Source organism: Setaria viridis, chromosome 2 (assembly GCF_005286985.2).
Source record: "Setaria viridis chromosome 2, Setaria_viridis_v4.0, whole genome shotgun sequence".
NCBI lineage: Eukaryota > Viridiplantae > Streptophyta > Magnoliopsida > Poales > Poaceae > Setaria > Setaria viridis.
In genome coordinates, this window is record NC_048264.2 from 27,603,944 (window position 1) to 27,674,844 (window position 70,901).

Here is a 70,901-nt window from a genome sequence, read left to right on the forward strand (position 1 = left end):
GCCCCCTCATGGCAGGAGCCTTTCGACAGCGCCGCACAAACTGAAAATGAAGAGGGGTGAACCCCCAAAGCACAATGATGAGAATTAGAAAGAACACAAACACCTCCTTCATTAATCAAAAGGGTCCATTACAACTTGGAAGTTCCACTACAAGCGCAAAAACTCGCCCTAAAGAACCTAATAAAAGAAGGGCTTAGGGCGCCTAAGTCTCAAGGGGCCGGCCAGGGAAGAGTTCAAACTGGGAATCGCTCCGAAGGCTCTCATTCCCCGCTGCGCCCTCGGTTCTACTAGGGCTCTCCCCTGCATTGGCCATCAAAACGGCGTGGGCCTCGGCCACCACCAAGATACGGGCCAGCTCGAGACCGCGGTCCAGCCAGTAGTCCCTAAAGGCCTTAGAGGCAGACTACACAGCCCAGATCCACTCCAAGAAGACCGAGGAATTGCTGGGGAGCTCCCGGATCTACTCCCTCGCAGCCAAAGGTGGTTGCACCCGATCATGTGCAGCGCTAGGAAGGCCCCCTCCAGGAGGTTTGGGCGCACACATTGGCGAAGCCGGTGGCCCCCAGAGCGATGGTGTTGATCCCCCGGTAGAGCCAGTCCACACTCTTCAAAAGATTCTCCTGGGGATGAGTCGGGGGATCAACGTCAATGCCCAACAACAGCAAGGCCGCCCTCACGTCCTCCATGATGGTCCAGGCCACTGAAGCTCCCTCGAGGAGCTAGGAGGAGACTGAAGATGCTTGACGCTCAGCTTCCTCCCGGGCCTTCTTCTCCATCGCTAGAGCCCAAATGCTGCATCCCAGTCCTGCTCCACACGCAAGGCCTGAGCGTTAGCATTCGTCTCGCCCTGGTGAGCTTCCGCTAGTGCCACCTCAAGCTCTTGTACATGGGCCTCGATGGCACTCTCCTGAGAGGAAGAAGACACCGCAGCGGCCACTTGAGCCAGGACGACAACCTAAATGCGTCGAGCATTTCCTTCTAAGATTAAAAAACTACATGGCACAACCAAGAGGTATGGAGAGGAGAAGAGAAGGAAAAACGAACCTGGACTCCCAATGCGGCAAGTGCCTTGTGCGCTGCCTCGACGGGGACTCCCCGAGTAAGGTTTTGGAGAGAGGGAACCCAGAGCCCCAAGGCCATGGAGGCCAGCTTCGCACGGGGACCCTCACGACCCGTGAGATCTTCGGAGGAGACAAAGTCTGACCCAGAGGATGGGCCATAGAACAACCCCTTCCTACGCCCTGGGCGGAGGATAGCGGTCTCCTCGGGAAGCAAGCTCTCCCGCCCCTCGTCGTTGCCACCCACCGTCTCCTCCTCCTCCACCACCATGGCAGCCCTCCCCTTTTCGGGAGACGGGCTAGTGGCCCCTATAGAACACAACTTAAGAGCCCATTTAATCATTCAACGGGGAAGTGGAGACAACATACTCAATCCAAGGAAATCCAACAACTTACGAATCTCTTCCTCCTCCTCTTCACTGTCAAACTCAGGGTAGGCCCTCGGGATGCGGAACCTAGGATGCATCTCGAGAAAGGTGGAACGTGGTCCTCCCAAACCAGAGGGGGAGCGTAACAAAGAAGGGAGGCCAGGAGAGGTGGATCCTTCCCGAGAGACCCAGAAATGGGGGAGTTGTCTAGAGTCCCGTCCCGCGCGGCCTCCCCACTGGAGTCCTCCACTTCCCCCTCCTCATCGCCGCCAGCAAGCCCCATCACCACAAAGCTGGTCTTCCTCACCCTCCTTTCTCGGGCTCCGGAGGTCCCGCTCTGGTCGCAGCCCCTCACCCCTTGAGGGGGTTTTTCCTACGAGTTGAGACGCTCCTAAACGCCCACATTGTGGATCGCCAGGATCCTATTTTCCCGGCTACCAAGCACCAAGACCTTCTAGGCCTCGGCTTGGAGGAGTTATAGGGGCCTAGCAACTCATCTGCCTTGGCCTCGATCTCCTCCAAAGATAGGTCTGTGGGAATCAGGTGTAGGGATACGAGGTAGGCTACTCTAGCGCAAATCAAAATTTCTACCGCGTAAGACTAGGAATAACTGCCGTATAAGGATCACGGGATTACCACTCGACGCACTACTGGTGCGGAAGATGTAGATATGCGTCGATGCAGTGAAGACGATCACGTAGTCGTACGTAGTCGATCAACGTAGTCGTACGTAGTCGATCACGTCCAGCAGCTCCTCAGCAGATCGTCCACGTGCAGCAAGATCGCCTCCGGTGCCGCGGCTTGTCGTCGGCTCGTCGTGGCTCGTCGGCGGCTCGTCGATGGCTCGTCCAAGTGCTGCAGGCGCAACACCTCCAAGGTATCCACATGTGCAGGGAGGAAGCGTCGCAAGCCGGATTGCTAGATCCGCGAGTTGCAATAGGCGAGGGCGTGGGAGGCGCGGCAGGTGTGTTTCGCCAAAAAGGTGTGAACCCTAGGGCGCCCCCACCCCTCTATTTATAGAGGTTCCTGATGGGCCTCTGGATCCGAGGCCCATTAGTACTCCTAAACCTAATCCAACTCGGATCAGATCCGAATTGGGCTTCCAGCCCCTTAAGTGTGTGACCCTATGGGTTCGGATACGTATAGACATGGCCCGAGTACTCCTACTCGGCCCAATAGTCGGTAGCGGCCTCTAGCAAGACGTGCCAACTCCTATACGCACACGAAGATCATATCAGACGAACCATCACAACATAATATACATGCTATTCCCTTTGCCTCACGATATTTGGTCTAGCTTCAAGCCGACCGCTCTTTCTCGATCCTGTGATTCGGAATCCCTTTGTAGGTTAACTCTTAACCGTACGTAGCATGGCCATGCATTTTCGGATCCGATCACTTGAGGGGCCCAGAGATATCACTCTCAATCAGAGAGGGGCAAATCCCATCTTGACTGACCATGTCTCATAGCATGCTTCTTGACAAACCCGAAAGCTACCTTTATAACTACCCTGTTACGGCGTAGCGTTTGATAGCCCCTAAGTAGGTCGATCCACATCTAGAATACATGCAACAGTCTCAGGTCTAAGGACAAAGCGTATATGTTGTTTAAAGAGAGAACTACTTCTCGTGTTGGGTCAGTCCTAGCACATGTCTCCCCATGTGTCCACATTATTAGTTCAACATCTCCATGTCCATGACTTGTGAAACATAGTCATCAACTAATACATGTGCTAGTCTAATATTCATGTGTGTCCTCACATGAACTCCGACTAGGGACAACTTTAGAATAACCATACAAGTAAAGAGTTTCACATACAATTCACATAATTGCAGATCAATTCAAGTAGCCTTCAATGGATATTCAATGAACACAACATACAAATCATGGATACAAATGGAATATCATCATCTCTATGATTGCCTCTAGGGCATACCTCCAACATCAGGATGAGGGGATCAGAGGAAAGTAGGAGCAGATCCCGGAGCTCAAATGAGCGAACTCACCGAGGAGGTTCCACTTGAGTTGCTTCTGAAACATGGTCCATCCCACCTTATCCTTCTACACGACAGGCCAGCTGTCACTGACCACCGAGAACTCCCACCCCTGTGCGAGGGGCCACACCCCTGTGACCAGGAACTCCTCCACTAGGTCCTGCATGGAGAAGCATTGCGCAATGGTTCCCACTAAGGCCACCCTCACCCGAAGGGCATCATCTGCCGGGAAGGAAGGCTGTGAGGTGAGTTGGGCTTGTTGCAGGTGGACTTCATGCGCGAGTTCACTGGGAGGTTCTGGTAGAACCACTTGGACAACCCGGTGGTCTCCCTCTGGTCTTTGTAAGCTTTGGCAAAAATGGCCGCCTAGTCCTGGTTGTAGATGAAAACTTGCTCATAGCAAATCTCTGTCTTGACATCCTTGAAGACGTGGAACTTCTTGCGAATGGAGGTAGAATGAAGGTGAACGAAGGTATGAGCAGAATGGGTCACGAAAAGCCGACTTGAAAGTGTCCAGGCACACGATCGAGTTTGGGGCCACATGCTGAATCTCGATCCCGTAATAGGCCAACATGGAGGTCAGGAAGTTCGAGCACGGGAAGCGGAGCCCACACTCATATTGCTTGGCAAAGACCACCACCTTGTTAGGTTCCAAAATGGGGATTGACTCTCCTTTCAAGGGGCAGACCAGGGGGCTGTCGGAAACTAACCCCTGCTCATGAAGGTTGTCTAGGTACTCGTCATCCACCGCGCTTATCGGGAGGCGCCGGGAGACAAGGTGCTCCTCTCATGCCTTCTTGATCTTCGGGGGGTCACCTTCCGAAGAAGCCACCCTCTTCGGAGCCATGAGCGATCGAGAAGGGGAAAGAGGAGCTTGACAAGAGATAGGGGCTACGCAAGTGTCGTGGGGGTAAATGAAGAGCGAAGGGAGCGCTAGGGGCAGATGGAGGCACGGCGGCTAAGGAGTAAACCCTCGAAGGGAAGGTGGGGGTTGGTATTTATAATCCCAAGGAGAGCCAAGCGGGCGGGCCTAGGACCCCCACGACAGACCATCCCTACACGACCCAACCACGCAAAGCCAACGGGGAGATGACATGTGTCCCACTAACCCATGTGGCACTACCAACAGGCACGCGCACCCTCGTGCCCCGCGCCTAATGGGACTTTTCGGGTCTCGACCCCCGAGCCCATGCTAGGTGGCGCCGAGGAAGACTAGGATGCGCCACCCGAGCTGGCTGTGGGCTCGGGAACAAGAAGAAGAAAGCCTTCCTACCCTTGCGGACCGCTCTCCAGACCCTATTCCTCCACCGGCTATCTCTCCTACTAGCCGGAAGGGTCTCGGAGCCCGTCATCCGGGGGCTTGAACAACGAAGCCCCGAGAAAGGACTGCTATTGAGGAATTGGGTTAAGATCGCAGGTCGAAGGGACCATCCCCTCCGAAAGGCTTCCAAAAGCTTGGAAGTCTCCGGGGATCCCTCGGACTTGGGATCTGAAGGGTTACCATCGCGTAGGAGTCCCGGGCGGAACACAACGGAAATGGGATCGCCGATGAGGCCGCAAGGATAACAGACGAGAAGGAAGGAAGGGCTTCCAATCGAGTCATTCGGAACTCCCTCGGAAGCCTTTCGCTCCCCCGGAGGTGTTGCCCGTTCGGGAGAGACGGGTGAAAGGTGGGCCCTAGGAAGAGCCTTACGCATCTCCTAAAAGGAGAAAGGGGGAGGCGTCCGCGTCAACCCTAGGCACAAAGGCCAACCGCGCCCACCTCCCGTACGGAAGATCTCCGTACGGGACCGCCATGGTCGCCCTAGGTATGGAGAACCTCCGTACCAGGAAAGGTTTTGACCTCATTACCCCCACCATCGCGTCCCAGAGGACCCAGTTTCCACTGGCTCCGTACCGGGGGGTAAAAGGGCCCTTTGGCCGAAAAGGCCCCAACCCCAAGCCTATAAATAGAAGGGTTATAGGCTCAATCAAGGGACAACATTCCTGCCACTCAGTCCCCTAGAAGCTATTTGGACAAGTGTCTTGTTGTAGAGCCACCCTCTACTGTTTGGACATTTTGTAATCACCAACAATACTCTACCACCAACTACCGGACTAAACTTCCTCACTTGACCGTCCTTTAAATACCCAAATATCAAAACCTCAGACCTTAATAATCTTGAACTCTAAAAAACTCCCCAAACCCTAAAAATTCCAACCACTAGATCCTTGATCATAACCTAAAAAATTCCCAAATCCAATCTTTTTTAAGATAATGGATAATAGTACCAGTTCCAGCCTCTTCAAAAATAAGAGGAATTAGTCCACGATTATTACAGACTAGTAATGGACAAGCATAAATAAGAAAAATTGCTGAGCATTAGAGACCCATTCTAAAAATGAAAGGCCACACATGTGAAGCGAAGAAATGCATAACAACTCAAGAGTGCGGCATATGCCTGAACAATAAACGCCTTGCTGTCACTTTGCGACTATCTCCATAGATGTAGCCACTATAGCCAATGTGTTCCCTGAACAAGAACTGGAAAAGGATTTTGGGTTATCAAACACCACATAGCAATAACCTTACTATTGTGTATCAATCTAGTGTTATTCTCTGCAACTTACACATATGGCTTCCTCGTCAAACTTGCAATAGCATCCACACTTTCAAGATATAATACCAGTTGTATCGATGGCGGCATGCAGGGAAAAGCGACCTTGCATATAAGCTGATGCTTGCCGTCATGTGCCATGCATTATTGGCCTTAAAAGTTGTCCTTTGTTGTTATTCAAGCCAGGCACAGCGTGGGCAGAGAAATAATGTACTACCTCCGTATCAAAATATATATTTATCATTGTTGACTTTTAGTCACGACGTTTGACCATTCATCTTATTAAAAATTTATCTAAGTATCATTTATTTTATTTGTGGACATTATATGTATTTTAAGTATGACTTATCTTTTCATACATTTACACTAAATCTTTGAATAAGACGAATGATCAAACGATACATAAAAAAATCAATAACGACAAATATTTTGATACACAGGTCGGAGGGAGTATATAATCTCACGCAAACGCAAGGTCGACCACATTTTGTTTTCTCTCGCCCTGTATGGTGAAGTGTACCACGTGCACATCTCCTAGCTCAGACGTGAGATGTTGACAAAAGGAAGGAAGCTTCTTGTGTGTCATCAGCCATGTATAGCTGCTAGCCGCGCGCATGCACGGTCGATCTCGGTCCCCCCATTTCCCCATGTGTGAGCGCAAGTGTACTGTACACATACGTACATATATACAGGGGTCGCCGCCGGCCGGCCGTTTGGTTTCGCTCGCATGGGATGCGGGCCGGCGGCGCGGCCGTGAGCATATGCACGTACGCATCGGTGGATAACAGCCGTCCCAGCCATGCTAGTGGCCTAGTGGGCGCACACTTCACCAAACGCTCAGCACCACACTACACTAGCATGCTTCATGCTTGTGCTTTGTATCTGGTCTGGTGTGGTGTATGACTGTATATTAACCGGCGCCGGCCTATAGGTCCTAGTAGCTGCACATGTATGTTGAACGAAAATGTCCTGCGGCTATTATTTGCTGGATCAACTTCTGGTTCATGCAATCTAGCTTGACCAAGTTAGTGAACGGGAACTTCTTTTTTATAGTAATAAAGACTCAGAGCCTTAGTAATATAAGATGTTGTAGGATCTACCTTTTGGCAGCACTTTCAGCTTTGTTTCTATGGAGGTGTCACACAAACTGTGCCAGACAAGGCTTTGTTTCATTGATTGTTGATAGTAGGAGATCAGATCAGCCATAGTCAGTTGAACTCTAACGGCATGACCAATGGATATATATGTGCTTAGACATGCATGGTACGGTTATTACTGGAGAACCGACCTTTAGTACCTAACCCCCTTTACTACCGGACGCCTGACTGGTATCGCTTCATAGCAAGTTACAAGTCAGGCGTAATATGCGCGTGCGCGATCCATGGGATTCGAACCCACGATCTCAAGCCTCGCGCGAACCTTCCTTACCATCTCGCCTACACAGTATATGTGATGGAGTTAGATATGTTTTCCTTTTGAAGTAACCCGTGGAGAGGTCTTTAGTACCCAATGGATATATATGCTTAGACATGCATGGTACGGTGTGCTTAAATTAAAAGAAACCACATGCATCATCAGGTGCTTATAGCAAGATAAGATGCTTAAATAGTCTTTTGAAACAAACTTCTCTTTAAATATAGTCATGCCTAAGCAACTTGTACTCTACGTGAACTAAAGTAGGATGGTGATTTTCAACTCTAGGAAAGACTAAACTAAACATGAGCCTAACTATCATTTATTTGTTAGATATCTAGTTATAACTTATATTTTACAAACTTATATAACCTTGCGGTTGGCCTGAATCGGAAACACAAGACTAATTTTCACTTGTTGGCGCTTGGAAGTGTTCATCACAGAAAGCACTCACTGGTAGAGCTCGCCTTTAGTCCCGGTTGGTAGAGAGAAAATCTCCCAAAAATCCATCCGGGATAAACCAATCAAGACAAAAGGGGTCTTTAGTCCCGGATCTTTCAACCGGGAGTAAAGCCACGCTTTAGTCACGGTTGATTTTACCAACCGGGACTAAAGGGACTGCCACGCCAGGTGCGGGACAGGGCGTTTACTCCCGGTTGGTAAATTACCAACGGGGAGTAAAGGGTGCCCCTTTAGTTCCAGTTGGGTTTTCCAACCGGGACTAAAGTTTTGCATGAAATTTAGGCGCGTGCCATGCAGGCACCTGCATGGCACCTGTAATTTCATGCATCACGTAATCCTTTTGTTAACCTTTAGTAGTTGAGACTTTTTTTATAATGAAACCAAACTAGTATTTAAACGAATGAAACTAGTAATTATACAATTACTATATATACAATTCTTAGTATATATATACAATTCTTAGCATACTATACAAATCGATCTTAGCGTATATTATATATACAAATCAAACTATATATCTACAATCTTCCCGTCGAGGTGTTGCTCGGAGCGTCTAAATTTTGTCCATCGTAATAAAATTCTCCTTGTGAATTTACCACCTCTTCCATCAGGAATCCAATGGGACCTTCACATATTGCCGCTACTCTTTCATTCTTCAAGAGTCCATGTTGAATATTAAACATCTATAATTTAGAAATATGTGAATGTTGCACGAACAATTAAATATAAGGAGTTACAAAATAATTAACTATTAATAGTTTTATTTTATGTACTTTAAAGTTGTGCGGCGTCATCTTTAGTCCCTTGGGTCCCCCAAAACTGTGCGTGTGCTCACAGATGTAGTAGCCACATAGATTATTCCCGGGTTCCTATCTTAAGCACTCCAGTGGGGAAAAAATAAGTTATGAAATATTCGTGTTATAGAATGTATAAAATGTGTAGACTTCGTACGTACCAGGAAGTCTATGTTCCATGTAAGTTTTTCTTTGAATGGACCTTTATGTGTCCTAATGAATTGTCTCCATGCGCTGCGGATTAAAATAATGAATGATATAGTGTTAGGTGAAAATTTAGAAAACAAACTTTTGCATAGAGATAAAGGTCCAGAATTATTACAAGCCTAGCATGTCTTGCATGTCTCGGTACTCCACCGAATCTTTCCTCAACGAATCGAAGACAGTGATGTGGCTTCTTTCAGGCTCAATTATAATGAGGATCCAGTGGAAGCTGCGTACGTAAATGTTCATATATATTAGAGCTAACTAACATTAATCAGGTAAGGAAGAAGAAAACGAAAGTAGATGGAATACAAACACTTACTTGAAGTTGTATGGAAGTAGTATGAAATCCTTGAATTTTTGTTTGTCTAAGAAATTGTATACTTCCACCAAGGTTTTGTCCGGCGTGACCTGTATCTATTTTTGGTTAACTACGGATGGATCCATGAAGCCAATATGGAGGTACCCTTCTCATCGGCATGTCTAAATTAGCATCCTACATCAAATGGAAGACGAAGTTAGTGCGGTGACGCACGCAAAAAAAAATAATGATATGAGCCAAAATTTACATGTAGATAAACGGACACTTACAGAACATAGGTGCTGATCAGAGAGACGTCCAGGGCATCATGATAGTACACTTCGTATATATCCTTGAATTCTAACCACAGGACTTTCTCACCTTCGTCGTAAAAATCTATCGGTTTTACCTTGAGGCTGAACATCTCCCTCGAGTCGGCGGACACCTTCATGTACCATTGATAGAATTCGTACATCTTTATTGATAGCTTCTGTACCAACTCAAGCCTTACCAGAGACTTGCCTAGCTCAAAGGTCCATCTCAGTTCAACTGGCGGTGCAGCTGGCAACTCAACTTGCCCTAGACATTCATCAAGTCCCATACCTATTTCTTCCATGAATTGCAATACTTGTGCTTGTTGATCCAAGGGCATTGCTGCTATCTTTTCAGCATCTTTTTCTGGTAGATGCCCAAGGTCAGGGATAACACCACTGGAAGATGACTTTCCTTTCCTTTTTTCTCTCTCGTCAACCTTGACTAACGCCCGTTCGTAGTTCGATAGTAGTGGTATCCTCTTCTTGGCTCCTTCTTCCATCCTGATAAAAAAATTTAATTCTCTTTGATTTACTGGCGATGGCTCCATCTCCCTTGCTTTTTTTCCTTCAGCCTGTTTCTTGAACCACTCCCTAGCCTCTGCTTGGATTTCGACCCACTGTTCTGCATGAGTCATTGCCTCCCAGCGTTCCTCATGAGTCACTTCAGGCTCCTTTGTTTTCTTCTTTCTTTGTCTTGGCTTGGGAGGTGGTGGTCGCGACTTCTTAACTGGTGCTACAGGTTCCTTCCTCGAGGCTGCTCTTAGTCCCGATGACGGTGATCGGGGAGTGGTGTTGTTATTGTCGTCATCGCTCCCACCACCAGGATGTGGTGGAGATGGAGACCTTGATCGAGCAGGAAGTGACGGTCCTGGAGCAGGTTGTGTTGGAGATGACGGTCTTGAGCTTTGAGGATATGGTCGCTGCTGGGGATCTGCGGGGAGCGATCTTGAACTCTGAGGAGGTGCTTCCGTGCCGGGGATGATGATGTAGCGTTTATGCCATAGAATGATCCCATGAAGCGCATATCCTAGTGTCCTTTCCCCGACGCCTCCCGGGAGGTCGAGCACTAGGTCTTCATATTGGCTATCAATGTTCTGCTCTAGGCTGACGCTGGCGTAGCCAGCTGGAATCTCCAAGCCATGGCTTGTCTGTCCTGCCAGGATTAGTAAGGCACTTCCGTATGTCACCCGTACATATAGCAGAAGTAAACAAGTTATTAAACTCCGATCCCGAGGCGTGGATCAATTAAGAAGATTGCATAAATATTATGTATAAGTATACCTTAATACTGAGGTTGCCGACCGGTGTATGCAGCTCACATGAGGTGCATTGCGTGCTGGCATCCACAGCGAACCGTTGCTTGTCCACGAGTAATCTTGGTGTCTGCGCATCGGGGAGCCCTGTAGAAGCACAGCTGCTCAAGAGGCGTTGGGAAGGGCTGGCAAAGTTTGTATTTGGCAATGCTCCAGATTGAGCCAACTTCGCAACTGCGTGGGCCACTCGACAATTGATTTCTTCCAACATTCTTACTTCTTGTGAATGCACTTTGGATTCTAGCATGTGTCGCCAGCTCTCCTCGATCTGTTCCTTTCTTCGCTTGCGGTTTATGTATGATGCGCTGTCACCTCGGAAAGCAAACTTTCACGGAATGACCTCGAACCCTCGGCAACGTCCTGGGTGCTCGGGATTCCCGAGGACCAATGTGAGCTCATCATTCTCTCGGTCCACCTTCAACCTCCCAGCCTTAGAATCTTCAATGATCTTGATAAGCCTTTCGGCCTTCTGACATATTGTCTCATTGAATATCAACGTCCCATCCTCTTGGCTCAGGAAGCCTCCATGAGCGTAATACCAACTTTTCGATCGTTTGGAGTATTCAATAGTTGCTAGTACTATACCCCAATCGATTAGGTCCTGTTCCATCTTCTTCTATCTGGGAATTGCTATGCCATAACCACCTCGCCCTAGATGATGATGATACTCCTTCTGACCAGCATTTGTAGTGTTGGTCTGGATCTTTTTCACACCGTCTTCGCTCCTCTTGTATTCGACAAATGCCTCCCAGTGGTCCCTCAACTTTGACCACACATCAAAATCTGGAGTTCGGCCCTTCTTAAGGTAGTTGGCATCCAGCATCTTCTTGAATGTCTGGAATTGTGTGGCCATCTTCTTCAGCGTCCACGCTTTCACATCATTTTCAATATATCCTTCGGGAAATGTGAAATGTCTCTTGACATCTTCGTACAGCATATTCTTTTGTGTATCCGGGAGTGCGTATGGATTAGTTTTTTGCCCTTCCATTCCCTGATGTTGATGGGCACGTTGTCCCTTACGATTGCCCCGATCTGACTCACGTACTTCTTTGCTACTTTTTGGGAGCAACCATCCTACCCTCTTCTATGCCTTCCGTGATGATAAGCCTCCCATCCATTACCCTTGTACAACCTTGGGGCATCTTATGTTTCGTCGATCCAAAGGGCTAATAGTTCAAGATTCGTTAATTAGTACACAGTAATAACGAATAATACATTATAGATGGGGCAAAACAATGGAAATTATATATACCTCGTCGAAACCTTCCGCCACGGCAAGGTTTTGCTGGGGCTCGGGCTCTTCATTGTCACAGCCGGACATGTTGAGGAACATGTCCACTTGGGTACCCTCTTCATCGGGTGGCGAAGATGAAAGTTCCGCTGACCCAGCCTCATCCTGTGATTTATTTGTACCTCCTGCAACGGTAGTACTATGTCAACGTGAAACACCCAGGACTGATGATGGAGCATAACGACCACCAAAAGGATATTCCTGACCCACCGTAACAACATTTTCATGACATCTTTGCAAAAAATGAAGCATTGCTTTCTCCCACGTGCTCATTTTCTTCGGCTTATCATGAGGGCCAACTATGATTTTCCCCTTGCCGTGAGAGGAATGACGATCACCCCCCATCGCCACTACCTCCAGCAGCAGAAGCCATCTCTATGTACAAAAATTCATACCTTAGCACTGCAGAACTTGTTGAACTTGAAGACCGTGATCATCTCGGCGAGCATGTTCTCCACTGGACGGCACCGTACTTCGCAATGGAAGAGCTTCGATTCTACGAGAAAGGGTACACGGTCTTCCACGATGTCCACTGCCGCTCTTTCTTGTAGAATCGGAGCTCCTTCTTGACGTTCGTCGCTGCTCGGCGGAGAACATGCTTACCGAGATGAACACGGTATGCAAGTTCAACAAGTACGGATTTGAAAAACCATATTAAATTTGATAAGATAAACCGTCTAGACAAGGGTAGCATCATTCTTAAATCGCTGATGGATACATACTATATATGACACATATGACATACTAATTTTGTCCTCATAATTAATATTGGAATCCTCTCAATTCTACCTCACATTTACACTCCAATCTCCCTCACATTCTAGCTCAAAATCCTCTCTATTTTCTACTTCACATTCTAGCAAATAAACTATCCATCTCCATTCTACACATCAAGTTGTTTTAACTAATACCAATCGTAACAAGCAAACTATCCATCACATTCTAGCTCAAAAACATGTATAAATACATATCCTCTTCATTCTCCCTCTTTCTAACAAACAAACTCATTTTTCTCCCTCTCGAAAGCATAAATTAAAGCATAATAAGAGGATGAAGTAGCTAACCTTCACAATACTTTGGATGAGTGAAATTCCCATGGAAATGAGGGAAAAAATTTGGGCAGCACCTCCCTTGCTTCGGCGCCACCGGAGAGTAGATGAAGCTCTCTGTCTTTATGGAGTGGACTGGCTCGGGCTGAAGGAGGAAGAAAGACCTCTGTCTTGGGATTTAATGGGGGATGAGTTTTTATCCCGGTTAAAAACTTCAACCGGGATAAAAAGGAACACATTTTGTCCCGGTTGAAATTTACTCCCGGTTGGAATTACCAACCGGCCCTTTATCCCAGTTGGAATTACCAACCGGGACTAAACTTTTTGTCCCGGTTGGTAACACCAGCTAGGACAAAAGGACCACCCTTTTGTCCCGGTTGGAGGCTCCAACCGGGATAAAAAGGGCACGCTACCGACGCCTGAACTCTGGCCGTTACAACCGGGACTAAATGGGAGCTTTTAGTCCCGGTTGCAATTACCAACCGGGAGTAAAGCTCTGCTCCATTCCAGCCTACCGTGGCGCGCCCCCTTTTGTCTCAGGCCAACTTAAAACCGTGATAAAAGAAGGCGCATGGAAGGTTAGTTCTCTAATAGTGACTTGAAGCGCCACTGTTGTTTGATCTAGACCAACGGTCCACTTGTGCCCTCTAATCCAGTTGATCATGTGCAACATACCACTGTACTGCTACAGCCGCATACGCAGAACTGCAGACAATAACAACAAACTCCAGCTGCGCTCCACGATCGCGCCTGTACCACGTACCGCGCACAGTACACACGACTTGTCTCGGCGTGTAACGGGCACGGTTCGCGTGTCAACTTCTGACAGCGTGCATGCACATGCACGGCCGTCCATCGACCGATTGATGATGTGCATCGTACGTGCCAATCGCTGCACGATATCATCTTCAGGAGAGATCGATCATGCAGGTGTACGTGCGCGCTCGCTCGCACGTATATGCACGCGCACATGTAGTCGTTTGGATGGTTCCATGCATTCGTTTGTACTAGTGATCTTGTGATGATATAGATGGACAATGTCTCTCACAGTGGCATCCGACACCGGCCAGAGGGGCGGAGGCAGGAATTCTACGTGGCAGTGAACGATTTAAGATTGTGTATTCAACTCTCCGTCATCATTTAGCTATCAAAAGAGCAGGACTGCATTATTGTTTCTCCTTTTTCGTGTAATCGGTATGCATTTTGATTTCTTCCTTTTCATGTGGTCGATATGCATGCTCCTGCGTTTTTTTTTAATTTCAATCCCGTGTTCCAGAAGGGCCTTAAAAGTTTTGTGGTGACATTATTTAGCTACTATCTGCTGATGGAGTAGTGCCATGGGATGTAATGGGATCAGCTTATAGTACTGTCACCAGGTATTAAACCAATACCACACGTACACACCCGTGCTTCATAATGCCGATTTGACCACCTTTATGTCGGCTGCCGAGCATTGTTACGTGTACGTGCAAGTCAGTCTTTTATGGCCATCGGAGATCTTGTGTTTTTCTGAACAGGAGATCTGCGCATCATTGTATTAAAGAAGAAGATGTGGTTGAAGAGTTTACGACTGCCGGCTATGCTGGCACACCGGGCATACACCACGGCATAGGCTTAGAGTTTAATTTACATCACAATGACAACCGGGAGGAAAAGAAGCTCTAAGACTAACTACTCACCGCGCAAACGACCAAGTTCCTTGGCGCCGGCACTGATCCAGAGATCGGCATCCTGCCTGATCTTCATGAGCACCTGCTGTGTAGTGCTGTCGTCGTCGCGGAAGACTGGCATTGCGTTCCTTCCATATCTGCCCTGATAGCAAACAAGCTGTCAAATCCCTCTCTGCTATTTGGTGGTAGTAATATCCGCAAGCTAGCCCACCATTGCGATAGGGAGCAGTTGCAATTTGGTAGCTGCGCGATCCCCAAATGCCGACCTTGTGTTGTTTTGGATGATTAGATGTTGATCTGACCACCGTGTTATGCACATGCGATTTGTGCATAACAACCATGCCAGCTAATAACATGTACACCCACCGAATTAAGCTCTTTTTTCCTCTACAAGTTGTGATATTTTTGCACTTGAAGAATTTCTAGTATAAATGCTTGATTTGGACAAATACATTGGCTGGCCCTGAATTATCCTTTAATTTGGTCTCATCTGTCCAAGACACTGATTGATGCAGCGCCGCTGTGCTGATACAACGAACTCCAGCTGCACTCCACAAGATAGGGCTACACGTCTATGTTAGCAGTTAGCACTCACTTGCACAGAGCGCAGACAAGAATAGCCATTGATACATGCGTCCACCATTCGACCATTGATGCGTGACGAGATCATGCGCATGTGCTCGTGTACTGCCTGGAACAGTTCACGGTATCATACTCATCTACACTGCTTGGAACCTATGGAGTATGGAAGGAACGCTGCCGTTGGATCTTCGACAATAAAGCACTGAACCCAGGACAACTACTTACTGTAAGAAAAATTGCCCTTTAGACCATGATTGTGATTTTGGTGATTGAATGACAATATTATCATTGGAACTAACATGTGTATCAAGAATGAGCACTTGTAGGTTTCATAAGTTCCATGGATGCAACGCAAAGAAAGATATCGAAGCCGGGATAGAGAGAGAAATGAATTGGACTTGTCCCATGAATAGTTATTTTTGGGTGGATCAAATACCTTGGATTATTGCAGAATCATGTAGAATACTTCACAAGCTTTCCACAGAGTCCAAGATCATCAAAATCGAACTTCGGAGTAGAAAGTTATGCCCAAAATAAGATGTGCAAAAAAATGGGCACAGGAAGATCCGATGGTACCATCGGACAAAGAAGAGGAACATCCGGTGCTTACAAAAATGCACTCAACGGATGATCCGATGAACATACAAGACGTACACCGGATCATCCGATGCTACCATCAGAGTTTGCATATTTACTTTGTCAAAATCTCCAAAGAGTTGGACAAATGGGTGTGAGGGGCACTGAAAGATCCGATGCTTGAAAAATTGTATGTGTTGGACTTTTGAGGTATTTATCCGGTGCTAAAATTTGATAAAAGGATCTAATTTTTTGAAACTCTTGTATAGAATTTCACAAGCTTTCCAACAAGTACAAGATCATCAAAAATGAAGTTCGGAGCAAAAATTTATGACCAAAATACGAAGAGTAGCGATGTGGTGACCGAAAGGTCCGATGGTACCGTCGGACTTTGGGCATTCATTCGGTGCTCAAAATGTGATTGATGGTTTGGTTTTTCAATAATCGTGTGTGGAATTTTATAAGCTTTCCAACAAGTATAAGATCATCGAAATCAGATTCGGAGTTGAGAGTTATGATCGAAATACAAAGGCACATATTGCAGCACCGCTTATTCCACTGCACCATTGCACTAAGCGTCGGACGAATTTCTAGAGTCGTTCTTCTAGTTGTTGGAGGAACAGCTCATTTGATATGTTGGGCTATTTATACCCCTTCTACCCCTCATTTGGAGTTATTGGAGTGTGCAAGAATCCATTGGAGTGCAAGGCACATCAACAACACATCCATACCCCCATAGTGCTAAAGTGATCATCGAAAGGCAATTAGCACATGCTTACAGAGTGATTACTGCTAGGATAGGCCTAGAGAGAGTTTGCTACCTTGTGGTTGGTTCAAAGAGTAAACTACCATTGTAAGTTTGGTGCGCTAGCGCTTTGGAGCTTTGGTGGCTTGCCAGCAAGTCTTCGACCCTCCGGCTTGGTGTGGAGCAGCGACGACGACCGTGCGCGAGGATCCCTCCTTCGTGGAGAAGCTCCATAGTGGAGATGATGTCAAGGTGACCAAAAGAGAGGGAGTGGTGAGTCTTGCCTTAGTGGCAAGCTTCTCATCTGGCTTGGGGAGAGCCTTTGTCACGAGCAAAAGACCTTGATCGAGAGAGACTTGGTGACCGGGAGCATATCCTTAGTGGAGCTCCAACGTGGACTAAGGGTGCTTTTGACTACCGATACCATGGGAAAAAAATCGTCGTGCCGAGTTTGCATCCTTCCTAACCCACTCCTTTACGTTTCCGTATTTCATATTTGCAACTTGAGTGCCGTTACATTCTAGAGTAGTATCTTGATAGGATTGGCTCTAGGTTGCAAAACTTGTTTGGGTGGGAATTTTTACTAGATCAACCTTAGTTGCACATCTTGATAGCATGATCCAGTTTATTTTTGATGCTTTATAGTGGAAGCCATAGGTTAAGGTTTTAAATTTGCATAATTCATCCTCTCCCCTTATTAGGCTACGAGCACCAATTCCTTACACTTACCATCGCATATCGGGTAGCTAATTCTAATAAAGTTGCAAACGACACAGGCAATTGAGGCCATCCATGTACAGCGCATAATGATCCTCTCTAGATTCATGATGTTACTAGAGTTGTTGCTCCTCTTTTAGTAGTTTTGTTTTCTTTTAGTTCACTCTGGTAAACAGTCGGGATTGTACATAACGCCATGCTTCTCTACACTAATTATAAGGTAGAGCACCTGCCGTAATTGCTCAAAACAAACAGTTTGCTGTATCCAACAAACGCGAGGGATTGTTTGTACTAGGTCTCGTGAACATATTATTTTCCGGAACATCCTCGTGAAAATTTCATAAATAGCGACCTGGCCCCGATCCGCTGGTTAAAATAGTCGTAGATCTATTGAACCAAGTGTGAAAAGGAGTTGTGCTGATACGGTGCATTGCACACGTACGTACTGAGCTACTTTTCGTAGAGCACAGCTTTGGTCATTGAATGAATTTGTATATTCCTAGAATTTCGATTTTGCTCCACGGGGAGAGGGATAGAAAGCGGAAGCAGATGGGCCTTGTTTTCTTCACTCTTTTCAAGCGGAAGAAATCATAATGGACTCCAACTTAAGCCCACGAAAGCCCAGTATTTTTCATTTTGCATTGGTACTTAAAATATTTCTCTCTGAAGTCTGAACACATGACTTTGCTATCCACGTCACGGTGAAGCATTATATCTTGATCCGACATGGCGCCACTGAGTCTCTGTCTAGTCATGAAAAATTGAAAATGATAACCTTGCAAACCCCAACAGCTGACCAAATCGTACTCACATCATCAGTGCCCGCCAACTAATAGCACCATCAGATCTCTCAAACGTAGACTAAAATTTTACCAATCACAAGTAACAAACAGCTTCAGACGACATATGTCAGACTCAGCAGCATCAAGCCAGAATGCCAGATCCCTGTCGATCTTCATAAAACAATATTTTCAGCGACGGCGACACGTCCGTCACCAGGAGCGCCGGACTCGTTCGTGCCGTCCCCACGGGGCTGCCGGCCGGCGCACACGGACGGCGGCGTCTGCCCGGCACCTGGCGCGCCTCCAACGCTGCCGTTTGACCTCACCTCCCTGTCCCCTGCGATGCCCGGCCGCGGCACGCGCACAAGTTCCTCCTGGCGCTTAATTCCCCTGCTTCGTGCCCTCCGCCCTCTCGTCCACTTCGAACGATGCGGCTGGCGCGTGCGTGTGGCCGCTTCAAACTCCTGCGGCCATCTTAACCTCTCTTGCCATCCCCAGCTCGTAGCTCGTAGCACTGGTCAGCTCTGGGCACTCCTCGGTGCTCCTGAGCTGTGTTCATGGCGAAGCTTCTCCCTGCACTAGCTGCAGCACTAGTAGCTCTGCTTGCGGGTTGCTCTTGTGGGGTGCGAGGTGGCGAATCGCCTGAAGCGAGGGAGTCCCTCGTCCAATTCCTTACAGCGCTCGCCGGCGGCGACGGGCAGGCGGCCCTCAGGCTGGGGTGGGACGCGTCGGTCGATCCGTGCGCCGGCACCGACTCATCGTGGGGCGACACCATCAAGTGCTTCGAGAACAAAAGCGAAAACGTCGGGAAGATCAAGAAGATCGTGCTAGATGGCAAGGGCCTGAGCGGGACCATCGACGCGGCCCTGCTCTGCGCGGCGCCGGCGGTCCGCGTGGTGCAGTTGCCGGACAACAGCCTTCGCGGCGGCGTCCCCGCGGGCATCTCCGCCTGCTCGGGCCTCACCCAGCTGATCGTCAGCGGCAACCAGCTCTCCGGCAGCTTGCCGCCGTCCCTCGCCCAGCTCGGGAAGCTCGAGGTTCTGGACGTCTCCAGAAACAACTTCTCCGGCGAGATCCCCGGTGGCCTTAGCAAGCTTGGCGAGCTAGTGAGGTTCGTGGCGAACGACAACCATTTCAACGGCACCATCCCGGATTTCGACCTCGACAAATTCCAGAACTTCACCGTGTCTACCAACAACATCACCGGGCCAATTCCCAAGAACGCTGAAAGATTCGGCAATGACAGCTTCTGGCCTAACGCCGCCGGCATGTGTGGTCGGCCGTTCTTCGATCCTTGCCCGTCGTCCCCGACGACGGCTCCGTTCAACTCGCCGTCGCCGAGCTCCGTCTCCGAGGACGAGGATGGGCAAGGGGAGGAAAACCACAAGAAAAGAACGGTGCCCAAGATCGTGATGTACCTCGGGTACGTCCTCCTCGGCGCCGCCATACTGGCCTTCGTCCTGTACAAGATCTGCTCCAAGAAGAAGCGGAGCAAGCTGGGGCGCAAGTCCAAGCCCGGCGGCGGCAGGGGCGTGTACGACAGCAGCAGGCTGACGACAACCACGACCACGACGTCGGTGAGCCCGAGCAAGTCGGCCTACTCGCTGCCGACGTCGGTCGAGCAGAGCGCGGCGGGCGCGCCGCCGTCGGCGTCACTGGTGGTGCTGCGGCGGTCGGGCACGGCGTCGATCACGTCGAACGCCGCGGCGGAGGCGGCGAAGGAGCTGCGGTTCGAGGACCTGCTCAAGTCCCCCGCGGAGCTGCTGGGGCGGGGGCGGTTCGGGAGCTCGTACAAGGTGGTGGTGCCGAACGGCGCAGCGCTGGCGGTGAAGCGGGTGAAGGACGCGGCGGTGGACGAGGAGGCGTTCCGCCGGCGGATGGAGCGGGTGGCGAGCGCCAAGCACCCCGCCGTGCTGCCGCCGCTGGCGTTCTACTGCGCCATGCAGGAGAAGCTGGTGGTCTACGAGTTCCAGAGCAACGGCAGCCTCGCCAAGCTCCTGCACGGTAACTTTCTTTCCCCTACAACACTAGCAACCTATTTTGCGCGCCTGAGGCTCTGGTCATGCAGCAATGCATGAATGTAAAACTTTGTAAATAAAATTCAAGCAAGTAGATGACGAATGTGTTGCGATTATTGTCATGTGCCAAAACGACTTTTAAAAATCAGTGGCCGAAGTTCAAAATATGTTGGGAGTATTTCCATGGTTAGGCGTAGGGTACTACCACGACTTCATGGTATAGTGGGAATTTAATTGACAAAGCAACCTTTTAGTGCAAACAATTCATTTACGCTTTTGTTCATTTGGGATATAATACTTTTTCATTCAAGTTTCTACGGAAACGAATACTCTTCATGTAAAAAAGGCCTGATTTAGCCTAGGCCTGCTAATCTTTCGGCCGATGTTGAGCTGTACAGCCCAAAAGTCAAAAGTAAGGCCAGGTAGCCCCAATCCCTAGTTTGGGCCTTAGTCATCCCGTTCTCTTTTTGAGCTGAAATTGTTCCGGCCCAACATGAAACAATATGAACCCGTAACCTTAGCCTAGTCCGTTTCACTTTGCAATTCAGCCATTTTCAGTACAGTTTGCCTAAAGATAAGAAACTCATCAGTAGCATGTCTCTACTTGAATTTCAATTGCATTCGAAATATCGTTATTGCCAATTATTTTGGATCATTTTCTTGTATATACAAGTTCTATTTCAATCTGGATAATATTCGTATGGAGGTTGTCAAGTGTCAACATGATGTTTCATCTCTTGCGAAATGCTAATCTGCAGGCTCCATAGAGAGCAGCCAGGGTCCCCTGGACTGGCCGGCGCGCCTGCACATCGCCGCCAAGGTCGCCGACGGCATGGCGTTCATGCACACCGCCCTGGGCCGCTACGGCGCGAGCTCCAACTCCTCCACGTCGGGCGAGGAGGCGGCGGCCGACGGGCCCATCGCCCACGGCAACCTCAAGGCCTCCAACGTCCTCTTCACAGCCGGCATGGATCCGTGCATCAGCGAGTACGGCGTCACCGCGGCGGCCCCGCCCGCCAGCCGCAGCGCCAGCGCCGGCGCCGCCGCGGCCGCTCTCCGCGCCGACGTGCGCGCGTTCGGCGTGCTGCTGCTGGAGCTGCTGACGGGGAAGGCGACGTCGGAGCGGGGCGACGGCGCGGAGCTGGCGCGGTGGGTGACCTCGGTGATCCGGGAGGAGTGGACCGCCGAGGTGTTCGACCGCGCGCTGCTCGCCGGCGGCGGCGACGGCTCCAGCGAGCAGCGCATGTTGCGGCTACTGCAGGTGGCCATGCGGTGCGTCGACGCCTCCCCCGGCTCGGCTCCGCCGCCGACCATGCGGGAGGCCGCCAGCATGATCAACGCCATCCGCGAAGAGGACGACAGGTCCTTCTCCTTGGAAGCGTGACAGGATTGACCAGAGCTCTGATGGTATTATACATAAACATGTTTAATTATTCACAAAAAAGCCTGTTAAATCAGTTGAAATTTCAGTATGTAGCACGTACGACGATGATGCATTTGAGCATATAAACACTTTGTAACTATTGTTGATTAGCCCAGAGGATTATTGTATTGATTTCGCTGATGGAACTTAGCTATCTCATAATGTTTGGTTGCTGTTCCAATTTTCCATTGAAGGAAACGAAACAAAAGCCAGCAATGTGTACAGATGTACATGATGGAAGCATCACGCCTTGAACCATACTCCACCTAAATGATGGATGTTCCCTAAGGTGTGTTTGGTTGGTTGTATCATTTGATTCATGTATGAAATGATTCAAAATAATAATGATTCTTTTGTTTGGTTAGGTGAATTGGACCAACTCATCCAGGACGAGGCCATCCCACTTAATACATTATTCTACTAATTAGAGTGAACCATATGGTACAAGCAAATTGGTTGAACCACCTCATCCAGGATCATCCATGCATGCATCATGTGGTTCATGCAACCAAACACACTCTAAATGTATGTCTTCTGGCGCGATTAGGTGCGTATTGTTGCTTGATTGCTTCCATGGACGTACGCAAACAGCAATACGACATAAGCTGCTGATCAGATGTACAAATGTTGTCCCGACTGCTTAATTCAGAGCACCTTTTTCCGGATTTTGCGGTCATTCGATTGCCTAGCTTCCACAAACGGGTAATCTGAAACAAAAGTTAAAAAAAAGGAACTTTTATTGTTGCTAATTTGTACTGTAAAATATGAAAACATAACTATATGAAAACTATAGATTTTTTTATATCAAACATTGAAAATAATTTCTATTATGCTTACTTTGAACTTGCCCCACCTCCATTGATTATTATGGGTACTATTATCTGTTTGGCGGGGGGAAAGGTAGTACTATTTTGGACATAAAACTTTTCTCTCCAATTTCTACAGATAAGTATAAGAAAAGTATTATATTTTGAAACTGAAAATATTCATTTAGATTTTAGACATGATACCTGAATCACTAATTTCTGCTGTAATTCATCAAATTAGATGTAATGATTAAAAAAGAGGTGATCCACTTAGCCTAGAATTACATACAATCATTTCTGCAGTAGATGGAGCTTTCTTGGTCCGCGATGCTTGTTGGTTATTTGTTTTCTCCACTAAAAGATGTCCGAATTTCTTTCACAAAAAATGTACAAATTAGACTTGAAACATCATTGACAAAAAAACATAAAAGAAAACTAATACTCCCTCCACCTCAAAATACTATTTGTTTTGACTTTTGTAGTTTTGTTATGTATATAGATATAATATATATTTAAATACTCATGTAGAAAAATATAATATTTGAGATGAAGGGAATAAAATATTGGTCCAGACGGCCACGAATAACCCCGCAATATTGATTTGGCCCATACTGATTTGGCCCGCGCACGGTGCCGTGGTTCCTGGCGCGCAACGGGAGCTGCCAACCAGGGCCCACCGCCCACGTGCCCGGTGCTGCGCCCCGCGCGGAACGTGCCACTGGCCACTGCACGCGCACCTGCTGCATGTCTGTGCGTGGCTTTTTTTCTTTTCCATTTTCCATCCAATTTTCCACGCTATTTTGTACTCAACTAAATATCCTTTATACGTATAACATACATGCATAAATTGTTTAACAACACTTTAGTAAAAATTTAATAAATGTTATGCTTACAAGTTGTGTATATAATACAAGTAGTTCTATAAAAAATATTATGTAAGTTTGTTATTAGGAAAAAAGTTATCCATATAAATCACGTGTATAAGTTATAATTTTCTAAAAATAAAAAATTGAAGTTGTATTTTTCAGAGATTGTATGTAAAAGTTACACGTATAAGTTTTACATGCTCTCAAAATTGTGCTAAAAATTTATCTTATAATTTTTGTTAGTACAAAATTATACGTCAAAATTATAATATTCCAAAATGAAAAGTTGCGGGAATTGAAACTTTTCAAAAATAGAAAGTTCAGGGAGGGGAGTGGATTGTTGGGGACCGATGGTTGGGAGGAGCATGGTCCAAATAACCCTCAGGAGGGGCCGGGGTAATATATAAAAACGATTCTTCGTGAACAAACTACAATGGTACAAACAAGGAAGAGCATTTAGCTGACAACACGCCTCCAACAGAGGCAATCTAGCTAATCTAAAACCCTTAGCTAATAGGAGAAGACGAGGAATATTTCTCCATGCACCAGCAACACCAAATGAATAGGGATCGAAGCAGGACATCGTGAACAGAAAACAAATGCACGTACTATTTTCCTTTTTACACATCAAACGCTCACGACGGCGCGGCGGCGCCTGGTCGTCGTAGGCTACCGATGGCCTTATCCAACTATGCGTCTATGCCTGGCGCACGCTGCAAACCTCGTCATCTTGAGACATTGCACGACATGCCTATCTAGCACGTCAACCCTACCTGTCCATCCCGGCGCACACCATGTTACTTCATTCTTCTACTTGTGCCTACCGGATGAAAAAAAACCAAAGAAAACAATAAATAAAAAAAAAACGCCGCCAGCCTACGAATATGCTACAAATAACGAGATTAGAGTTGACCAAACGCTCAACAATTAGTCTCGCCCTTCTCCTTATCCGTCCACACGCATGTTTCCATATGCAACAAAACGTAATCATGCCTTGCCTGCCGCCCAATAATGCTGGCACTCGTGGAGCCCGAAACGCAAGCTGCAGGAGATTAACCCGGCCATCAACCAGACTGGGGTTTGACTTTGCAGCAACGACAACTAACCAAACCAAACACGTACTGCGTCCATACGCAACAAATTGTAATCAAGCGTGCAAAGGAAACAAATATACAGTATGTGTCGTAACCTAACACTCCAAGCCGGGCCCAGCACTGGCTACGCAGACGCTAGCTATACGAGCCAAGCGATGGCACAGCAGCCAACCACATCTGAATCTCTGACCCCGCTGTCCGAATCCGTTGCGGCTCATCACAAGCTACAGTAGAAGGAGATGAAGCTGATGACCTGGCGCTACTTGCCTCCAGTCCAGCAGCGCGCACGGCGGCGACAGGTGGAGGCGTCGGGGGTCAGATCGACGTGACGGAACCCCTCTGGCCCGGCCGACCCACCCAACCGTCCCGACACGTACGGCGCCCAGACGCTGACCGGCCGGCCGGGGTGGCGGCACGACGCACGGACGCATGCACCCACCGCGGCATGAACCGGGCACCGGATTCCCGTGGAAAACTCGGGAGGATGACGACGAATGGTCGATGATGATCGCCCTGCTGCCGTGGGTGGTCCGTGCGCGCCGCAGAATTTCGTTTAGAAGAAGCTCTTCTGGGTCTCCCGTACGAACCATCCGTCTGGAAGAAGCTCTTGAATTTTGAGGGCCGTTTGATGCGCCAACAGTGACAGCCAGCCATGTGGTTACAGGCAGCTAAGTTACCGATTACCAAGGTCAATCGCTGACACTGCTGATTATTCAATGGTCCTCGTGCGATAAGACAGTTCACAACTTGACATCTCATCGTGCCACTCGGTACACACGCCATTGAACCAACTAGATGCGTGTGTAACCAAGGGGACCTCATGCACGTTTTGAGTTCCCGAACTCAAGAACTTCGTAGGAAACTATTTTAACTTTCCCGCATGGGTTAGGCTATTTATTTGATGAGTTTTTATAATTTTATTTTTTTACCAAATAGATCTTCCATCGACAACTCAGATCGATCTATGTTTTATGAACCAATGAACCAATGTGTATAATGCTTCTGCCCCGCCTCTCCACTGTTGTTGCTGCCTCGCCGACAAGCTCCTCCCACTCCGACTTCCCTTCCGTGCGTTCTATTTTTATATCATCATGAGCTCTGGATCTAATCTTCTCTCGCCTCCACCATCGCCCCGACTAAATTTGCCGATGCCACCACCACCCACAACCACTTATTCACTAACCTGGCAAATCATATCACCCCACTAGAGAGCAGCGGTTTTGCTCAACCGTTGTCCGCCACCATCGTGCACAAGCGATGCCTGCGCCGCCTAACCATCCCGCGCGCCAACCGCCACTACCACCAAGCTGACGACCTCGATCCAAACCTCTCTCCCCACAACCAACAGTCCTTCAATACCAAACCCCATAACCTCAAACTGAAACCCGAATCCTAACACTAATATAACCATCGCCGGTGATGGCCTACCACCGGTAGGTATGATTGTATGAATATTGGATAGATTTGCACGCTTCCAAAACTGTAGTCAAATAGGTAGTAAAATTCTTCCCGTATTCAAGCATTTGTTTCAAAAAAATGCCGCAGCTTTAGGCTTGTTCAATTCAACCGATGTTGTGGCAACCAATCCAACGGGCGGTGCGTGACTATATAGTTGATGCCAATCCAGACGCTAAAATTTTTTGTTAGAGGACATCCGAGCGAGATAGAGATAATAGGGGACGTCATGAGTCATGATGGGTGGACCATGCACGTCTTGGGGTCCCGAACTCGATCCATAGCTTTGTGTGGAGTTCATTGATCTTTTAGAACCAAACCTTTTAAATTCGAGGCCTGCTTGATGCCACGAGCCCTTGTTTCCCTGCAACGGCAGCTATGGCGGTTAAACGTCAAGCTCAAGCTATCCGCAGTTCCGCCCGGTTGGATGGCGCCGATCCGACGGCCCTTAGGTGAGCACGTAGACACCCCTGCGGACTGCAGTTACCTCGGCGCGCGCGAGCGAGCCATAGGCTAAGCCGCCCGTGCAGCATGGCGTCGTTGTCGCAGCCATTATGCTCGGTCTCGGTCTCGCCCAGAAATGCCAGCCATGGCGAGCGACGAGTCATGGACGGATGGTTATCGATCGGCGCGGCGGTGCAGGGCAGGGGCGCCCATCACCCCGTCCATGACCCGTTCGCCCAACCACCCCCAACGCTGACATGCTGTTCCCTCTTTACTCCCCCCGCGCTTTCCGTGCATCGCAAGCGAGGCGAGCGGCGAGCCCAACCCAACCTGCCGAGCCGCGCGCACCAGCAAGTACAGAGGCGAGAGCGCCGCTGGCCGCTGCATTCACATGCCGGCCGAGCCGTTGCGCAATAGAAAACGCCTCCCCAACCGCAGCACGGTCAGCTGCTACCAGTACCCGCTGCGCGCGACGAGCGAGTTGGTAGCGAAGCATATATGATATCCAACAAAGCTTCGGAGAAGCTTAGCTTGGGTCGCTCGCCGGTTGACTTGTTTGGTGCTTTCGATCGGCCTTCTTGTCCCGGTTTGGTGCCTGATTGCTCGGCCTCAACTGACTCTTCATCGGCCGATCGTCCTCCGTCTATATACTTGGTGCTGCAGCTCCGGCCGGACAACCGGTGGGGAGGGGGGTGGCTCTTGTCTGGTTCCCTCGTCGTGGATGAGTGCGGCTGCATTGGCGCCGACTGAGGGAGCGACAGCGACAGCGACATGGCGGCGGCCGGGGTGAGGAGGGCGGGCGGCCGGTTCCGCGCGCGGGAGGCCGGGACCGGCGGCGCTAGTGGGCACTACTACTTCTTGGGCGGCGGCGGCGGTGGTGGCGGGGATGGATTTTCGCGCGTTTTGGAGGAGGCTTCGGCGCCGGCGGAGGACGCTCCGGCCACGGCGGGGAGGGAGTCGCCCCCGGCGGCCGCTGCCGCGGCGTCGGCGATGGCCGCGAGGATCACGCCCGCGGTGCTGTTCGTCACGGTGGTGCTGGCCGTGGTGCTGCTCGTCTCGGGCCTGCTCCACGTGCTCCGCCGCCTCTTCCTCAAGACCCACCACGCCAGCGCCGGCGGCGGGGAGCGCCAGCTGCAGCACCTCTTCTTCCCGGGCCACGAGGACGGGGCCGGCGGCTCCGGCGGCGGCGGGCTCGGCCAGGCCGCCATCGACGCGCTGCCGGAGTTCGCGTACGCCGAGCTGTCCGGCGCCGCATCCGCCGCCGCCGCGGCCATCAGGAAGGGGAAGGAGAAGGCGGCCCGGCCGTTCGACTGCGCCGTCTGCCTCTCCGAGTTCGCCGACCACGACTGCCTCCGCCTGCTCCCGGCCTGCGGCCACGCGTTCCACGTCGCCTGCATCGACGTCTGGCTCCGCTCCAGCGCCACCTGCCCGCTCTGCCGCACCAAGCTCTCGGCGCACCACCTTGCCGCCGCGGACGCGCCGTCCGCCGGGCCGGACGCTGAGGAGCACAAGCAGCAGGCGTCAGACGAGGCCGCCGCGAGCAGCGTCGTGCTCCCCGTCAGGCTCGGCCGGTTCACGAGCGCAGACGGCGACGGCGACGCCGAGGCGAGCACCAGCGACAGCAGCCGCATCGACGCCAGGAGGTGCTACTCCATGGGCTCCTACCAGTACGTGCTCGCCGACGAGCACCTCCTGGTCTCCGTCCACATGAGGCACGGCAATGCCGGCGGCGCGGGCACCGCGTGCGGCGCAGGAACCGCTGGCCCTGCCGTGGCGAGCGGCGGCGACGGCCAGCGTCAGGGCAAGAAGGTGTTCGCGCGCGGCGACAGCTTCTCCGTGTCCAAGATCTGGCAGTGGCGCGGCAGCAAGCGTCTCCCCGTCAGCCTCTGCGCCGACGACGGCCTGCCGTGGGCGCCGGCGGCGAAGGATCCGGCGGGGACACGCACGAGGCAACAGCAGCGCAGCGACACTTGACCACAGACAAACTGCCGACACGCACACACACATACACACATGCATGTCATGTTGGTTAGCGGTTTCTTGGTAGAATTTTGGCGGTAAAACCGCTCGTTCCACGAGCAATGATGCAAAATTACGAAATGAACATCCTTTCGGGGACGGGTAATCTTGTTTTGCCTCCATTTTGTGCAAGACCATCGTTTGGGGGGAAAAAAACATACTAACGTCAATTCCAGGTTGCTACTGCAGACACATAACGCCTATAAATTTTTGTACTTTCACCGGAATATTCTCGCGTTTACTCTCCTCGAGCTGGCTTGTACTCCTACTGTGCAGCAAAAAGATTGGCAGCCGAGTTCCAGTCAGATAACTGTGTCACTGTCCCATCCTACACCACTGTAATGGCTACTTAACATGTGTCCACTCAACTGTCTTGTTCATGTTCCTTGATGGAGTAACCTGCTGTCATGTTCATGTTCGCTGGTGGCAGTAAATTGGGGGACGCTGAAGTGAAGAGGAGGTTGAAGAGAACATGGTTAGGAGGTTGATCCCTCTTAATGATTGATGAAAGGTGGATGGCCAGCTAACCAATCTACTAACAATAAAACTGCAGCTGCAAACGTCTGCGGCCGACTGCTGATGACTTCCATGCTGTGTGCTGTATGAGCTAGTTGCACAGTACACTGTCACTCCCTGGAGAAAAGTAGAGGACCACAACCAACCTCTTGGAGGAGATGCATGATGAACACTGGAGTAGTGTGTGCAGGAGTATCCTAGTGGGGGCGGCTTGCAGCTACCTCATCAGCAACTTGCAAAGTGTAGGACCGCATGTATCAGTCCTTATTTCCTTCCCGTGACATTGTTCCTGTCTTACAAGTTACAAGAGCAAGAACTTAGCTTTCTTACGTTTAGCTCCTTCTAGTGAGTAGTAGTGAGGACTGATAGTCTTTGTATTAGCCTCGAAATGGTGATGAATCAAGATTCCTGACTGCTAGTTACGAGGCCGGCTTAGTTTGACCTGACACGATTTTAGTGTTGATTAATCCCTGGTCAAGGCAGACAGGAACTGGGCGCAGCCGTTTGTTTAGGGCTTCTCGATCCATGTTGCCCAATTTTGAAGTGCCAAAATTACTGTACCAGCATTATAGCACACTGTAGCGTTTCGTTTGTATTTGTGAATTATTGTCCAAACATTGACTAATTAGACTCAAAAGATTGTCTCGCAAAGTACAACAAAACTGTACAATTAGTTTTTAACTTCGTCTACATTTAGTACTCCATGCATGTACCGCAAGTTTGATGTGATGAAGAATCTTCTTTTTGCATAGTACTAAAGTTGGGATTTGGAGGTGAACTAAACAACGCCTAAGCGGCTGAGGCAACCTCTTCCTCCTGGCTCCGATTGGGGTCGCTATCTGACTGCCGACGAGAGCACGTGCGAGACTGCACAAAACGATGCAGGATCTCACTGTGTTGTAACCTCTAGATTAGCAACCCGCAGACAATTACAAAAACCAACAACGTGTCAGTCCTAGCAGGGACTGTAGATTATTATGCATTTATTAGAGACCCCATTTGGCAATTAGCCTGGCAGTCAGATCTAATGGCCATCGTGATCGAGATTCATCACATGACCTGATCCTCATCCTACAGCTTGTCAGGCACTCATCATATAAACCAAGAGAAGAGTTACATTGTTTTTCAGTCAGGCAGAATAGTAGAGTGCCATGGCGAGATTTCGACGGCTCCTGAGCAACGAACCCCATCGAGCTCAACCGTCGTTTGGACTTTGGACCCAGCCGGTCGGATAGAGTAAGCGGGAGAAAGCTGCATGGAGACCACACCACACGAGGCAGTGGCTTTCCTCTCGCGTTTGGAGGTATCCGTCGAGCTCAGCAAAGGCTTGGCGGATAGCTCCATCTGCAAGAAAGTGTGCCGAGCCTTTTCGCTGCAACCTTTTGCGGTCGTTGTCGGCACCTGCCTGCTGGTGAAACCGGTAGTTTGTATGACGGGCTTGTCAAGACCAGACAAAGAACTACAACTACTTAAATGATATAGCAGGGCTCCTGCTATATACTTAAAAAAACAAAGAATTACAACTAAATCTACTCTAAAACTGGAGAAAATTTGAAGGGATAAGTAGTAGAATGATAAGAACAGGGCAACTCCTAAGCAGGAAAAGTAGAGCACGAAAGGGAAGTAACTGGGTATAATGTTCTGCTCTCTCCATTGCAATATACATCCCCTGCTACTTCCGGTTATGTTTGACCATTACAGCATGTACGGTTAAACCGTCTTACCCCTTGTTTACTTCACCTCCAACTCCCAACTTTGACACTATGCAAAAAGAAGATTCCCCATCACATCAAACTTGCGGTACATGCATGGAGTACTAAATGTAGACGAAATTAAAAACTAATTGCACAGTTTTATTGTACTTTGCGAGACGAATCTTTTGAGCCTAATTAGTCAATATTTGGATAATAATTCACAAATACAAACGAAATGCTACAGTGTGCTACAGTGCTGTAACAGTAATTTGGCACCTCCTAATTTTGCCAACTAAACAAGGCCTTAACTGATACACAGTGAAAGGCAAAGATACACAGGAACCCTCATCAACGTCAGAGAATTTGAAAACCACCCCCAACCCACTTTCTTCACACCCGCGCCATCTTCCTCGCCATTCCATTCTTCAGTTTCGTCAGAGTATTAGCATCTCTACGTTCTGACTATACTGTATCCTCAATATAATATCCATATAATAGCCCTGACAAGACTGGATTTTGTGTTTACTCAAAAAAAAAGGACTGGATTTTGTGTTCCCTTGGCGAGGATTAGACCGTTTAGTTCAGTATTGTGTATTATCTATGATTCTGATTTGGTTTGTCCAAAGATCCTTTCGTTTCTCTGGCGAATCAAAATCAAATGTAGAGGGTTAAGGTTCGTTTGCACACCGATTCTGCCAAAATCCAACCAGATATGCCCCCTCAGTATTATCCCACCGGATCCCAAAACTTGATCTGAACAAAAGTAGGCCGGATTCCGCAAGTCTCCCGATTATTTCTTCTCTCCTAACATTTCCAAGCTGTTTCTTTTTTCTTCTTTTTCGATGAAGAAGTATATAGAAATCATATCTTTGGCCTGATTCGACTAAAAGCCAGTACCAGGCGGCCTCAGAATACCGGCCTTACATTCCTGAAGATCTGAACCCACATGAGCACTGGAGGTTCCCCCGCGTCTGCCCCTGATGGTGCTTTATGCAGAGAAACACAAGACCTGGATATACTCGTGTACAGGCAGCATCCCCTTCAGGCTTCAGGCAATAAATAGCAGTCGACACTCCACTCTGTAGGGTAGAGGGTACATCCAGCTGACCATACGACCGCCATGCACGCTTGGTCACACAAACAGGTAAACATCTCTTTCTCCCCTCGTACAGCAGGGATCATGTGCCTTCGGCACTTCACGATCACAGCCATCAATTTCTCATTGGTATTACGTGGGCAAATTGCAGCCTACTGATGCGGCGATAATCGCCTATTGACACCGTGTTTGTATTGTACAGAGGAACAGTATTATACAATAAGGAGTCCAAATCCAGAAAATAATAGAGTCTACAGTGCTGAGTGCAGCACAAGACACAGAATGGATGGATTGACGCAATCATTGGGCAGGTAGATGGAGCGGCCTGGTTTGGTTATCTTCCTTATTTTTAGCACCCGTCGCATCGAATATTTAGATACTAATTAGGAGTATTAAATGTAGACTATTTACAAAACTCACTACATAAGTGGAGGCTAAACGGCGAGACGAATCTATTAAGCCTAATTAATCCATAATTTAACAATTGTTACTACAGTAAACATTTGCTAATGATGGATTAATTAGGCTTAATAGATTCGTCTCGCCATTTAACCTCCACTTATGTAATGGGTTTTGTAAATAGTCTACGTTTAATACTCCTAATTAGTATCTAAACATTCGATGTGACACGTGCTAAAAATAAGCAAAAGGAACCAAACACCCCGCAACAGAGCTGTACAGGCCCAGAAGACTTTCATCCCCGCTGCACACATCAGGGACTTGCGGTTTGTGATTGCTGTACAGGAGCCTCCTTTCGGCGTCAGGCCTGACTTCAGTTGCAGACATCACCCCGCTAGAAGCCTTGCCTGCAGATAAGGAAACTTGCAGTTTGTGGCTGCTGTTGTCTTCGCATCATCAATAGCAATGCTATTTGGAGTAAGTTGCGATTTGTGATCCCTGTTGTCTTTGCATAATCAATGCCAATGCTTCATGTTGGCTGATTTCAAACTCCACGTGATCTGTTTTCTAACTGTGGGTAGCTTGCAGGCATTGGAGATTTGAGAATGGCAGACTGGACATGCTTTGCTGTTTGCTCCAAGTATTTTGAGATGATTTGCTTATGGATCAGCTGACAACCTCAAGTATATCGTTTGAGTTCACATGGCTATGGCTGGTGGTATCCTTTTGGGATGAAACATCTATTACACCCTTCAGTAATCTGATCACTTCACTGCAACCGTCGACGTAGTAGTTAGCTTTGCTGGCCTTCGGACCAACGGAGCAGGCGAAGACCTCCGGAATGGCAGGAAGCTCAGCAAGGGAGGTTGCTTTATTGATGCTCTCAAACATGTCCTCATCTGATCGGTCGTTACCGATGCACATCAAAAGATCTGCCACTTCCCCTTTGCTTACCAGTGTCCGAATGATCTTGTCCACAGCAATGCCCTTGCTGACTCCCTGTGTTCATGAATGGCGCATTAATACAGTTATTTCAACCCTCAACAAACATCTATGCCTAAAATACAACAAAAAGTTATGGAATATCTGAAATTGTACAAACCTGAGGTTTAACTTCTACAATCTGATGACCACGCTTCACGACAACAGGTTCATTTGCTAGGACTCGCTCCAGATGGCTCACTAGCTCCTTTGCCTGGCAGGAGCCGAAATCATGATCTGTGTTCTGATAATGCCACACTAGAGCACTCTCCTTACATTCTATGGAGGACCCATCAGTTGTTTCTGTGTATACATGCATGACAGGATCCGCGATCAGCTTCCATTCAGAACACTGACCTGATGAACTTGTTTCCCATTCAGCTGCTTTGTTCCATCTGTGAACAAACATGGTTAATAATCACACAAATGAAAAAAAATCACATAACTGTGTATGAACAAAAGATTCTTTGGTCACTATATGGATACCTGATGAAGTAGCCATGTTCAGCAGCAATACCAAGGTTCTCACATGAATCAAACCACTCACTAAGGGAATTTCTTCCTCTTCCGCTAACTATAAATACAGTGTTCTTAGTATCATTGCACAAGCTGTTAAGGATTGAAATGACTTCTGCACTTGGAGCTTTGTTGAGCGATGACTGAGGCACAAGAGTCCCATCGTAGTCCAGAAATATCACTCTCCTGTTAGCCTTCTTATAAGATGAAGCAAAGTGTTCTAGAGACAGTCTTCTGAACCCAGGTGAAAGAGCAATAACTCTAAAATTCAAACCAAACCCAGTGGTCCAACACCTTCGGCTATCTTGCTCTTTGCACGTTCTCTCCAGATCCTGGTCAAAGCTTCGTGCCCAATAAGTAACATCATGAGATTTAACATAGCGATAATGCTTCTCATGGCGCTGAATCTTCTCAAATTGTGTCAGGTCTGTTGCACTATACAATGCATCAGCCACATCTTCAACGCTCCAAGGATTTACCCTGAAAGCTCCACTAAGCGACGGGGAGCAACCCACAAATTCAGAAACAATCAGTGTGCTTGTATGAAGTGAGCTCTTATCAGAACCTCTGAGCTTATCGATATCCTCATTTCCCTGCCTGCAGACGGTGTATTCATATGGTATTAAGTTCATGCCATCCCTCACAGCGTTTACAATACAACAGTCAGATGCAGCATAAAATGCAATCTTTTCATAGAAAGGAATTGAATAGTCAATAAGGACAACAGGCTTGTAATTAGCAGAACCATATTTATCATTTATCCTTTGAGCTACTGATACAGCTTCATTTTTTGCTTCCTCAACATCTTTTCCAATGCTTCTTGCAGGATTAACAATCTGTACAAGGACAACCTTCCCCCTAAGCTTAGGTGTTCTCTCCAAAAGAAGCTCCAAGCCAAGCAATTTAAGACTGATACCTTTAAAGATATCCATGTCATCTACACCTAAGATTACCAACTTTCCCCTATATCTATTCTCGATTTCTTGAACCTTGCTAATTGTAACAGGCAACTTCAACATAGACTCAAGCCGGCCAACATGTACACCTGCAGCGAGAATCTTGAGGTTCACTGTTCGACCGAAGTACTCTATACCAATGTGACCACGTTTTGACTCATAATTAAGGCCTAACAGCCTGCTGCAACATGAAAGGAAGTGACGGGCATAATCAAATGTTTGAAAGCCAATAAGATCAGCATTAAGAAGTGACTTTAGGATTTCATCCCGCACTGGCAGTGTTTTATATATCTCAGAAGAGGGAAATGGGCTGTGGAGGAAGAAACCAACTTTGATCCTGTGCAGCTTCTTTCTTAAAAAGGTTGGGACAAGCATAAGGTGATAATCATGAACCCACACACAGTCATCATCTGAATTGACTGCCTCCATAACTTTGTCAGCAAAGATTTGGTTGGCCCGCACGTAGGCTTGAAAAAGGGAGCGGTCAAAGAGTTCACCTTTGTCATGGCAAACAGGAAGCATATAATGGAAAAGTGGCCATAAGTGCTGTTTGCAGAAGCTGTGATAGAACTGCTGCTGGAGGTCAGCTGGGAGAAAAGTAGGTATGCATTTGTGTTCCTTGAAGAGCTTCTGAGAAACTTGATCTTGCTCACTGGGATCTACTTGAACATTCAAACTACCCACATAAATAACTTCACTATCAATTGGAAAGCCATCTTTAAGTTGAACAAGAAGTTGATTATCATCCACTGCAAAGGACCACTCTCTGGTAGCTTCATCTTTCGTACAGTTCAGAGGTAGGAAGTTTGCAACAACAATCTTTCTCGTCAAACAAGGAGGCGCAGAACCAATTAAATTGCTACCATTACTACTTTCCCAATCAGGGTCAGATCTGATGCCAGGAGAAGTCACCGCACAAGGAAGAGATCTAAGAGGTTGTTGGAAGTCAAATACATCTTCACTACATATATCTAGCAGATTTGAAAACGAATTCAAAACCATGATTCCTGCAAAGAAACACGAAAGAATACCAATAGTTAGGCCTTTACAACAACAAAAACAAATTGCCTGCATACATGTGTGCATTATTAAGGACATAACTTATGATAAGAACATATGAACGTTCTAGCACACACCATTTGATTTCTCAAACATAAAAATACATGTCCTTCAACACAGTGGTCATCACTTTCATTTGCCTAAATGGCTGTTTAACCTGTTTAAACGCTACACGGTGACCAGCTGTGTCTGATTAAACTGCGGCTTAATATTCATTTGGCACAATCATTGGCTAAAGTATGGGTGACTGACCGTTTATCGTTTAGTGTTTAGGTGAACACTGATCATCACAGCAAAAATACAGCAATTGATTATCTGAACTAAAGGACCTGGAAAATCAATTGTAAAGTTAAAGAAAAAAACAGCCTGTGCCAAGATACACTCAAAGTCAAGTTTGATTTGTGAAAGACAAGGAATGAGAATAATAGTCCTCAGCAAGCAGTTATCCAGGCTAATTGATCTAGTTAAGGAAAAATTCATGTAACTGCTACTCGTTTCCAGTATTGGCTAACATGTATGGGCCTGAGCTTATTCGCATTATTCACTCTCAATTTGCATTGGCTATTTGGACACAGGTTATTTATTAGACCAATAAAGTGGATAAATAATTTATGGGATAATAAATTATAATAGAAACACCCACAAATAAAATCAATTTCCAAAAAAAGAAGTGCATAACAGAACAAGAGCTTCTTTGGATTTACGATTTCTACAGAATAACACCGAGCTAAAACCAAAACATGAATGACCTAGCTGCATGTAAACATAACGTTCTGCTTCAGGGAGTACATGCGAAGCACATAAAAATAGAAATCACGATACTACAGTTTACACCCTAGGTATTTCAGTGCTATACTTGAAAGCATATTATTATTTTTCCCATGATGAGCTCTCCATAGTTCCAGGATAAACCGCATCTACCTTCTCATTTAGGACCACAATATCCAATCCAACCATCATTTAAGAAAATGGACCACTCTCTCCTACCAATATAACACAAAAGGACAAATTCGGGGACCACCTTGCAGCAACATGACGCAAACAATACTTAAACTAATCATTTCCACTCACCAGTCACAAATGAGCACAAAACTACAATGCCATACCACCTTTACTAATGTAATGCATCTTCCTGCTAGACCTGACATGCCAATCAGGACATGTCATCATGCCAGCTGAACTGGCTCACACATAAACTTCAACACCTACTTGGTGAGATCTGTTATTTGTCCTATTACAAAACAGTGATATGGACAAGGCAAGATGGTCATGGGAAACTTGAGCTTATAGCAATCCTGCTCATGCTATTTGGCAATAGCGTGTCAAATGCAATTGGATTTGCCATTAAATAAAAAACCAATCTACTGCATGTTCTGTTACAATCTTGTACTGCAGGATGATTGTTGCCCAACCTATACTATTTGGAATCGATATCAGGATATGGTGACCAAGCTCATACCGCAAAAGGGTATAGACTGAAATTAATAAAATCGAATCTTCCATGCGTTATGTCTTGATGATTAATTAGCTGAGGAGACAGCACATGATGCTGCCTAGTAATGGTGAGGCCACAAGTTAAACATAACAGCCATCATGTGAGACATCAGTCAGATAAGCTAGTAGGTGTACCGCTTTATTGGGAATTCTGAGGTCTAGAGGTAACAGAAGTTCAACTGTGTCTTATATATAAATTTGGCTACCACTCAAAGCAATTTCATACACGAACATAGAAGAAGAGTGCAAGATACATCATGAGAAAATTTTGTGGCAGTTCAGTTGTATCTTTTCTGCATGTGAAGTTATTGGCAATCTACCATTAAACCATTAATCAAAATCTAAAGTAAATAGCAAACCAGGAGCTAATAAGTAATAACAGATAATTGCATTTGTATACCTACCTAATAACAAAGAATCGCATTAATCAAAATCTAAAATACACATCAATGTTCTTATCGATTGGCAGTGAAAAAAAAGAGGATCATCCGGACATCTAGTGACGTAGATCCAGTAGGGCAGAGGTTAAACGTTTTTCACATATCTATACTATTGAGGATTGACCATTTTCGAATGAACAACAGAACAAAGCTTGCCTAAGTATCGAACACGGACTGACGGTGGTGTTCAGGCAAGAACCTGTGACTCCCCTGCCGTCATGCGGCGGTGCGGCCTGTGCCCAGTGGCCAGAGCTGCCGGGTGCCGACGACGGCCTGCCGCCCAGGCCTGCTGCCGGGCCGCCTGCCGGAGCAACCCCCTCGACCCTTGGCGCTCGTGCCGTCGCGGGTCCGGTCGGCCGTCCGCTGGCGGCTATAAGAACAGAACTAAGCCGGCTCACCGAAAGATTTTAGCGAAAAGGAAGATTTTTTTTTTCTTTTCGCATCAATATCCATAATTCCTCAAAGAAGAAAAGGGATCACATGGACCTTCAAATCAATCGGAATCTAGCCCCAAATATCGCTCCTTTTCTAATTCAAGAACAAAAAACACTTCCGTAATCTACGGAATCAACAACCGCAGTCAAAAGCACAGCCGAATGGGTCAATGAACATGCAGATCGAGAATGAGCGGAAGCGTTTCTTACCGCCACGAAATCAGCCTCCCCTTCTTGCCCTCTCTTCTATTCTAAGGTTTGTTCCTTCCACTCAACACAGGAGATAGAGAATGAGAGGCAGGCAACAAGAAGGCAACGAGCACAGGAGATGTTTGGAGATGGACGGAAATGCTTCCTGGCCCTGGCAGTCTGGCTCGCGAGGTTTTGTGGATTCGGAGGTTTTCTTTTGGAAGATGGCAACTGTCCGGTTGGAGGACGATTATGCCCCTGGTCGTCGTGCCGATGTACGCGAACGCACCGCGGATAAGATCGCGCTCTTCTCCCCGTGACGATGATGATTGATTACTATATTTTTCACGTCTCCGTTTTTCTTTGAACTGCTATTCTATTTCTTTTTTAAGGATATTTATTACAATTTAATTTTAATATCTTGGGGAGAAATTTCAGGTCAGATTCTTGGGTCTTGCAGGTGTTTTGGCTAGAAATCTCCACGCGGAATTTGAAACATTGTTATTGTCTTCGAATTTCCGCGTGGACTTGGGCACTTGGCTGTGGATTAGATCGATGTCACCCTGCATTTTAGATTTGATTTCATTTTCAAAGGTTATGCGAAGACTTGGGCGTGGATCCCTTTGTTGTTGTATCTGAATGTTCAGATGAAGGATGGGATCAATGATGGGTTGCTCTGGAGACAGAAATGTGAAATAAATACTAAATTACAAGATGATGTGGTTTGGTTATGATGTGTTTGCCTACACTAATTGACCTCCTCTTTCTATTTGTGTAACTTTTTTATTTACATGGAGAAGTTTTCAAAGCTTGGCATCAAGGATTCCAGCTAATGGTAATTAACTTTGTTTTCTTTCTTTTCTTTCAAAGAAGTGAACTTGTAATTTCCTTGCTCACGACGAACAAGAATACCCTCCACTTAGATTATCAGGATTCAAGAAGAAAGGAAATAACCTTTCGGTGCCTTCTTGCATAATTCTCTCGTTTTCATACGGCTGGGATGACATGCGACGAAACCTAAAAGCGAGCATGCATTTCGGATCAAGGCTGCTCATCTGGACTCCGAAGGCAGGCAGGGGCTGCGTGGGTGATCATTTTAGGCTATCTTACTGGGAGCATTAGTGCTTGTTAATCTTATCTTCAACTAGCAAAGATGGTTATCTAGTTGGACACTACAACTGGAAAAGAAAAAGGGAAAAAGATCACCATCACCTGGCACTTAACAGCGACATCTAGCTTTTGAAAGATGAGAAAGTCATCAGATCGACATTATGTTACCGGACTTTTAGTAGAATAAGGCTTGTGCTCTTCTATTACACGGTGTTATTTTTGGACACATATGCGAGATTTGGGACACGTTTGGATCTTTACGCTAACTTTGCCTAACAAAACTATAGGTGAAGAAACATGTATGCTTGGTATGTTGTCTTTCCAAGCCTTACTTTTGAGTTTTGACGGTTGGCTTTGCCACGTTAGCAAGGTAAATTTTTTTTCTTACCCAAGTGTTCAATTAAACAAAACTAGGGTCAGATTGAGCAGGTAGCCTTGAATTAGAAGACATCTTTTTGGATAATGGAAACTGAATAAGAAGACATGGATCCATGGACTCTGTGTCTCTAGGTTAACGGATCCATGGATTATGCAGAGCACAATTCCTTCTGTGCTTCCCTTCTAGCCTTGTAAAAATACAAAGAGATACCTCTCCTTTTGCTTGCAGATTTCAATATTTAATTCACATTGGTGGATCACAAGATCATTTTGGATGTTAGTCATTTGTTGAATCTTGCTCACGATATATAATTTTGCAAACAAGACATCCATACCATGCATCAAGGATTATTCGTCACTGAGATACTCGCTCTGTTCCGTAATGTAAGTCGATTTGGCTTTTCCACATACATAGATTTTGCTATGCACCTAAGTATAGGATTATATCTAAATACATAATAAATTCACGTATATAGAAAAGTTAAAACGAAATATAGAACGGAGGGAGCTTCAAAGCCAAAGCTGTCAGTATAATCCACCGGATATTTTGCCTTGGCCCTCGACCAAACAAATCGTAATCACAAGGCCATCTTGCTACATCTAGCTTTGTTTGGAAACTAGCAAGACATAAAAAAGAGTAAGCTGGCATCTGGCACAGGGGTAATTGTCATCTCGGATACTACTACGGATAATTAGCGTCTCGGATACTACTACGGATATGGAATCTTGCTGCCAATCGATAAAATATGCGGTCGGATATTCCAAAGCATCAATCCAAGGTAATCGAAGTTTTCGTAAGTTCATTGTAAATGGAGAATACCGAAACAGTCTTTTTTTTTAATTTCCAACGGGAACATTCTTAATATTGAAGAGCAAACGGAGAGCTAAACTACCATATATACACACATTTGAATGAAATCTAGATAATTCCACTGAAGTCTCTGATTAATGAAAACACTGAAAGTAGCCTTTTAAAAGTCAGGAAATTTCGATAAAATCGAAAAAGGCTTTACAAAAGTATGTAAAATTTCTCTAAAACAATACTATCATTAGGAACAGAATTATAGGTTGGGGAAATTGCCTCTTGTTGGAGCCTTGGAGGCCATGGATGAACCTGTGAAGTGAAGGATGCAGGGGAAAAGGTAAAGTCAGTGCATCTTGGAAGACTAAGCACTCCAACTCCAAGCATGCGTACCAAGACCATCCTCTGCCCCCAACCGTACTCCCAATTCAGTGTCGGATAATTGGGCACGTAGCACTGTATTGTCACCGTCACCGGGACAGCATTATTAGAAAGAGTCCTGGCACAACACTCAAGCAAACCTTACGTGATTACATGAAAACTCTGCTGAAAACAACACCTGGAATGGCCAGACCATTTCTCAGTCCCCTCTGTTCTTCAGGAAACTATACGTGCTGGTATGCACTACAAGTTTTGATATTCAGAAATGGAGTCAGACAGGCCTAGTCATCTTGTGCCTCGTGTCGTGGATTTGTTGGCCACAGCACTTGGCCTCTGTCGTCTTCTAAGTTCCAAGAACAGCATCTATCTCTTCGGAGAAGCAAAGGCGGATTGCCTCCAGATTGCTAGGGCCTAAAACCGCATAAATCAACTGCACCTAATGTGTTCCATGGAGATTAGGTGCATGACTAAACTTATTAATTTTATTGCTTGAGAATTCTGCTGTTCTTTAGTTGAAACTTCTTTATCTATACCTATGGCAACACTCTGATGATTCGGAGGCACATGGAACATATTAGTAAGGAGTCTGGAATAGCTAGTTGACTTCTTGGACAGCTGCACAAAGAACAAACACATGCAGATTGTGAGATTGACGCACATGAACCGATCCAAAAGAGTTTCTTAGAACAGTAGGAGTGCCACTGCCATCAATCATTGGACATTCCCCTGATGGCAAAATAGAGCTCATTTAGGGCTGAAAGCTTCCAAAGATAAGCCAAGGATAATGCTTGGGAAAAAGATCCGTATCAGTTATTCATAACCTAACGTTGGTGCCCTGCCCACTGGCAATCATATCATACTTGAGATCTGGTTCTAACATGGAACAGAATTGATTACGGGGTCACCTAGGGGAACTCACCGAAGATTGGACCATCCAGAAATGAAATTTGACAGCATGATCATCATTAGAACATTTCTAGCGACATGATCTCAGTAAGAATTATGTAATACATAACAACGAAGTAAACACAAGAATTATGTACAAAGTGGCATGTGGAGGCCAGGCCCAATATTTGGCATTTGCTCCACTGCATTATTTGAAGAGTCAACAAATGCAAGGAGCATTTGGATACACATACACACTAGGGATGATGGCAGAAACATAGCTGTTCATACAGATACAGCCTCCACATATCATACAAACAACTGAAGACGTGCCGATCAAAGGGTGAAATGAATGGAAAATCGAACACACACAGCCATGTCCGCGGCTAAAATTCGGAGCAGATGGCAAGGGGCAGCAATGAATTCAATCAGTACTGCAGTACAATCTCTAAACTACCAGCTGGTACAGCACGCCATCCAAGAGACCAAGATTCAAGGTTCAGTCTTGTGGCGCGATTGTAGCAGAGTCCCAATCAGACCATGTACGTCATACCGACACGCATGATGTTCGAGTGGGGGACCTTCAGGGTCGCGGTGCCAGCCCTGCAGTTCCTCCTGAGGAATGCGTAGAAATAGTTGATGATAAACTTCTTCGTGAAGAATGACTCCTTCCTCGCCCTCACGTCGCCATGAGCTAAGAGATACGTGAACCCAGATGCGATGGCTTCTCTCAGAGCTTCCAGCTCGTACTCTAACGCAGGGTCTTCTTCTGCAGACATGGAGCTGGAGGGAAGCACAGGAGCATTACCATCTCTGGTGCCCATTCTGTTGTCATCACCAGATCTCTGATCAGAAAGCAGTGGAGTTTGCAGATCGCCTTCACAAGCAGGAGACTGAGGCACCTCAGATACAACAGATATGTCATCACGCTCAGCATCCGTTGTGCTTGCCTCAAGCGCGATTTCCTGGGCTTCCCTCCTCAAAAATTTCTCAAGACTCTCGACCAGAAGCTGCTCAAAGAAGCCATGATCCTCCTTCCTAACATCCTTATAACCATAGCGCGCGACGCAGCGAAACATATGGTAGTCCTTTTGACCAACCCTTCGGAACAAGAACCTTTCTTCAAGCGGGACATATGGGATCGGAACATACTTTATGCAAACAAAAACGATCGTGGAGTGCATTGCTGGCAGCGTGACCAACAGTTGGCCAAAGATTGATGGGATTCCCTGGACCAATTCGTTGTACACAAGTCCAATGCCTGGAACTCTTACAGTCCCGAGTGTGGCTCCAAGGTCAAGGATGCAGTCCAGTGATATCTTGCCCCGCATCTCACTCTGATATTTCAACACACTTCCATAGTTCCATGTGTACATTATGCAGAGAAACAGTGATGAGAAAGCCAGCGGTAACCAACCTCCTTCTTTTATCTTTGACAGAACGGCGGTTAAGTAAACAAACTCCACTGTGCCAAAAAGAATAGGAAAGAACAGCACAAGAAACAAGTTGGTTTGCCATATAAGCATCATCACCAAAGTCACCAGTACAGTGCTAACCATCATGACACCAACTTCAGCAATACCTGAAAGTTCAAAGAAAAAAGAAGGTAATTGATGCAAAAGGGACAATTGTTTAGTAAAAATAGATAACTACAGCCTATGGGACTACATTACACATCGTTCACAAATCTCTGTAGCAAAATCCACCCATAGTAGTAGCAAGTCTACTTAGTCACAAGCTGATTATCGTGAAACATAGTACATGAAATGGACGGATTTGGGGGGATTAATGTTTCAAAAAAATACTTAAAAGTAGCACGAGAGATGCAGTTGTATGTTCCTTGAAGATCAAAGTACTAACCATATGCATTGGCGATATCATTGGTACTTCTGAAAGCAGCCACAATGATGATGCACATGACCATAAGAAACCAATTCATCACAGGTATGTAAATCTGACCCATGACTTTCTTGGAAGTATGGATTATCTTAATCCTAGGAAAGCAACCAAGAGCCATCGCCTGCTTTATGCATGAGAATGTTGCAGATATCATAGCTTGGCTGGCAATCATAGCAGCAAGTGTAGCAATCACAAATACTGGCCAGAATAGAACTCCTGCTTTGCAGATCAAAGTTTAGACTTAGTGAAACTCACACAAATAATTTAGAGTGATTATAACCTAGATCAACCTGATATATTTATTACCAGCTGAAAGTTTTACCTGGTACAGAGTCATAAAATACTCTTTGTACAGCAAGTGGATTTTTCATCAAAAATGCAGCTTGTCCCATGTAAGCAATAAGCAGACAGGGGAATACAATAGCGGTAAATGCTATCTGGAACCCAAAAAGGAAGAAGAAAAAAGAGTGGTGAAACTGAGTGTGTCAGATAATGAACAAAATGTACAGGATATCATGTAAAAACACACAGAGAGGGAGGGGGTTAACCTGTATTGATTTGACAGAGAAATGGCCCAAATCAGCAAACATTGCTTCAGCTCCTAAAGTTATAAAAGATAATGAGTTAAGTGTACAAATATTTTTTTTATGTCAGGTTTTTAATGAATGATCAAATCAATGGAAAATTTCTTGACCAGCATAATGGTAAAAGATGGTATAGCAATACTGAACAAGTGATGGAAACTCTACTGAAGGATGCATTGATGCAAGGTACAATGGTACAGCTGAGGAAAGAGCATTTTCATCACTCATGATATTGTCTGTTCTTGTAAAAGCATTATTGGTAGTGTGATGCAAGAGTTCAAAAATGTTGACTGTTGATAACAAGAATATATTTGAATGCAAAATCAGCCCTTCCTTCAAAAGACGCCAAAAATAAGAGAGGAATGCTGTTGCTGGAGAAAGGAGGCACCTGTGATGCACAGGACACAACCACCAAGAGCTGACCATGCCTTTAAGCCGTTTGTTGCGAAAAACAAGTATATATACACCGGATTGAATGCTCTCACAACAGATATATCATACTTAACAATATTATATATTCCAATAGAGCCCAAATTAAGAAACCAGAGTCCCAAAATAGGAGCAAACATGAATCCAACTTTGCCAGTCCCGAACCTCTGCACGCTAAACAGTAGCACAAGAACTATGATGGAGACTATTACAACAGCATCTACAAAAAAATAGAGGGTGGAACATAAGGCACAAATATTCCTTTACCAAATAATGAAAAGATCTATTTGGTCAGTAAACCAATGAAAATAAAAGGAAAAATTGCTGTAGATATTAGAATACGATTGAATATGGAGTATCAAACCTGTATCGAATCCTCGAACTTGACCCTGGAGACCACTGACAGCAGACATGACTAAACACAAGAACAAAGAGAGGGTCAGGTGCGAACAGCGGTTACATAACATCTGTTAATGGAGCAAACTAGGATCACATAGTGTATGAAACACCTGACATTGACGGAGTGAGAATGCCGTCACCAATCACCATAGAAGTTCCCATCAGAACTAAGAACAGGAGAATGTTCTTGAAGAGCGGTTTCTTTTCTAGGCAGTCTTTGACAAACATAGCACGCTCAAGTTCGGGAGTTGGCAACTTAAGCCTAAAACTAGATATATCTTCATCCACACGCTGCTGATTCGGAAGCAGGCTAACTTTTGCATACCTGCAAATCAATGAATACAGTGCAAAAGTGCCCCCTGCAACCATGAGAAGGTACAGTCAGTAAGTTAACCAATCCACAACCTAGAGAAGGGCATACCAGCCAATGGCAGTCATGATGTACTGAAACCAAAATCGCACATTGCTCATCCTACCTTCCCCATTGTCATTAGCCTTGAGCACTATAAACACGTATTTCGCGAAAGGTATTAACGCGATCGTGTACATGACCAGCGAAAGTGCTCCCAGGATCTCAACCTCCGACTTTATGGGCACCTTGCTGAACACATCGCTGAAGACGTAGAGAGGGCTCGTCCCCATGTCTCCGTAGACCACGCCGAGGGTTTGAAAAGCCATCGCGATGGTGCTCACCATCGATAATTCCTGGCGAAAAGTGGAGCTCAGAGGTTTCAGTCATTGGGATCATGCATGATTCGAGTCCTAGAATATTAGCATCTGAAGCGCACATGTTCCCCACATCCCAGACACGGACAAGGAATCCATGGATAGCTGAATACAGAAGCAGAGCCGATGCTATCACCGTAACACCTACCCAAAATTGTTCCAAAGTTCATCAAGACGCATCTAGCAAGCCTCAAGCGATCGCCCCCATTCATTGCGCTAGCCAAGGAAATGGTGAAAGCTCGCATTATTATTTCCAGTTTCTCGCCACACGAGAGACACGCGAGCGGCTCCATTCCCCCGACGCTATACCGAGGATTTCGATTCGCGGACGCACCTTGCTGCTGTGCCCGTGCGCGCCGCGCACGTTCATGGCCTCGACGTCGAGCGAGTCCACCCGGCGGGGCCGCTTGCCGAGCCGCCGCCGGAACGTGCCGGAGGACACCCGCGACGCGGGGGCCCCGGCCGAGGCCGCGGCGCCCCACTCGGCGGAGGTGGTCGCGCCCGATCGCTCGTCCCCGAGCGACCACGACGCGGACTCGGACGAGTCGACCTCGCTGCCGTCCACCCAGCGCGAGCCCCCCGAGCGCGTCGGCGTCAGGAACCGCTCCGTCGGCGGCTCCTCCTGGATCCCGCCGTCGTCCATCGCGCCGCCCTCCTCCTCCTCCTCCGGCGGCCGCTGACGGGTTCGAGGGTGGCGGGGGCGCGGATCCGATAGAGGCGGACGGAGGGGTGACTGACTGGGCGAGCGAGCGAGCGCCGAGCGATGCGTGCTCGTGCCGAGCGCTTTTGCTGTTTTGGATTTTCTTCCGCGCCGTGCAATCAATTCTGATAGGGCTGTACTGTACGGCTACGATTTTTTAGTGGCTCTCGGGTGGCTTTTCTCCGTTTGTTTATGCAATCGGATTATCACGCTGTTGTTTTTTCTTGTCAGTTTTTCTTGTTAGAAAATTGCAAGGGATCTTCCGGCGGGTTGAAAAGCATCTCTTACAACACGTAGAAAAGCGTGATTTATTTTATCTAGGGACTAGTGTGGTTCATTGGTCTACCTTGTATTGCAAGTTTTTTTTTTATCAATGGAATGACAGAACTATATATAAGATTAAGACTTGCGACTATAAGCTTTCCACATTTGATAGCTTTAAATGGTCCCTATAAAAGGATTTTATCAATATGTTTTGTTTGAGCGACTTTTTTCTCAGTTCTAGTGAGAGGAAGTGTTCCTATAATTTACATTTGTAACCATAGTTTGGTAGCTTCTCATATTTAAACAAGAAAATATGAAAAAAAATATACATATTGCAAAGTCATATAAAGTACTGTAACTTTGCACTTTTTTCCTTGAATGTGCAGAAAAATTTTGTATCATCATATTGGGAATAAAATAATTTCTTATAACCGGACAACACAACTCTAAAGAATTGATAGAGACTTTAAATAATATATACACTTGATATATGGTGGTTGTGATCCTGGATATGTTATATTCACTTTTAAGGGGGTTTCATGCTTATCGTGTGTTTTTTGTTATCTTACGACTATATTCGATTCTCTTCCTATCTGTATTTTTTGTTATAATTTTCCCAGCATTGGCCCGCTTGTACCGGTGGTTGTCACGGATATCTATAATGACGCTGACGCATGGCACGAAATGATTGGAGGGCCCACCGTAACGAAGCAGCATGAGGGTGACCGGTGGGTCTGTCAGGGATTGGCCCGCTTGCATTTGGGGACGGCATCTTCTGATCTGTTCCAATGTGACGCAGCCAGGGTGAGGAACACGAGGGAACAGGAACTGATGAGCTGAACACTGGGGGAATCCGATGGGCCAATCAGGCCCAGTCCGAGGGGTAGGTAAGAGGAGAAGGAAGATGTGCCCAGGCCGGCCTATGTGGAGACATGCTGCTGGGCTGCTTCCTTGGTCGGCCTGCACGCGCTCCGGTTGGCTCTCAGTTTCTTCTGCCCACAGATTCTACGTCTTTATCTTTACCTAATATGCCCCAGTAAAAAAACTCGATGTAAAAACCGGAGAGGTCCATCGCACCTGAAGTGGAAAAAACCGGACGAGCTGAGGGTCCACAGCAGTCAAGCGCACCTAAAAACAATAAATATGGGCACGTGGGGTTTGAACCCACCATCTCAATCTTCCCAAGAATTAATACCACACCTTGACTACCGTTTGTTTGTGTTAATTAAACACATTTACATTTATGTAAAGCAAACCAGTTGTCCAACCAACAACCCATGTAGAAAGGTCAGCTGTTCATCGGAGGTAAAAAAAAAATTGGCATCCAATGAATGTACATATATGCATTTTTTTAAACTCAAATTAGCTATTTAGTTTGCAAACTTTAGGATCATTTATTGATGTTAAAGAAATATAATATGTATGGGAGTCGATACATACTAGAATATAAATTTACTCCCTTCGTCCCAGTACAAGTGCACTGGTAGGATTTGAAAGAAAAATTAGTATGAACAGAAAATGACAGCATAGGAAACAACGCTTGATGCGAGGCAAGCAGAAGCTAGCGGTGAGGAAAAATCGGAACGAGCTGTGGAGAAGAAACAAGAATGTTTTAGACTTTTCACGCGGATGGCTGATATACAGGTGCTTCTGGCCTACATATAGCTGGAACATTATTGGACCTATAGGCTCCAGTTTGTATGTTTATTTTGGGATTTTTTTGAACTGTACAAATACAGTTAAATTGGGATGGAGGAAGCGCAACAGGCTGGAACATCATTGGATTGATAGGCTCCAGTTTGTGTGTTTATTTTGGGACTTTTTTGAACTGTACAAATGCAGTTAAATTGGGACGGAGGGAGTACATAAGGTTAGAAATGTTGCACACCGAGTAGCGTAGGTGCAAGTTGGCCATGCACTGCTTATATTGAGAAATAGGTCCACCCTTGCTAATAATGCATGTAGACTACGCTCACACAATTGTGGTGCTTGCTAGACTGAACCATGCATGTGTCAAATATAATCCTCACGTACTCTAAGATTAAAATTAGCATGGTTGCATGGTACGGTATATTATGCTTGTACCTATTTTTGTTACTAGAAATCACTTACTTAAATAAAAAGTTTAATAAATATGAGTAGAAAAAGTATGTTAAGTCAAAATTCTATTGATTTTCTAGCAAATGTATAGAGATCCGTTGTAATAAATATAGTAGTAGAAATAACAATACACGAGTTTTAGAAAATACAATCACATTTCACCGTAGCAACTTACGGGCATTTTGCAAGTACAACTGATTTCTGAACAGCTAGCTTTTCAGAGAAGCTGTATCAAGCAGTGCCTATGCAAGGAGGGATCCTAATATGTCAGAAACCGTAGCACCCAAACCAAACTGTGGCGGCGGCTGCGCTGCTGGTGCGGCGACGCATCGGCAGCCAGCATCAGCTGCCCCATGGTCAGGATCACAATGATGCAACAGACGGCGGCCATCTTGTTGAGGGCAGCGGCGGAAGCCATGGCAAAACGTTAACTAGCTAGCTGCTAGATGGCCAGGTGGAAGGTGGTGTCGCTACTGACAGAGATTAGATGTGTGATCGATAGAGTTGGTGCGAGATGTGTTGATGAAATGTTCCACTATTTATAGAGACCCCAGCTAATGCGCAATTATCACAAGTGTACTTGCATGTCTCTATACTAAATGACTAATTGACGACTCCAACTATTGGTCAGTATAATTCATGTGAGCGATCAGGGCATCTCAACAGTATAAAACGATGCATACAAGTAGGCTGGAACTGGAATGTAATCGAGGCAAACGGATCTCCGGATCAGAGCTGGTGGTGCGTCATGTAATGCGTCTTTGCATGGTCTTGGCTGACATTGCCCAGCAAAGGACGAATCAACCACGTCGGATTTTGGAATCGTCCACCGCGCGCGGCTAAGAGATGTGCTCATATCATCAGTCCACTAGCTAGCTAGCTTCTGGTATAACTGAGCAGCGTGCATTCAATTTTTCTTCACGGGAGAACGATTTGGGCAGCAGTATGTTCGATTCATCTCGTTTGAGATCAATTTCGGCTGTGAGGGGTTCCATTTCAGGCAAAAAAATAAAATAAAAGGACACGGCCTCTTCCAGGAATAACATCGTTGGCATATGAAAATCACGAGAGATGCGCAGATCTGATTATCTGAAGGGTGCTCTGTCCTATCCAGGTATTCAGCCTGTTAGTGTTCTATTCATGATGAATCCTCTCCGTTTTGGCATTTTTCTGAAGCCTTAGATCATTATGGAACGATGAGCATGGGAGGAGATGGAAGGGAGCTCGTGCGCTGGTTTACGAAGAAGACGAACAGTGCTAGAAGACCGAGAAATATTTTACGCGGAGACATCGGATGGCATTTGGACGCCATCTGTAACATCCGTATTTTTATGAGATATTTGTAATTGCAAAAATATGAATTTCAAAATTTTTGTTGTTGGTTGAGTGAAAATTCCAAACTATAAGAGTGTCTTCATTAATTCTCTTCCCAAAATCCCCATATTAATTTGAATTAAATTGAAAATCTAGGGTTGAATAATTATTAGTGTGCCTTTTGGATTTTTATTTGGCTTTTATTTGGATTTTAAGTGAGTGAATTCAAATTTGAATTCTAGATTCAAATTTGAATTAAAACTAAACTAATCTAAACAACCAAACCTAGCTCCCCTGGCCCGCTAAACTCATCGGCCCCTTTAACCCCGCCGGCCTGCTCCGCTTGCAACCCAAACAGGCCGGAGGCCTGTTAAGCCGGCCCAAACCACTGCCCACCGGCCTGCCTTCCAGACTCCTCTCTCCCGCGGTCGCCACCAGCCGGGCCCCACTCGTCAGCGGCATGGGGAACTGTTCCCCTTTCTCCTTCCCGCGGCCGCACGCGCAACACATGCGAGCGAAAGCAACAGCACCTCCGCGCACTGCAGCTCCGCAGCAGCGCCGCTTTTGCGCTGGCACGCGTCGATGGCTGCCATGGCACCTTCCCTGCATCGCCGCCATCCACCCACGCTCACAACCCTAGCCGCTGCCTACTTAAACTCCTGTGCCGGCCGCTCCCTGCCCTAGCCACCCTTGGGGAAATTCCCCTATCCGCCGCTAGTTAGAGGGGAGGAGGAGGTGTTGGAGAAGAAGGAGAGGGACCGAGAGAAGGAAGGACACCCGTCGAAGCTCCGCCAAGCCGGTGCCCCATCTTCTCTGCACGGCCTCGACCCACCACCACATCACCTTGCCACCACACCGCCGCCATCGCCTTTGAGCCACCAGGTGAACGCAGTGACTCGAGCCCGCACGTTACCTACGCGAGCGCCGCCGCGTTGCCGCCGTCCGCGCTTTGTCCGGCCTTCGTGCCGTGAGCTTTTGTGCAGGTGCCGCACTGCTGCCGTCGCCCGACCGCGATGTCGAGCACCACGAGCCCGGTCCGCCGGTACGCCTATGCGCCGCGTCGCCACGCCGTGGCCATGGCTAGACCGCGAGCCTACGTGTGTGCGCATGCCTAGCCGCAACCACTAACCGGCCAACCCACGCGAGCGCGCTCCGCGCACTGCTACCGCTCCGCCGCCGCATGCCGCGGCCAAGGTTCGGTCTTGGCCCGCGAGCGCGCCTGGCCGTCGCACGGAGCCAAAGGTCGAGCCTTTATACCTCCTGGAGCTGCCGCCGTGCTACCTAGGACCAAGCTGCTGCCTCTCGCTGGTGTCCGCCTACTAACACGCCGTTGGCCAAGCGCCGCCGCAGAATGCCTCGGGGCATTTCGCCGAGCACCTCGCGAGCGCGCCCAAAATCCCAACTGGGGGCGGCCACACTGTGGACCACACGTAGACGTGGCCACACGGGCTGCAGAAGATCCCGCACCGAACCAACCCAGTGGCAGCCACGTCTTGAGCCACGTGGACCGCCACATCAGCTTAACGGTCACCCTATAGCTATCCTATAGCCGCCTATAGCCCATACGTGGACGCTGAGTCAGCCGCCATGTAGCTAACACGTAGACGCCACCTAAGCATAAGAGCTAACTAACTGACAGCCTATAGCCAACCTATAGCTACCCTATAGTTACCAGGATGCCACGTCAGCATGTGGGACCCACTGACCCGTGGACCGGTCAACCTTTGACCATTGATTGTTGACCAAGTCAACGCTAACGTCATCTGGGCCCACCGATGATGTTAGCAAGACGCGTGGAGCGCTCTGGTGCTGCCATGTGTCACGCTAGTGATTTTTCTTATTTTCACGAATAATTTAAAAATCCAGAAATTGATTTTAACTTCAAAAATTCATAACTAAATCATCTTAACTCCAAAAATTATGAAACCAGTTTCATAATTTTTCTAAAATCATGAAGCACATCAGAGACTAGTCCTTGTTCTTGTTTGGGTCTTATATGGATCTCTTTTGGTTTTTCTTTACAAATAGACCGTCGGTAATTATGATAATTGTGTAATTAGAAGCTGCCGAAAACTTGGAGCTGAACCTGGAGCCGGAGCCATTCGAGGATCACTATGAGGAGGAAGACTACTCAGGTTCACATCCATTCGATTTGAATACCCATTAGGCATTGCTAACTAGTATGCTAGCGCTTTACTTCTTCGCATGATGATGATAGACCATGCATAGCCTACGTTATGCCCTGAATCCTTGTTCGACCTACTACCATACTAATTTTATATGCTATGTGCGATGCTTGCATGTGTATGGGATATTGTGATTAGGATTCTTGGCGTGTGTGGGGTTAAAATCACCAGAAGAAGGTGATTTTGGGATACTTGACGGGGGTGAGCTTTACACAACCCAATCTTTAGATTGGGGGCTTGGGGTCTGTTCTCGGACGTTCCTTGTTTGGTACTTGTTGCGAGTACATGGTTGAGGAGCATAGGATTTGGGGTGATACCTGTCATGGGTGCCATCGCGGACCACGTTGTGGAGTCACTTTTGGAAGTTAGGAGCTCGCCCCGGTCTGAAACCGAGTGGGTCGCCATGCTTCACGGGAATATGTTAAACGTGCATACCACTCACCAAATTATGGGTTTAGGCCTGGGTCGAGACTGGCAAGTGCGGTACCATACCTGTTGTAGGATAGAGTATCAGTGTAGAGGGAGTGGTGTTGACCTTTTGCCCCCTAATTTGCTTTTGCCCCCGATTGGCCCCGGTGGGAGTGCTTCACAGTTCCGGGGTGGTCCAATGCGGGGGATCGCATCCGAGCCCGGTTGCAGGATAGTATCATAACTCTCAGGTTCTTCGCTCGGTAGGGTGACGTTCTCTCGATCGACGGACCGTTTTGGCTCACTCCGAGATGGGTCCAGGTGTACACACTCTGCAGAGTCAAAACTATACGTATAGCCGCGTCCTCGGTCATGGACAACCCTGTGTCGCGATGACTCTTCATTATTTTGGGATATCTCTACCTCCCCCTTAGTGCTACTTGTGTGTGATGTGAGCCGCATCTGATGTCGGGAAGAGGGGAAGTTGCTCCCTTTCCCTTTTAGATCCGGCTGTGTAGTTGTTGAGAGCCAAAGAGAGGGAGTCTTCGCCTCGTCCCTAGTATGGAGTTATGATGTTGGTGGTAGGGACCCTTTCGAGGTAGGTGTGCCCGATGTGATGAGATATTGGGATGATGGATATGGAGTTTTATTCTTTACGCTTGCTGCCGCATAGGAAACCTAAGCCTATTCCTTGGCTATATTTTTTACCCTTAGTGTTAGGCTCCTTAAAGCTTGCATACGGATGGTGACGTGGACCTGTCCCGATCCTTGGGGACAACTTGTGGGTTTGCAGGTTACGAGTCCAACTTCGACAACAACTATGATAGGTGGTACGATTGAGGGTTGAGTGCTACGCTCAAGAATGCCTGTGGAGATGATCGTGAAGATGGAGGCGCTTCCAGAAGCTAGCTACCGCTGCGTTGGTTTTATTCGTGTCGTTTAGCCCAAGGAGCATGTACCGGATTGTACTCTCATATTCTGGGATGTAATAAAAATATTGTACTGCTATCGTTGTATGGATGTGATATTATGCTGAAATGAGTTCTGTATGTGATAGCTACTGATTTAGGGACTATCATGAGGATACAGGGAGTCGGATTCTCCCCATGGAAATCCAGTTCGTTTCACCATTGGTTTTGCAACTACCAAAGTTGCGGTCACAACTACAACTGCACCTGATCCTGGTCCGGCCCGCGCCCCTCCTCCTCCTCCACCACCATCTCTCTCTCCCGAGTCCTGACGAGCGACGGCCGGGCGATCTTGCTAGAATTCCAGCGCTGCCCTACCCTGCGTTTCTAAGGCTGGACACTAGGTACGTGCATCACCCTCATACATTCCTCCCTCTCGTGTGACTTCAGGTACCTTAAACCCTACATCTAACCTAAAAAATTCGTGCGGCGAGAGACAGGAATGTCGAAATCCAGTTTTGTGCCCCAAGTCTTGTGATACGACGGTGTAGTGTTTTTTCTTGGTACATCCAGCTGCTTACATGCGGCCATCTAATTGGAACTTTACTTCAGCGAGTCAAGTTCTTTCATCAAGATCGCTTGATTGGATGGTACAATATTGGTGTTATAATTAAAAAATATTGGTCTTCTGTATACAATATATGTTTACAAACCCTCTTAAAGAATTTAGTATGATTTCTAATCAACAAGCAGCGCTACCAGAGTACCAGAAGCATATGGAATATCGTCCTTGTGCAGTTTCAGATTAGTTCCATAGTGTTCCTTTTTTAATTACCAAGAGCTTGTTTCAGTGCAGCATATTAACAGCTATTGCCTTGTTTCTCAGTAGGCTCCATTGCCCCCACCTGCGTTTTATGTTGCAAAACCTCCCTACATGTTTGCATTTCCTCTTCTAGATGGACAAGAGGAAATCTAAAAAATGTGAGTTTTTCATTTGTGCGGCTGCATATACGGCTGCGCGATTGCTTCTATGGTGGTTTTGTATGCTCGGTCTAGCTAGACTAAGTAGTAGAAGAGAACATGTTACATATAGTCCAATGGAAGTTAAAGCCTAGGTTTGACTACCTTAGTACCATTTTACTACAACCTGCACCAAGAAAAAGAGGCTTAAGTGAGCTCTTTTCTTTCAGTTGTGTTTGTGGTAACACCCTTTGCTCCGTGATGATATCATACATGTATGTTTTAGGGGAGCAAGTTGGCACTTTAAAGTTAGACACAACCTAAGGAATAGGCTAGGCATCAGGTCTAACAGTGCACGGGCCTTTTCATGTCAGCACTCCATGCTATAGTTGATACTATAGTTGATAGCTGATAGTTGAGCTAAGGGCTTGTTTGGTTCATAGGACTAAAGTTTAGTCCCTGTCACATCTAATGTTTAGATACTAATTAGAAGTATTAAATATATGTTAATTACAAAACTAATAGCATAAATGAAGGCTAATTCGCAAGACGAATCTATTAAGCCTAATTAGTCCATGATTTGACCATGTGATGCTACAGTAAATATGTGCTAATCATGGATTAATTAGGCTTAATAGATTCGTCTCGCGATTAGCCACGGCTTATGCAATTAGTTTTATAATTAGTTCACGTTTAGTCCTTCTAATTGGTATCCAAACATCTAATGTGACATGAACTAAAAATTAGTCTATGGATCCAAACACCCCCTAAGAAATGATGCTATTTGGCCACCTTCTTTGGGAATCCCAACCAAAATTATCAATGTTGGTGTTTTAGGCAAATCAAGGACCAGCAACCCTGACATAAGGCCATTATTAGCGTTCCTGATTAATTGCTTGGTTATAGTTGTATATTGTTGCTTCACCACTTATGACCCCACATTTGGCCCTTTGTTTTATTCCTAAAAGAAAGTTTTGCTTCAGTATTGAAAAAGATGCGGAAAGCTAAGAGGGGTGGTGATGATCTTACTAGAAACTTTCGTAAGAACAGAAGAGCTTGCAAGAATGACTCATTGGTGTCAGGTCTGCTAGATCTTCCTCTTTTCTGCTAGGTTTCCCCCACATTTTCACAGCTTCATTTAATTATTCACAGTTGCCTTAATGTTTTATTTCCGTCAACTAGGTTGCTTCTTTGGGGAATCTAATCAAGATGTTTGGACTGGGCTCGGTGATGAGCTAAAATCATATTTGTCTAAACATGTCGCCTCTATTACTTTGTGCAATGGTGATTATATATAAACTTAGTCTTCTCAGTTTTCTAACAAAAATATATTGAAACGCCATCAGTTATAAACGATTTAAATTGCGATCTTCTGTAGGAAACACGATCTTATTTTCATGCTCGGGCATAGCTATGCAATGCCAGGAGCGCCATCTTAAAAAGTTTTTGACTTTTGCAAGTTTGGTTAGAGTTCTCAATGGTACAAACAAAGACCATGATGACTTAAATGTTGGCGCTGAAAATCATCCTTTACTAATTTGTTTACTTCTGATCATTATGCTCATTTCTTGCCGTATCATTTTGTAGATTCGAGTGCGCCATGAAGGCAATGAAGTGTATAAAGGGGTTGTGGCTGAATTTGATTTAGATCACAACTTTGCTGTTGTCGATGTCCATACCTTCCTTGACGTTCAGGTTGGACCTTTCCGTTGTGCGCTAGAAAGTCTGCCCCATGGTGAGGTATTAGTTGTAGGGTGTGGCATCTCTGGCGAAATATTGGCCAAGAGTGTGGTATTGAATGGTGATTCAAGAGTATCTGAGGATGATGAAGATCTCAATTGTAAAATCTCAGAGGTACACTTGCATGACGATATGAGCATTTTTATTCTATTTCTGCTATGCATGGAGGCAATAAAAATGATAGTGACTTTTTTATTGAACTCTTGTTCTATGCAACTTCATTTTTTTCAAATGTAACCCTTGTTGCTTGTCACCTTTATTGTGTTATTAGGCTTGGGAAGGTGGGGCATTTCTTTCTGTTGACAGGAATGTTGTTGTCATGAACCTTTTTTTGACTATGAGAAGAACCGTTTTCCTACCATGGGGTACAATTCTCAAGCATCTGGAGCATCACTGGACATCCTAGCAAAAGAAGGTTTACAGGTATGTCTAATCAAAGTATGCACTTGATTAGTCCATTTACTCTGTTCTACCCTATCTTCTCCAGAAAGAGCTTATAAGGTAAGCTTTTTTGCGTGCCAGACAATGTACGTTTGCAATAATCTGGATCATTCACTGCTATTCCATAGCCTATTTGGAATCCATGCTTTGCAGTTCTCAATGTTTACCAACCAAAATATTTGCTGACCTTTGGCATGCATCACAGATTCACAGTGTCCTATACTAGATTAGTCATATTTCTTGTGCCAATGTTGAAAACTGTATTGTCTTATTGGAATCTGCATTATGATCATGTTTTCATGAAACATTATCCACACGACTTGTGGTCCTCATTTCTCTATTTCCTTGCCAATTATTCTACCCATTTAGGTTTTGGCACCATTTTGCTCATTAATGCACTGGTTTGATCCATTTTACTTTTGGGTTAGTAGTCAACTAGTCATTTTCATGTTCTGCAGGTTTGGAGCAAGATCCGTAGGTGAGAAATCTAACAGCCATCCAGAAGGTGAGCACACAGGCACACCTTGAGACTGCTTAACGTTATGGTATTATGAAAATTGTTGCAGTTCGTAATGGTGCCTATTTAGAAGCTGTACAAGTTTAGCGATTACATTTGTATATCAACTAGTCTGGCCCTCACTTGTAGTCTTGTATTGTTAGATCTTATCAGTTAACATATGCACACTAAATTCTTGGTTATGTTCATGCACGCTGACTTCTAATGTTGATTGTTGCTCAGGCTGTTATCATAATATAACTAATGTTACATGCCGATCAGAAGAATTTATGTGGATTTACTTTCCATGTATAGTATTATTAGTCTATGTCAGTGCTGATCACTTGACCTTGCTGCACCAGTACATGGAGATTTTCTCGACCAGGAACAGTTAGATCTAGATTCCATGGACTACCCTAAGTTACCATCAACCATGTCACGAGGTGAGTTAGTGTTTCTAAAATTTGCTGACCTTTTACAGCTCTCCTGTACCACTAACAAATATTCTACAATTTATATTTCTCCAGCTGGCATGAATTTGGCTTATACTTTTGAAGATACTTTTGGCAACAAACTTGGTGAAGGTGTCTGGAGAAAATTCAGTAAAAGAACTTTTTCTACCATAGATCTCAATGTTGTCGCATTGGCTTCATTCAATGGTGATTTACAGCGATGTGCAATTTACTATTCCATCTCTGTTTACAGCTAGCTGATAACCAGAATCATGGTATGCAGAAGAAAAAAGGTTTTTTTGCATGCACTGGTTTTTTTATTGAATGGAATGGATCTATGATAATTTTAACATCAGCAAGCTTGGTTAGAACTTCCGGTGATGAGAACAAGATTGTATAAAACTTGAGGGTCGGTGCTCATTATTCTGTGACTGATATTCTTTTAAGATGCTGCTTAAGTCTCACCACTTTATTATTTGCAGATTGAAGTGTTGCTTAACAACCAATGCAAAGAAGGGACGTTAGAGCATTATGATCTACATAACAACGTTCCTCTAGTCAGTGTCAAGAATTACCCTGCTCTTTGCCCATTAAATACTCTGGTGGATTGGGACAAGAGTTTTAAAGTAGCAGCTGTAGAATGTTGCTTCAAATCAGGCGTGTTAATGGCTACCAGTGGGGATATGGTTTCTTGGTTAGGCACTCTTGATTGTGAGTTCCTCGTACGTTCCACGTGTAAAATCAGTAAGGTAATCCTCTATTTTTATTGCACAATTTTTCATGGTGATAATAAATACTCCATTTTTTCCCTATATAATGCGTAATTTGACTGTCCAAAAGCAAGCTTTGTCCATAAATTCCCCTGATATTATTTTCCTTGCAATTAAAACATGGCAATCAGAAAGTACTTTGGAGTATTAATCTAATGGTATCATTATTTTTTTTTGACAAAACATAGATATTATTAGATTAATCAACAGTCAATGCTTGAAATTGGACAGACAAAATACGCCCTGTATTTCTGAACAAAATATGTATATAGTTGCATCGGAATGAGTTGGCTAGCAATACCTATTTGGAATGGAAATCACAACTTGTTCATATCAACTTGCTAGGCTGGGATTGGAGGCCCTCCTGTTAATCTTGATGGGGATGTTATTAGCATGAACTTCTATGACAAGAGAATAGGAACACCTTTCCTGTTATGGGAGGACATTTGTGAAATTCTAGCATACTTTGAGACAAAAAGTAATTCCAGTGCACATCACATATGTTCTTTTTTAGAACATTTTAAGAAGCTTGCTGAAGCAGGTAGATTTATTGGTATGCTTGACAGTAAACTTAGTGAAGTTGGCAATGACAGTTATTGCTCTGATGCGCCCTGTAAACTGCCTGGAGACGGCAAAATTAAGTTAAACAGGTTGGAATTCTGATGCATGCTGCTATATATTAAGCTGGGTTAAGTTTTGGAAATATAAATTAAAGCTGAACTCAACTGCAGGTGGCCTGTGCCCATGCCACGCTGACGTTATTGTGATGAGGATGAATCTGGGCTTTGAACCCAAATCTGACCGGAAATATGGTTATGTTAACGGAGAAAAAGTCGAGCTTTTTTTGGTGAAGTCACAATTGGTCGCCCTATCCCCATCATTGCTGGTTTGAGATGGCAGAATTGACCTGTGGCTTGCCGAAGTCTTGTGATATGTGATGTGTTTAGATTTGTTTGTATGTTGTGTAATAGCATGCCTTGGTAGTTAAGTTACACTGCCGTACTTGGCAGTCTAATGTTTGTGTTTATACTGCCATATCGGCAAGATACCTGTACACTTCTTTAGTTCTTTTAGAAGCTGTAATCTCCATAATGCATAATTTCTTCGTATGGGCCCAGACAAAGTCTCCTCTCTGCCACGCTCTCCCTCCCCTCCGTGGCCGGCCCCGCCGGCCACCTCCATCTGCTGCTGCCACCTCGACTTCAACCCTGCCGCGCTAGGCTGTGAGATACGCGTCCTCAAGGTGGTACGCTGGCGCCTCGCGGAGTAGGAGCCCACGCCGCCTTGGAACATAGGTTGCTGATGACGGTTCAGCTCATTTGCTATAGGCGACTATATGCAACGTATAACAATCTGTCGTCTACGTGTGGATCTCAGTTTTTTTTCTCCTCTCCCTTCTTCCTCTACCTCCGCCACTAGGTTAGGATCTTTGGACGTGAGGTTGTCGGGAAGCTCCAATGGCTTCCGACTTTAGAGGAGGGGTGGTGTGGAGGTGGGTGGGTTGGGTGGGGGAGGGGGGGGGGAGCGCTCGGAAGCCTGGCGGCGGAGGTGGGTTGCCGGGCGGCGCGGTGCGGCGGCGGGGACGCTGCTGACCTAGGGACTGGGCAGGGGCGAGGTGTGGGCTTTCTCCGGTGAGCAGCCGCCACGTTAGCTGCCACCGGAGAAGGTGTTGGAGGGCGGCACGGGGGCGAGTAGGGGAGAGGAAGCAAAGGAACAACGGCGGCGGCGAATAATCCTACCGGAAACGGAGGTGGCGGCGGCGGCGGCGCAGGGATAGGCTGGCGGTGGTTGTAGGCCGAGTGCTCGCTGAAGGCAGCACTGTGCCCTTCAGCAATGCATAGGCGCGCCCTCAATTGCCCCTACTCAAGATCCCGACTTGGCCGCCACCCACGACTGTGTGTTTGGGTTTGTCAGGTCCGTCCCTCAATTGCCCCTACTTAAGATCCCGACTTGGCCACCACCCACAGCTGTGTGTTTGGGTTTGTCAGGTTAGTCAGTATGGTGTTTAGTTACGCGGCAAGCCAAGGCTGCAAAGAGGCGTGCCAGTCCAGTCAAGTTTTGGGTTGAGAAGGTATCATAGGGAAGTTAGCTACTCCTTCTGTTCCAATTTAATTGCACTTGTAATAAGAATATTCCAAATTAAACGCAACAATAGCTGCTGCGTGAGCATCAGCGTACAGCAAAAATATCCCAATGTTCCAGCTAGGCTAGCATGCACCAGTATACGTGGGTCCCATTTGTTAAAAAAATTCTGAGCAGCTAGCCATCCTCCGCTTGAAAGTCTAAGGCGGTTTGGTTACCTGCTTATTTTTAGCACCCGTCACATCGAATGTTTAGATACTAATTAGAAGTATCAAACGTAGACTATTTACAAAACCCATTACATAAGTGGAGGCTAAACGGGGAGACGAATCTATTAAGCCTAATTAGTCCATGATTTGACAATGTGTTGCTACAGTAAATATTTGCTAATGATGGCTTAATTAGGCTTAATAGATTCGTCTCGCCGTTTAGCCTCCACTTATGTAATAGGTTTTGTAAATAGTCTACATTTAATACTCCTAATTAGTATCTAAATATTCGATGTGACACATGCTAAAAATAAGCAAAAGTAACCAAATGCCCCTAAAAGTTCCGGTTTCTTCCACACCTACGTAGAGCATACTACTGCAATAATTGCTGTTGTTTCCCAGGATATCTGTTACCTAGAATAAGGGTAACTAGACAGGTTAGCACGCCATGCGTGCCTCTAACGAAGATGTTACCTCGAAGTAATATTAAAAATACTTGCCTCTAACAAAGATGTTAGAGACTCGAAGTATAATAAAAAATACATATTCTTTTCATGCTGAAATAGGGTCACATCGTTATAAAAGGCGAATCATACATCAAATCAAATTATAAAAACAATCAAAATAAAATCTAAAATTGAATTGATTGCATCCAAATCCAAATTCACTCAAAATCAACTACTCCGGATCCTTGCATCGTACTGGTCCTCTAAGTGCTGCACAATAACTTTCTTATCTGAGAATTCACCGTCTTTAGGCATCTAGTATATGCTACACCACTCCATGGTTTCGATAAAAAACACGGAATTAATAATACATGATTTAAGTAGATATTGCAAACTTATTGTTATTTGCAGAAGCAAAGTTGAAAAAGTAGTTACACTGTTACAGTATCACAATTAAAAGCAGCATGCAAAGTGTGTATGTAGTAGTAGTAGATTATATAGTTGTTACAATATTTGGAAGTTCAGAATAAGTATTATTAAACTAATAAGCTGGCATATATATTTCTATTTAGAAAGAACATGGCTACATCTTCTTTCTTGATGGATATGTGGACGACGGAACCACATTGGCATTCGTTGGGAAACATTTTTGATCATCCGACTCCACCGATTAACTGGATATTCTCGAGCAATAGAAAAATATCAAGCACAATGCTATAGTACTGCAGCCCACTCGATGCCACGACAACCAGTAAAAAAAAGTCGAGGACCATAAGCTATACTGTTTTGAAAAAAGGATAACGAATAATGTCGTGCATAGCATGGTGAATGACAGTTACAGTGTTTCTCTATTTTTTATACACGACAGTACGCACATGGCTTGGTAGTTGCAATAGTCATCCAGTAGACCAGCACAGCACGCATGACTGGAACCTTCGCGGCACAAGTAGAAAGTGCTACAATGTTTACTATAGTACATGCGGCACAACAATGCCACGTAGATAGAGAGCAGGCTGGTCCTTGAGCTTTGTTGCATACGTACGGATGAATCCATCTGCTAGTGACTGCATGAAAAGAATTATTAAAAAAGCTACAGGAACCTACGCCCCTGGAATCCCTCAAAATCTAAGAGCCTTAAGTATAAGGTATTGTTAGGGGTGTTTGGTTATTTAGGTCACATCGAATATTTAAATACTAATTAGAAGTATTAAATGAGGAAACTAATTTGCGAGACGAATCTATTAAACCTAATTAGTCTATGATTTGACAATGTGATGCTACAATAACATATACTAATGATAGATTAATTAGGCTTAATAGATTCGTCTTGTGAATTAGCCTTTATCTATGTAATTAGTTTTATAATTAGCTCATATTTAATCCTCTAATTAATCTCTGAATATTCGATGTGACATGAATTTTTCTGGATCCAAACACCCTTTAATATCTTTTCCTGCCAGTAATACAATACTAATTTGCTCTTCAAAAATGCACTCATACGGGACGGAAGGAGTAGACGTTTTATAGACCGGCAAGTACAACGGGTTTCACGGTTCGCCAGACGCACAATAATTCGCTGCAAGAGTCGCAAGGGACTTGCTACTTGCATGCTTAAGGACATTCTCGAATACTAGGCCTATATGTTTTCTGGACCTAAATGGCAAATGGGCTACCAGAGACCTAGTCACACACACAACTGAACCAATGTTATTGGTGGGCTGGCAGTCATGGTCTCCTCTAGGGCTTGGGCTCCAGATGACAACATTCGGCTGAGCCTTTGAGTTCACCAGCACAACTTTCTGGTTTCGTGTCGAAACAATACAATGCCCATTTTGAAAAACAAAGCAAACAGAACAATTCAAAGATCCCAAGCACATCGATGTTTTTTTATTTCTCAATTGGTTGTCATGAAACACTACTATCCATGCGACCATGCACCATGTATATATCAAGTAGTAATCGGTAGGACGGAAGGTTCCCAATTTCCATTATTGCTTCCCAGCTATATTGCCATGCAAAGTTCACTGATCATCTCCTCCACTGCTTGCCATGACGACCCTCCTTCTGACAGAGCCAGCCGAGCCTGTACTCCTATCGCTTTCACATTCTTTGACACTGCCACTCCTGCCTCGCCAAACATCAGTTCCCTCACAACCTTTGTGACCTCACTCTTGACTGAACTACCAAACCTGCCAATCACAAGTATGGACCCGAATACCAACCTTAAGCTCATCGACGACATACCTCGCATTGATAGGTTGCTCAAACTGTATCGGCCAAACCGCCATTAGCACGCCTGAAGTAATGCTCTCCATCACCGAGTTTTACCCGTAGTGACTTATTAAGAATCCTTTGATACTTGTATGTTGGAGGATTTCCCACTTATCAACCCATTCTCTCACCACCTTGCCCCGCCCTTTGACACGATCCTCGAATCCCATGCCCAAGTCAACATCGCTAGGCCTCACGGCCCAAAGGAAGTCCACACTTGCCTAAGGGACGATCGACTTCTAGTACCATTTAGTACCGGGCGTCCGATCGGTATTGTCCGATCTAGCCCGTTACCTCACTACTGGACGATCGACTTCTAAGTACTGGTCGGAACCCCCTTTAGTACCGGACGTCCGACCAGTATCGCTTCTTCGGCACTAAATGGCATGAGTACCGGTCAAAATATCCGGTACACGCATACTCACATCTAGTCATTCAGTCACAAGTTACATGAATTTCACGCGTAATATGCGCGTGCACAGTCCTTGGGATTCGAACTCACGACCTCAAGCCTCGCGCGAACCTTTCTTACCATCTCACCTACACCGCACATGTGATGGAGTTAGATATGCTTTCCTTTGAAGTATCCCGTGGAGTACCGCACCAATTGCGAATTGGATCGGATGGGGTGGGGGGAGGGAGGGACGGGCATTAATGAGGGGTACACCCTGTCCAAGGTCCCTTTTAGTAACACCTTAGGGATTAAAGGGCTAAACTTTGTGGACTAAACTTTAGCAACTTTTAGTCAACTTTTTGGTACCCAAACCAAACACCTCTTGAATTAGGATACATCCATGTACACCCTTGGAGCTTAAATTAGGCTACATCCTCCCCCGTGTGATTATTTTAATATTCGCACTTCGCTGTATTGATGTCGATGTCCGATAAGCACGATGTCAGTTGGTGCAGAGAGGTGTCATTGTACCCTGCGAGTCTGCGACAGAAACTGGCTAGTTTTTCATACTAGGCAGTGCACGTACTTCGTCCGTCAAGGAAGAGAACAACTCGCCTGTAATAGTTCCCAAGACCACGAAGCCATTCCAGCAACCAGCTCCGATTCCGGTCATGGCGTCTGCTGCTTCAGCGCCGTCGTTCTCCCGCGGAACCCGTGATGCGCAGGCTCAGCTCCCGCACATCGTTATATTCCCGTTCATGGCCAAGAGCCACACCATCCCGCTCACCCACCTCGCCCACCTGCTCCGGCGCCGCCACCTCGCCACCGTCACCTTCCTCACCACCCCGGGCAACGCCGCGTTCGTCCGCGCCGCACTGCCCAGCGCCGACGACGGCGTGGCAGTCGTGGAGCTCCCCTTCCCCGACAACGATATCACCGTCCCTGGCTTCCCGCGGGGCGCCGAGTGCGTCCAGGCCCTGGACTCGCTGTCCTCCTTCCCGGCTTTCGTCGAGGCCGCGTCGCTGCTGCGGCCGCGGTTCGAGGAGGCGCTCGCCGCCGCGCGGCCCCCCGCCAGCGCCGTCGTGGCGGACGCGTTCCTGCACTGGGCGCAACCCGCCGCGGCCGCGCTCGGCGTCCGGACGCTGGCGTTCTTCGGCGCCAACGTGTTCGCGCACGTCATCCGGGAGCTGTGCCTGCGCAACAACCCGGCCGCGGCGCTCCGCGGCGGCGCCACCGTGTTCACCATGCCGGAGTTCCCGGACGTCCAGTTCTCGCTGGCCGACATCCCGCTCCCGTTCAACGAGCCGGACCTGACGGTCATGGCCTCGATCCGCAAGATGGACGGCAAGATCGGGAGAGCCATCGCCGGCAGCCACGCCCTGATCGTGAACACCTTCGACGCCATGGAGCGCCGCTACATCGAGCACTGGAACCGGCACCTCGGGCCTAGGGCCTGGCCTGTTGGCCCGCTCTGCCTGGCCCGACCGGCGACACCCGTTTCGGGGCACGGCGGAGGCGCACCGGCGTGGATGCGGTGGCTGGACGAGAAGGCGGCGGCAGGCCGCGCCGTGCTCTACGTCGCGCTAGGTACGACGGCAGCCGTGCCGGACGCTCAGCTGAGGGAGGTCGCCGGCGGGCTGGAACAGTCAGGGCTCGACTTCCTATGGGCGGTGCGCCCCATGGACGCCGACCTCGGCACGGGCTTCGAAGATCGTGTCCGAGGGAGGGGCATGGTGGTGCGCGAATGGGTGGACCAGTTCGCCATTCTCCGGCACGGCGGCGTGAAGGGATTTCTAAGTCATTGCGGGTGGAACTCGGTGACAGAGAGCATCAGCGCCGGCGTGCCGCTGGCGGTGTGGCCGATGGGTGCTGAGCAGCCGGTAAACGCAAAGCTGGTCGCCGACGAGCTGAGGATCGGGATAAGGGTGCCGGCGAAACACGGCATGACCAGCACATTGGTCGAGAGCGAGGAGATTGCCAGGGTGGCCAAGGAGCTGATGATCGGAGAGAAGGGTGCAGAGGCGACGAGGAACATGGCCGCGCTGGGGTCGAAGGCACGGGAGGCGATGGACGAGGGCGGGTCGTCGTGGAGAGCGGTGGAGGAGATGATCGCCGGGCTCCGTCAGCCGGCATAGCAATCCACAACGAGAGTGTAGTATAATAATAATACAGCAATCAAACTTGCATTTCGTTTGCAATTTACGTAAGAAATGCCATGCCAATAATCCAATTGTTTGCTATCTCTGTTTGTTTAGTGATCCTCGTACGGTGCAAGCAAGAGCTCGTGTTGTCGCTGCATTAGTTGTTGACTTTGATTAAGAAAATGACTCATTGTGTGTTGTTAGTCCTATTCATCCATTTTCCGCTTATCCTATTTCATTTTCTGGCGTCTATATAACACCTTAGTGCTTTAGGGGCTTCCAACACTTAGTTTTCTTAGCCTTCTAATTCGGTATCCGATATTTGCAGTTCAGATTTAATCTAACCTTGTACTAACAAAAAACTCAAGTGTTATTGAAAACTCTAGCACTTGAATTACACCAAGTAGCAAATATACTTGAAAAATACACCAAGAAAGTCACTACAACTCAACATAACCTAGGTGTTGCATGAACTAGAGACACATGACTTTTTTTTCTTCTGAGCAGAAACAAAAGTTTCCATTAACCATCCTCGGTAACCAAGTTCATAATACAAACCGGAAGATCATCTACTAAGGTATTCTCCTCTACTGAGCAAGAACGACCAAGATTGGCCAAAGCATGAGCTACCCTGTTACAACCTCTAAGCTTATATATACTGAATGCTAGCTTGGTTCATATATGGAGGATAGGTCATATATGTCATATATGGAGGATGTTTTGAACCTCTAAGCTTATATATACTAAAGTAAAATTAGACACCAGGAGAGTTTTGAACTCGTTAACTAAACCGCCACAAGCAGATAGGTCATATATGGAGGATGTTGCCGCTTGGTTCACTGTCAGCGCGTCCGTCTCCAGGATCATCTGGCTGATAACTGATCACTCGCCGTTCGCCGATCGTACACCATGGATGCATGCAGTGAGCTCTGCTTGAAAGGCATCAAACAGATGGTCCTGATCACTGCCAGCGCTTACCGCAATACCACATCTCCATCTTCATCATGAATGATAAATCCCGGCCCCAACCACCTACACGGCTACACCTGTTTCATACGAATAGGCCCACCACAATTTAGCTTCTGGGTCCCTGCTGTGGGCTTTTCCCATTTCACTTGTGCTCTAGCACTCACTTTTCTTACCCCTCCTGCACAAAAACCTCAATTGCCCAGCCCAAACATGAGGTTCCAGCAATCTTGCGCTCGCTGGGCTAATTCATGAAGCACTAGCCCATAATGAAAGCGGACGGGTGTGGTGGTGTCGAACAGTAGGGCCTAGATCATGCTGGCCCATGATGTGATAGATGCGGTCGGCCAGCTAGGCAAACCTCCTTGCTTAGTGCTTAACTAGGTGGGTTGGCGCGCACCCGTACCAATATCTCAAATAACAATTAAGTGAGGAAATCAAATATTAGAATAGATATAAAAAATGGTGAAGCCTGCCCAAGGGGCATCTACGAAACGGCTTCAACACGGAAGCTCCGCAGAACCCGCTGTGAGGCACCGATAGATGGAACCGGAGCCCAAAATACAGGCTCCCCGCGGCTCCATTTCCACCACCGTTCGTCCTTAGCAAAAATACCCCTACACTGCATGATATGCTCATCCATAGATGCGAAATGCTTACTGGACGGTGCTCGTTGATAGAGGCAGAGATGGTGTGCCGGAGATATAGCACGATGGGGTCGAAGCAACGCCGCCGAATGTGCTGCGGCGGGTCGAGTAGGGCACCCAGGGGTGCCGTGCAGATAGGAGCAGGCACCCCGAGGCACGCGGCGGCAGTCCGGAGCAGGTGTCGGTGTTTAGACCCAAGGTGGTGTTTAGTGCGTGGGGCTTGCCGAAATCAGGAATTCGAAGGTGAACTCGAACACACGATTTAGACAGGTTCGGGACCGCTAGATTGTGTAATACCCTAGTCATGTGTGTTGGTTGTATTGGATTGGATTGAACTTGTTTTGGAGAGGGTCTCTACCTCGCCTTATATTGCCGAGGGCAGGGTTATAGGTCGGTTGTTTACAAGAATACTAGTCGGATTCGACTAGTGAGTCCTACTCTAATTGCTACGAGTAGTTCCGTAATCCTTGACTACTTGTCCTCCATGTAGACCACGCCATCCTGCACCGTAGTCTCCATGACAGATATATCTTGGTGTACAACCATATATCTAGGACTGTCCAAACCTTCTGGGGGGCCCATAGATGTATGGACGACAAGCCCCCGAGTACTTTTTAGTCAAATTTAGCAGCCCCGAGTACTTTTGTAGGCGCCTCCGACTAGTTTGTGGTGCTCTTCGAGTACTCCATCGAGCTGAGTCTTCAAACGTACTCGAATACTGCCATGCGGCTAGAATGTGCTCAAACCTTATTTAATTTGGTCTTGAATCTTGAATCTTGAATTTTATATGGAAGTGCGATGAAAGTCGCACCCCATATGGAGTAGCCCCCGAGCCTTAGGTTGAATCGAAGAATCAGGCTGAGGGTCAATCCGTAATTTTACATCTTTTTTTTCTTAAAACCCAAAGAAAAAACTTTTTAGCCGATAGGCACGTGGCACACAGCCCCCAAACAGTTACACAACTAACAACTGGTCACATGACCGTTCACCAAAAGTAACCTTTTCTCTTTCCAAAAAAAATGGAAACTGTCAACTGGAACGAAATCTTCGGGCATTTAAAAATAGAATATTCCCATTAATCTCACCATTATTTTAATTGTGCTGCGATTATAGATAACGGAGGAAATTATCCCTTCTGTTTCACCCAAGCCATGTGCTCTTTCATCTTCCACACTGTAGCCCTAGCACTGCCGCAGCTCGATCCTTGAGCTTGAGCGCCACCGTCCCCTACCGCTTAGCCCCCGAGCGCTACCGTCCCCCACCGCTTAGCTCCCGAGCGCATGTGCAAGAAGACCCTCGTGGCAGCATGAATGGGGAAGAAAGCAACGTCCAGCAAGGCGGCGGAAGACAGGAAAAGGAAGGCGGAGAAAAAGAAGATCTAGCTGCCAGCTCCAAGTACGGCAAGATGAACCAGACAGCCCCGCCATTGCTTGCCTGCGCCTGGAAGAAGTCCGTGCTGAAGGAGGCGAACATCAAGATACTGATGGCAGCCAATCTTCTCCAAGGCCAAGACTTCATCAACTGGAGGGCAGCCTACGGCAACCCCTGGACAATGGAGACCTACAAAGGTGAAACGGTAATCTTCACGCACTTCATTGAGCGCGTCCTGGCTTTGCCCACTTCTGATTTCTTCCGCGGGCTTTTGGAGTATTACAAGTTGGAATTGGTTCACCTCAACGCCAACTCCATTCTGCACATTGCAATTTTTGTGCATCTTTGCGAAGCCTTCCTCGGAATCCAGCCGCATTTCTAGCTTTTCCGCAAGATTTTCAGAGTCAAACCCCAGCCCAAGATAGAACATACCTAGGTAGTTAGTGGGGCAGGGATCCAAATATGGGAGAAAGTCAAGAGCTTGTATTTGGATTATGAGCTAATTAACTCCTATTCTGGCTAGAAGGAGAGGTGGTGCTATATAGGCAACCACGAGCCCAGACTACCCAAGGTGACAGGCCACCGCCCGATTTGGAACAACCGATGGTTGGACAAGCCTACCCACGGAGACAGTCTCAGCTACTCGACCTCCTGTAGAAGATAGCCATACTCAAGCAGCAAAGGCTGACAAGAGTCGGGGTGGCGTTTAGTTTCATGAAGAGGCGGATCCAACCACTGCAACTGCGGTGCACTAGGGGATACAACTACTCCGGCCCCAACGATCCATCCCGGATGTCACCAGATGGCCTCTCCGTGGACAAAGTCATGGCGTGATTGAGGTGCTTATTCAAGCATGCAAGCGAAATTCTGACAATCGTGCTGGAGTATTACGCCACCAACCCGCCAAGTAGTGTAAGTACCCATGGCCTCAACCCCCGAGTACTAATTTTTGTAATTATTGATGTTCTGACTTGTCTTCTCATGCAGGAAGAAGTTCACTTGTTTTGCTCCGCTCCTCCACCCGGATCGGATGGCTCTGACGCCGCTCCACGCATACACACGACTAACAGTGTACAGAGAGTAGTCGAGGAAGAGGAGTAAGAAGGATTCTCTTCCTTCAGCAGCTCTGACTCAGAGGCTATTGAAGATTTTGTGATCAAGGCCCAGCGTTAGACAAAGCCGGATCTTCCTCCGGGTCCTCCAAATGAGCGACAGAGGAGAATCTAGAAGCCGGACTGGTGCCGCCGCCGAAAAAAAGGCGCACCGTCGCCGCGAAGCGTGTGGTGAAGAAGCCTCTCACCGCTAAGGACGTCCCTCCTCTGGTAATCACATTTGAAGAAGGACAAGATCCTGAAGATCAACTACTCATAAGTAAATTTCTTACTGCCATGTCTACTCAATATGACATTGGTGCATTGTAGGTAGTCGGGGAGGTGACAGAGGTGGAGAGAATGACTATAGAAGTTGTGCAGCAGCAGCTGCCAGCGATCGAGGAGGTGGTCGAGATTGAGGATGACGAAGAACCTCCTGGCACTAAAACCAACCCCGTCGGCGCACAAACAAGTTGAGAGGTGGAAACAATGACCAAGGCTGGCGAGGATCAAACTGTGATCCAACAAGCCTCACCGAAGAAGTTGTCATCCACAATCAAGCCTATGCGCTTGGTGGGGAGCCCTCTTTAAAAATAAAGAGATCCTCAAAGTAAGTACTAGAATGTCATTCGAGTACTGATTGTGATTTGATATTGCCTTGTAATATGTCTCTGACACTTGTCTTTTTCAGGAAATCCGCCAGCGTGGAAATTGGAGGCCCGAGCCCGAAGTCTACAACCGATGGCAGTAGCCATTCAGCCCAAGACCTCATCCCGACACTTACAAGTCTGCCGCTGGAGGAACAACCTGTGCCAGAAATA

The 70,901-nt window shown here is 46.8% G+C and overlaps 5 protein-coding genes and 1 pseudogene across 6 annotated transcripts; 4 read left to right on the top strand and 2 right to left on the bottom strand.

The window, feature by feature from the left end:
- Positions 1 to 18,311: 18,311 nt before the first annotated feature.
- Positions 18,312 to 22,337, top strand: LOC117843051 (probable inactive receptor kinase At5g67200). 2 transcript variants are annotated; one of them, XR_004637597.2, is made up of 4 exons: positions 18,312 to 20,235; positions 21,008 to 21,656; positions 21,867 to 21,961; positions 22,038 to 22,337. XR_004637597.2 is itself a non-coding variant. In XM_034723612.2 (2 exons), exons 1-2 carry the CDS (start codon positions 18,789 to 18,791, stop codon positions 21,631 to 21,633), a joined length of 2,073 nt encoding a protein of 690 aa, XP_034579503.1. In that variant the 5' UTR covers positions 18,312 to 18,788; the 3' UTR covers positions 21,634 to 21,826. The 2 variants fall into 2 exon arrangements, 1 of the variants encoding a protein (XP_034579503.1); XM_034723612.2 differs by lacking the exons at positions 21,867 to 21,961; positions 22,038 to 22,337 and having other exon boundaries at positions 21,008 to 21,826.
- Positions 22,338 to 26,311: 3,974 nt separating this feature from the next.
- LOC117842647 (RING-H2 finger protein ATL46) lies at positions 26,312 to 28,462 on the top strand. Its single transcript, XM_034723139.2, has one exon. The coding sequence runs from the start codon at positions 27,109 to 27,111 to the stop codon at positions 28,309 to 28,311; it is 1,203 nt and encodes a 400-aa protein (XP_034579030.1). The 5' UTR covers positions 26,312 to 27,108; the 3' UTR covers positions 28,312 to 28,462.
- Positions 28,463 to 31,818: 3,356 nt separating this feature from the next.
- LOC117843791 (probable alpha,alpha-trehalose-phosphate synthase [UDP-forming] 9) lies at positions 31,819 to 38,372 on the bottom strand. Its single transcript, XM_034724506.2, has 4 exons — positions 38,152 to 38,372; positions 33,529 to 35,521; positions 33,164 to 33,437; positions 31,819 to 33,060 (listed from the first exon to the last, which is right to left on the bottom strand). The coding sequence occupies exons 2-4, from the start codon at positions 35,514 to 35,516 to the stop codon at positions 32,728 to 32,730; spliced, it is 2,595 nt and encodes an 864-aa protein (XP_034580397.1). The 5' UTR covers positions 35,517 to 35,521; positions 38,152 to 38,372; the 3' UTR covers positions 31,819 to 32,727.
- A 3,419-nt stretch (positions 38,373 to 41,791) lies between these two features.
- Positions 41,792 to 46,514, bottom strand: LOC117844842 (potassium transporter 23). The gene is made up of 9 exons (XM_034725641.2): positions 46,058 to 46,514; positions 45,474 to 45,702; positions 45,108 to 45,356; positions 44,963 to 45,013; positions 44,558 to 44,818; positions 44,134 to 44,186; positions 43,908 to 44,022; positions 43,547 to 43,801; positions 41,792 to 43,268 (listed from the first exon to the last, which is right to left on the bottom strand). The coding sequence occupies exons 1-9, from the start codon at positions 46,364 to 46,366 to the stop codon at positions 42,220 to 42,222; spliced, it is 2,571 nt and encodes an 856-aa protein (XP_034581532.1). The 5' UTR covers positions 46,367 to 46,514; the 3' UTR covers positions 41,792 to 42,219.
- A 9,043-nt stretch (positions 46,515 to 55,557) lies between these two features.
- On the top strand, positions 55,558 to 59,218 carry LOC117844218 (uncharacterized; annotated as a pseudogene).
- Positions 59,219 to 64,390: 5,172 nt separating this feature from the next.
- LOC117846406 (UDP-glycosyltransferase 90A1) lies at positions 64,391 to 66,168 on the top strand. The gene has a single exon (XM_034727564.2). The coding sequence runs from the start codon at positions 64,536 to 64,538 to the stop codon at positions 65,997 to 65,999; it is 1,464 nt and encodes a 487-aa protein (XP_034583455.1). The 5' UTR covers positions 64,391 to 64,535; the 3' UTR covers positions 66,000 to 66,168.
- The last annotated feature ends 4,733 nt before the right edge of the window (positions 66,169 to 70,901 follow it).

What these genes read in the sequence shown, in the direction of transcription:
- LOC117843051 (XM_034723612.2), top strand. Translation starts at nt 18,789, where the DNA reads ATGGCGAAGCTTCTCCCTGCACTAGCTGCAGCACTAGTAGCTCTGCTT. An exon ending in CCTCGCCAAGCTCCTGCACG is followed by an intron (nt 20,236 to 21,007) that starts GTAACTTTCTTT and finishes GCTAATCTGCAG; the next exon opens with GCTCCATAGAGAGCAGCCAG.
- LOC117842647 (XM_034723139.2), top strand. Translation starts at nt 27,109, where the DNA reads ATGGCGGCGGCCGGGGTGAGGAGGGCGGGCGGCCGGTTCCGCGCGCGG.
- LOC117843791 (XM_034724506.2), bottom strand. Translation starts at nt 35,516, where the DNA reads ATGGTTTTGAATTCGTTTTCAAATCTGCTAGATATATGTAGTGAAGAT. An exon ending in GAACATGGCTACTTCATCAG is followed by an intron (nt 33,438 to 33,528) that starts GTATCCATATAG and finishes GTTTGTTCACAG; the next exon opens with ATGGAACAAAGCAGCTGAAT. An exon ending in TTGTAGAAGTTAAACCTCAG is followed by an intron (nt 33,061 to 33,163) that starts GTTTGTACAATT and finishes TCATGAACACAG; the next exon opens with GGAGTCAGCAAGGGCATTGC.
- LOC117844842 (XM_034725641.2), bottom strand. Translation starts at nt 46,366, where the DNA reads ATGGACGACGGCGGGATCCAGGAGGAGCCGCCGACGGAGCGGTTCCTG. An exon ending in GGCTAATGACAATGGGGAAG is followed by an intron (nt 45,357 to 45,473) that starts GTAGGATGAGCA and finishes TCATGGTTGCAG; the next exon opens with GGGGCACTTTTGCACTGTAT. An exon ending in TTGTGTCCTGTGCATCACAG is followed by an intron (nt 44,187 to 44,557) that starts GTGCCTCCTTTC and finishes TTATAACTTTAG; the next exon opens with GAGCTGAAGCAATGTTTGCT.
- LOC117846406 (XM_034727564.2), top strand. Translation starts at nt 64,536, where the DNA reads ATGGCGTCTGCTGCTTCAGCGCCGTCGTTCTCCCGCGGAACCCGTGAT.